Consider the following 72,089-nt stretch of genomic DNA (forward strand, 5'->3'; position numbering starts at 1 on the left):
TCTGCTGCTCCAGAGAAGCGGACACGGAGCAATGGATCCAAACTACAAGAAAGAAGATTCCACCTAAACATTAGGAAGAACTTCCTGACAGTAAGAGCTGTTCGACAGTGGAATTTGCTGCCAAGGAGTGTGGTGGAGTCTCCTTCTTTGGAGGTCTTTAAGCAGAGGCTTGACAACCATATGTCAGGAGTGCTCTGATGGTGTTTCCTGCTTGGCAGGGGGTTGGACTCGATGGCCCTTGTGGTCTCTTCCAACTCTATGATTCTATGATTCTATGATTCTATGGTACTCCCCCCCCCAGCAGCCCCCACTCTGGACATTGTCCCTTCCACCCAGTTCTCTCAGCCACCTCCTGGCTACCCAGACCCCCCATTTCCCAAGCGCACTCACTCAGGCAGCTCTGGCAGTTGCAGCTCCTCGATCAGCATTCGCATCTGCCGGCGCTCCTGGAGTAAATACGGTACATACCGTAAATACTGAGACAAAAGTGCAACACACAGGCGGGAGAGCTGGAGCTGCAGCTACAGTGGAGTTACACTGAGCTGACAGGAGCTGTTACCATTACACAGCTTGCCTCACTGTCTGATGTTTAAATATACAGTACTAAATATACTGGTGTTTTGAATATTTAATAAAATATGAAAATTGTTCTGTTTGGTGTTTAGAATATTTATTTCTTAATTTTGGGCTCAAAAAATAAGGGTTGTCTTATACATGGGGAGTGTCTTACACATGGAAAAATACGGTAATTTATTCCAGCCTGTGATGATTCTATCAAATAAGGCTTGACCATGAGGAGCCAAGAGGGTTCAGAAGCTTGAAACGTGCCTCCAAACCTCCAGCTTGCCTCTTTTGTTTCCGTCTGTTCCCTTGGGCAGTTAGTGGCCACTACTTTCCCCCAATAAGTCCTTTCAGTGATACAACATACATACTGTTGTTCTGATGGAACTCAGAAAGATGGCAAAGAGCCAAGAGCACCAACACCACGCCAGCACTTCTGGCCAGTTTTTACCTACTTGAAATAAAGTTTGCAAGCGGTCTTGCTTTAAGGAGGGGAGTAAATGTATAAGAGATGGACATGATCTATGTAATCTCACAGCTATCCTTAAGAGTTCATGTATTCCAGGGAGGAGGAACCTGTGATCCACCAAATAATAGACTCCAACTTCTATCAGGGATGATAGGAGTTGCAGTCCTTTTGGAGGGCCACAGGTTCCCCCCCTCTGATGTTCAGAGTGATTTAACAAACAATCCCTTTCCGTGGGGAACTCTGGGAATTGTAATTCCATGAGGGCAATAGGGTTCTCCTAACCACTGTCAGCACCCTTAACAAACTACAGCTCCAATGAGTCTTCTGGGGAAACCACAACCGTTTCCTGGAAGCTGTCTGCGGACAAACGCCGGCTCCTTCGGCCTATACAGCGAGATGAGAGCGCAAGCCCAGAGTTGTCCGCAACTGGACCTAACAGTCAGGGGCAAAGGTAAAGGATCCCTGACCATTAGGTCCAGTCGTGACTGACTCTAGGGTTGCGGCGCTCATCTCACTTTATTGGCCGAGGGAGCCGGCGTAGAGCTTCCGGGTCATGTGGCCAGCATGACTAAGCTGCTTCTGGCGAACCAGAGCAATGCATGGAAACACCGCTTACCTTCCCGCCGGAGCGGTAACTATTTATCTACTTGCACTTTGACGTGCTTTCGAACTGCTAGGTTGGCAGGAGCAGGGACCAGGCAACAGGAGCTCACCCCATTGTGGGGATTTGAACCGCCGACCTTCTGATTGGCAAGTCCTAGGCTCTGTGATTTAACCCACAGCACCACCCATGTCCCAGCAGTCAGGGGTACCTTTACCTTTACCTTTAAAGCAGATACTATGCACCCAGAAGTTGCTCAGTTCAGCCTTTGGAATCTTCACTGGCAATCTTAACTAGCAGAGCTGGCTAGAGTCCTTGGAGTGCTACTGCCCATTAGAGTGGATAGCACTTGACTGGATGGACCAGTGGTCGGATCCAGATCATTCTAGCTTTCCTCCTTTCTCTGTTCATTTTCATTCTGACTTCAGAAGAGTGCGCAACTCAAAGCTCTCCAAGGTATTGGCCTGATATTGCCCAAGCCATTTTGTGTATCAAATTATCACACGCCAGTAGCCTCATTGAAGTTTAAATTGCTCTCACTCTCTCTTTAATTCCCGTCATGCAGGGGATCAATTTTTCAAAGCTGGTCGGCTAACATTAGGTACAAAGAAATAATCCATGGCTTGCATTTGTGCACCTGTTCTGAGAATTTAAAAATGATCAACTATCTAAGCAGATAATGAACGGTGGGAGATTAGGATTCAATCTGACACACACCACCTGCAGAGGTGCTTGGTCCATTTAAAATCAATAAGGCTTATTTCTTTTTCAGAATGATTGGTTCCTTTTGAGTTGGCATAGTCAGGTTTCCAGACTAAATTGCTTCTGCTCCAAAGGACACTACATTTGCCACACAAACTGAACAGGCTGTAAGCAAGAGTGCACCTTGCATCTCGCATGATGTCCTCAGATCGCTATTCATTCATTAAACTGCCCCAAGCATGAATGGATGGGTGAATTTGTTTTTAGAACCCTGATGCACGAAGCACCTCTTCTTGTAAGGCTATTAAATGATACGGATTATTAACAAGGATAAGAAACCAATAAAGACAAAGGAGTATGCTCTAGTCATCTAGTTGCACTAGTCATTTGGGGAGCTACATAAGGGTGATATTGAACTCATAGGCTTGTTTCTGCCATCAAGGGCAAGCTTCAGTAGTCATTGCATGGCTACATACAGGAAGATGTGATTCTATCAGGTAGCATAATCTCCAGTGGTGCACCAAACATAAGTGGTTCCTCATGTAACTGGCTGCAGAAAGTCATGCATGTAGGTAAACAAAGAGTCCCCTTCCCTTATGTCACCTGTCACCGTTTCATAGACCGTGTGTAGATTTCCTACATGAAGGCTCATATGTCAAGATATTGACTCCCATGTACGGAGTTAAAGGTAAAGGTAAAGGTACCCCTGCCCGTACGGGACAGTCTTGTCAGACTCTAGGGTTGTGCGCTCATCTCACTCTAGAGGCCGGGAGCCGGCGCCGTCTGCAGACACTTCCGGGTCACATGGCCAGTGTGACATCGCTGCTCTGGCGAACCGGCACCAGCGCAGCACACGGAACGCCGTTTACCTTCCCGCTATAAAGCGGTACCTATTTATCTACTTGCACTTTAAGGGTGCTTTCAAACTGCTAGGTGGGCAGGACCTGGGACCGAAAGACGGGAGCTCACCCCGCCGCAGGGATTCGAACCACCGACCATACGATCGGCAAGTCCTAGGCACTGTGGTTTTACCCACAGCGCCACCCGCGTCCCTATGTATGGAGTTAGAGTTGCTGGAAATTTCACTAATCAGCAGTGCCATTTGGGAAGAAGGAGAAGAGAGCTAGATTTATTCGTCCTGTTCCCACCACTAGCTTAGTACTGGTAATACTGGTAATACAATGGTTTGCAGGTTTGTTTGTTTGTTTAGTAAAGCTAGGCATCCACAGCTCCAACAACTGAATTTGGAGAAAAATCACAAATGGATCAAAAAGGCTCGTGTTTCCTTTTGGAAATGAGGCACAGTGGAGATGGTTGCATCTTTATGATATACATCATAAAGATACGAGGTTTCGTTACATCAGTGTTTCCCAAACTTGGGTCTCCAGCTGTTTTCGAACTACAATTCCCACCATCCCTGATCACTAGTCTTGTCAGTGAGGGATCATGGGAGTTGTGGTCCAAAACCAGCTAAAGACATTTATACAACCTGAACCTACAATGCATCATAGCATCAACACCCCCAAAGGGCCCCATTTCTCCCATAGCCACAGCCTTGGATTCAAGCAGAAATTAGCCATCTCTTTCTTTCTCTCTCTCTCTCTCGCTCTACCTTTCAGGCTGCAGCTTTTTCCTTTCAAATAAGTCAGAGCAAACTGCACTCCAACCCCAGCTTTATCCTTCTAAGAGCTTCAGGAGGGGCCCCAGTCATTTGTTGTTGGATGAAGAGGCCTCTTTTATTTTGATCTCCTTTCCCTTTGTTCTATTAACGGCCCACCTTCTAGGAAGGTAGGCTGGCTCATTTAGCTTTTAATACTTGTTGGATCCAGGTATGAGAGTTGTCTTGCACCAAGCTTAACACCCCAATCCTTGGGGAGCCACTTGCTGAATCCAGGAATTTAGAGGGCCCTGGTACCCCCAGACTCATAACAGCCCACTGACATAACAGTATTGTCAGGTGATGGGGGCCTGGAAGCCCATAAAATCACCAACTTATCCCAACAAGCTCCTCAAATTCCATGGCAGTCTGATTTGATTGATCCTGATACAAAAGTCTAAGTATTGCCGAAAATGCCATTTCAAAGTTCAAAGGAGTAGAAAATTGCTGTTCAATAATTCAGTGGTGAAATGAAAATAATGTAAAGAAGATTAGGCATGCCTCTTTTTTTTATTGGGGACTATTCATAGCAGTGCTCTCATTTCCTAGCCTAGTTTTAGGTTTTTTCCAAGCAATGTTTTTAATCAAATACTTTCAATGGAGGCATTGTTCCCGTTTTTCTTCTTTCTGTGCCTGGATAGTAAGGGGGAGCAGGAGGGGACCCTTCCTTTCAAAAAAGAAACCTATCTTTATTTAATGTTTCTATTTTTACATAGTGTTATTTAACAAAATGGAGCCACTGCATCACTCTTTTTCTTTTGTTTCCATCACAATGGCACCTGCAAATGGTTTGGCAATGGCGGAAACCTGAACCAATAATTGTAACTGTAGCTGAGAGTGGAAATATACACCTTTAGGTGTTCTGCCAGCTGTGTGAAAGCTGCTTATTCTCGAGCGGCTCCTTCAATGCCAGGAGCATGCCATTCTCACTCTTAAAGGTAAAGGTAAAGGTACCCCTACCCGTATGGGCCAGTCGTGTCCAACTCTAGGGTTGTGCGCTCATCTCACTTAAGAGGCCGGGAGCCAGCGCTCTCCAGAGACACTTCCGGGTCACGTGGCCGGCGTGACAAAGCTGCTCTGGTGAGCCAGCACCAGCGCAGCACACAGAAACGTGGCACTCTTAGGTGGCAGCAAAATTGTCAACCCTGTTTACCCCAAGGGATGACTCGTTTGGTTTCTCCCTGGGGAAAAATCTTGGAGTGGCATGAAAGGGTAAGTGGACAATCTGGATGGCGCAGAGGGGAAGCTACGATACATAAGCCTGCATCTCCCCAAACTTTACGTGTTTTCCATTGTGGTGCCCTCTCTACCTCCCTCTTTCAGGAGTTGGGAGGGAGATGATTCCTACTTAATTAGGGAACTTTCCTGCTCAGACTATGTTTCATTTGGTTTAATTGGATCTAGTTTAGTTAATCGGTCTCTGCAGATCCTCTAGTTTCCCTTAATGCTGTATTTACTAAATATAACCATTCCCCATGTTAAAGCAATATCATGAGTCTTCTTGAGAGCCAGTGTGGTGTAGTGGTTAAGAGCGGTAGACACATAATCTGGTGAACCAGGTTCGGGTCTCCACTCCTCCACATGCAGCTGCTGGGTGACCTTGGGCTAGTCACACTTCTTTGAAGTCTCTCAGCCCCACTCACCTCACAGAGTGTTTGTTGTGGGGGAGGAAGGGAAAGGGAATGTTAGTCGCTTTGAGACTCCTTCGCGTAGTGATAAAGTGGCATATCAAATCCAAACTCTTCTTATTCTTCTTCTTTAGTAATGGCAATTTTGAAATAAGTGGAGGACACGGATAAAGGGCCAATGGCATAGTTGTTGAGTGCCTATGGGGACTTCCTTTTTACTATGGTTCTTTTCCTCCCCATATGCTGTAGCCTTATCTAGATGGGGACCCCTGTACTAGCTTCTGAATAAGAAAAAACAACAATCCATACACATAGCATAATGTATATTCAATAACAGCCCATGGAATTCGCTCCCACAAGGGGCAGTGATGGCCACTGTCTTGGATGGCTTTAAAAGAGAATTAGACAAATTCATGGAGAAGAAGGCTATCCATAGTTGATAACCTTGATGATTATGTTCTTCCTCCACTTTTGGAGGCAGTATGTCTGGCGAACAAGAATGGACCTCTTCCACTGAGGTCTTACTTGTGGGCTTCCCAAGGGCATCTGGTTCACCACTTTGAGAACAGGATACTAGACTAGATGGGCCATTGGCCTGATCCAGCAGGATCTTCTTATGGAGTTTGGCCCTTATACACAGAACAGACATCATGAAACAGGACAATGATTCCACAGAAAAAGAGCCGTGCGTTTGCTTCCTTGACTTAGGGACATTGGAAGCTTCCTTATACTGAGCCAGACCCATTGGTCTGTCTAGCAAAGCACTGGCAGCAACACTCTAGGTTTTCAAGGAAGGAGCCTCTTCCAGACCTACCTGGAGATGTCATGAATGGACTCTAGCTCTGAGCTACAACCCTTCCCTGGAACATGTGACTGTGTCATCCAATCATTCTCAAGCTAGTCTGGGGAAATGTTCACTGCACACCTAGGCCTGAACTTTCAGCACATCTCTAATGGGAATTAATACTGGGTGCATGTGGGCAAAGATGAGGAAGAGAATGACAATTCTCTAGCTGCAGTTTCCCAGAGAGGAGACCTATAGGGTTCCTGTGATGTGCCCTCTTCAGAAAAAGTAATTGGACAGCTAAATGGCAGATTTAAAGTTTTGGGTAAGATGAGACTTTCCTGTGGCAGGATTTGGTCTTTCAAGCCTGGTATTAAGTACTGTGAAAAGGAGCAGAAGTATATTAAGTATTCATACAACAGTTACTACATAGGTGCTGAGGTTTAGCAGGCAGAGCAGAGCTGCAGTTTCAGCCCTGCCACCTGATAGTGTGTCTTTCACACAATCTACCACTCTAAGGTTTGCATAGTGAGTGCAGAGATATGAAAAGGGAACCCTTTGCGTGACAAACTGCCCACACATAGGGACTCCATGGGAGCAGGATTTGTTTTGTTGTTTTGTTGTTCAGTAGTGTCTGATTCTCTGTGACCCCATGGACCAGAGCACGCCAGGCACTCCTGTCTTCCACCGCCTCCCGCAGTTTGGTCAAACACCTGCTGGTAGCTTCGAGAACACTGTCCAAACATCTTGTCCTCTGTCGTCCCCTTCTCCTTGTGCCCTCCATCTTTCCCAACATCAGGGTCTTTTCCAGGGAGTCTTCTCTTCTCATGAGGTGGCCAAAGTACTGGAGCCTCAGCTTCAGGATCTGTCCTTCCAGTGAGCACTCAGGGCTGATTTCCTTAAGAATGGATAGGTTTGTTCTTCCATGGGACTCTCAAGAGCCTCCTCCAGCACCATAATTCAAAAGCATCAATTCTTTGGCTATCAGCCTTATTTATGGTCCAGCTCTCACTTCCATACATCAGCACTGGTAAAACCATAGCTTTAACTATACGGGAGCAGGCTACCTACTGATAAGTCCTGTTATGCACCTTTACTGTTTGTGCTCATTGTACTGACACTGGTGGCAGCTGTGGATCAGTCTGTTGACATGAGTGAACCTCAGTTTTTTCATCTGCAAAATGGGGTCTCACAAACCCAGACTGAAATACTGATTACGTTAAAACCGAAATTAAGTGAATATTGCAAGGATGGTCTTAGTTGTGGATGCAAAATTCAAGGCAACGTTGTGCCATATTGACCTTGCTTCATGTTTGTTTTCTGAATGAGATTCTGATCTCTAGCATTCCACAATTCTGAGCATTATGTAATTAATTATGCTACCCCATATCGTGTTACAGCTGTAATCCTAAACTCATATTACTAGGGAATAAATATGCCGCTCAGCACATTGGATTTACTTCTGAGTAAACATGTGTATGCCGCTCCTTTATAGAAGATAATTCTGGCACCACATTAGCTGCCGAATTCATGTTTTCTCTCAGCAGAAATGAATGTGTGGTTTTAATGTGTGCTTACTATATTGATTTGCCATGTTCCTCTCCTTCTATGTCTGTGTTTGAGAATCTGGCAGAGCTGTGCTTTTGTATTTCATTCATTCTTGTTAAAAAAAAAAATCTGTGAGAGTGAAAGCTAATACAAATAAAGCAATTGAATGTTTGCTCAGCTCTGTCCTTGGTAACCATTTCTTGCTCTTGTTTGTCTTTGTGGGAAATCCATTGATAGCTTGACATAACATCCCATTCAGAGAAAGCAACAACCCAAGGATATGTTAACTGCAAAAAAAAGCACAAAGCAAACCTGTATCAACCAACATACCAGAAAGAACAGAATTGGAGCTTCATGCTCTAATCTTGGATGCAGCAGAGCGCCTTCCTTATTTCACATGGTTTTGATCTCTCTGTAGTTGATTCATTTCATCTCTCCCCTCCCCTGCACACAGTATCCTTGTCACTGAAGGTTGCAAACTGTCAGACTACCCTCCCCCCCTTTATTTCGCAGCTCTGCAAATTGTGTTGCAGGGGAAGTGAGACTGAACCTCCACTAAAAGAACTGGTTTACATTAAGCTCTGAGGGGAAAATGTAAGTGTCCATCACAGAACAAGTGATGGGGAAGGGGGGGTCAGAGCCAAATTCTGTGGTTGGATAGCAGAATCTGGACAATTCCCTGCTGTCGTTGCGACATTGGGTTGCTTCAAAATAAGTTCTACTCTGAGGAGACCCAATGAAATTAATGAAGCTAAGTTAAACATGTTCATTAACTTCAATGGATCTTCTTGGAGTAGGACTAGCACTGAACCCAAAAATTGGGTAGGAATCAACTGATTAGTCCCACCAGTGGAAGCCCGCAGAAGGACTTCCGCTAGTGCAATGTGGCTTATCAATTTTGCTATCTCCTTTGATATCTATTGCTTTTTTGTTCTTCAGCTTTTTTTTGAAAGGCACTTTGTTGTATAAAAAGCCTGTCTTTCCTACCTGCCCTGCATCATAGAATTCTAGGGTTGGAAGGGACCCCAAGGGTCATCTAGTCAAGCCCCCTGCAATGCAGGAATCTCAGCAAAAGCATCCATGACAGATGGCCATCTAATTGCCGCTTAAAACCTCAAGTGAAAGAGAGCCCCTCAAATGAGGGAGTCCATTCCACTGTCAAACAGCTCTTACCATCAGAAAGTTCTTCCACATGCTTCCTCGGAATCTCCTTTCTTGTAACTTGAAGCCATTGGTTTGGGTCCTACCCAGCTCCTTCCACTGGAGAAAACTCTGTGGCACCCAACTTGTCATTTTTTCCCCAGGATGATGAGGAACCAACAGTGAGCACACTTCGTGTTTAGTCAGTCAATCAGCTACAAATCTACCCTAACAGTTACCTCATCCAGCCCACATTTTACCAGCTTCTCCACAAGAATATCATGGAGAACTTTGTCAAAAATTTTGGGATTTTTGCCTATGTGCTATCTGATGCAGGTTCCCACAGAAGCAATTAAGGAGTTGGCCGAAGGTAAAAGAAGACTGAGCAGAGGGAGTTATTCTGCCTAGAGATATGGGACCTTGGATACAACTCTGCTATTGGTCGAGGTCTCACATAAGCATGATGACTCATGATCTTCCTGGTTGGTTGGTTGGTTGGTTGGTCATTGTGTGGTCTGAGAGTTCGTTGGAGTTTGTTCAGGGAGAGTTTAGATCTGTGAGTCTTGTGATCCGTAACTTGTGAGTCTGCTGTAAATAATAAACCTATAAGTAACCAAGTTACTAGTAGCAGTGTCTTGTTCCTGCTTCATCCTGCCTGCAACTGATTGCTTCTGGACAGTCTGTGTATGCGCTGCTATATACAACAGGTTCTGGCTAAGATCCTTCAACAAAAAACCGTACTGAATTGAAATACATGACATCCATAGCATTCCCCTTATCCACCAAGCTTGTAACTCGGGGGGGGGGGAGAAAGATAGAGAAATTGAGATCTACCTGGTATGACTTGTTTTTGAGTAATCACTGCATCCTTTTCTAAGTGCTCACAGACTGTTAAATTATCAGTTCTAGGACAATTCCTGGTATTGAAATCAGTAGTTACATGAATCTTCTTTTTTCATCTTTTAAAAGATGGGGGGGAACTTTTGGTCTCCTCCAGAGATCTCATCTGCTGTCCAAGAATTCTCAAAGATTATAGAAGGAGACTCTGAGATCACATCTGCAAGCTCCTTTAGTACCCTTTGGTGCAGCTCATCAGGCCCTGTAGATTCGAATTCATTTAAAGTGGCTCAATTAAAGTGTTCCCTTACCACCTGTTTTCCTATATTGGGCTGCAGCTCCCTCCTTGCATCATTTATTATTTTATGACCAGGCTGACCACTGCTTTCCTTTTGGGAGAAGACAGATGCAAAGTAAGTGCTGAGCGGTTCCGCTCTTCTCTCTGTCACCCAAGAGCATTTCTCTGTCTTCTCCATGCAGAACGCTTATTATTTGCTTGTTCTTACTCTTGCTTCAAACATAGCCAAATAAATATTTTTTAAAAAAATATTTTTAACCTGTCTTGCAAGACCGGACACATTCTGAGCTTTGGCTTGCCTGACCTTCTCCTTGCAACTGTCAGCTACTTGTATAAACTCTTCCTTTGTGATTCCCCCTTTCTTCCATTTGTTGCACATGCCCTTCTTAAACCTCAGCTCCTCTGTAATCTCCTTAAAGAAACAGTTTCCTTAAAGAAACACAGGTTTCTTTAGATGCCTCCCTCTTTACTCTGTCTCTGACTGCTCACACTCCTCCCCATCCTCCAGTTCTTGCCTCATGGGATGCATGAAACCCCATAAATCACTACCCCTTTCCTGTGGATCTGTGTCTGGCCCTGCTACCTCTTCCACCCACTCCTTGGAGCCCTGCCAGTCCCTAACAATAGGTTCCACATCCATGCTCTAACAGTAAGGATTTTAAAAATAATAATAATGCATGGGATTCAGACCAGAATGGGAAATCAGTGTAGGGACTTGATGTGGTCCCTAACAGGATGATTCTTTGGCAGAGTCCCGTATAAAGCATTGGCACACATCAGCAAAACATGTGCATGCCATAAGACGTATCAGCAGAATCAGCAAAAGCAAAATTGTGTAGGTCTGGTGGCATCAAGCGTTTTATGATTTACAGCAAAGAAAAGAAAAGAAACACGGCATGCTGTGTGAGCGGCTTCTCACACATCCTCTCTATGTGGAGAGAGCACAAAGAGTGGAAGTTTGCCAGCCTGACTTCCGCTTACACACACACGGTGACAAGAAATGGAATCATCCGTGGCAATGTAAGAAAGTAAAACACTTCTGGGAGATGATGTATAATGAGATGAAAAAGATGTTGAAATATACATTTATTAAAAAACCAGAAGTTTTTTTACTTGGCATTGTAGGGGATGATATTAATAGACAAGATTGTAAATTGTTTTTATATGCAACAATGGCAGCAAGGATATTATTGGCACAAAAATGGAAACAAGAAGAATTACTGATGAAAGAAGAGTGGCAAATGAAATTAATGGACTATACAGAATTAGACAAATTGACAGGAAGGATTCGAAACCTGCGGGACCAGTTCTTAGAGGACTGGAGTAAATATTTGAATTATCTGAAAAGCAGTTGTAATAAACAAATTACGCTAGTAGGACTGCAAGAAGTTTTGTAAGGAGGATTATGTGAAATATTGCAAGGAAGACTATGAAGAGGATATCGGTTAATGATAATTAAAAGTAATAGAGAAATTAAGAAATGCAGATTAAGTGATAAAGAATGGAAAATCTTCAGAGGTAGTTGACGGAAGTCTAAAATATTGTATAAGACAAAAATGTATGTTAAATGACTGTTGGAAATGATATGTTAAAAAATTAATAAAAATGTATTTAAAAAAGAAACGAAGAAATGGAATCATCCAATCATGCGACCCTCTGCAATAGTGGCAGTGAAAACACTGACAGCCCCATGGTCTTAGTGATGTGAGCGGAGTGAATGGTTTTGACAGCAGTAAGAGAGGTTTCGTGATATCCCCCTTATGAATTCCAATGAATCGAGCCTTTTCTTTTATTTTCAATGTGTGTATTGACTACTGAGTAAAAATCTTTTTAATATAGCAGGGGTTTTAACATACTTACATATAACGGATATATATATTTTTTTTTAGCCAGAAGCAAAAGCCATAACCAGCAGAAAGCAGATTGTTAAGTCCCAAGTCATTATTCACCAAACAAATGAATCCAATAAAAAACAATAATAAAGTACAGGGATAGTGAAAGAGCTATAATAAGTCTAATAATAACCACAATCAAACAACAATGGTTTGGGGTTGTGACAAATGAATATGGGTACTATACATGAGTTTTAAAGTGGATCTAAAATCCAATAAAATCCTCTGGTTTATGCTTACCTAAACCAGCAATCCTTTGATGCCTCTCTGTTTCTCCATTACATCCTCAAGATTACCTAACCATTGAGTCTCAGAAGGGAGACCGCCTGCTAGCAAGAGCAGCCCTTTGCTACAGTTAACAAACACATAGCAAGATCTTTTACACCTACAAACACATGGGAACATTTTAAAAGATATTAAATAAAAGTACTTGTTGGGTCCTCTGGGATAGGCTAATCCACCAGCTCATTAATTCTGTTCAAAACTAGACACAAAAGTCTCTTCTCTCTCTTTTTTTTTTACAGCTCTGCCATAAATGAAACAAATTGTTTTCTGACGGCACACTTTTCATCACCGTAAGTCTGCAAGGTGTTAGATCACAATAGCTAATGATGTTGTCTGCATTTTTATTTTTATTTTAAAAAGTAGTAGTGAACACAAATTAGTTCTCCAACTTCATCAGTTTGTTCACAAGCTGCAAACTTGGGGGGGAGGAGCATTTAGCAATTTTTAGGATGTTTTCCATCATTGTCATATATGCTCCTTATTTCTGCAGAGTGCCATTTTGTATCCAATGCTTCCAGTTCAGAAGATGCTAGAGCAGCAGTTCTCAACCTGTGGGTCCCCAGATGCTGTTGGACTACAAATCCCATCATCCCTGAGCTCTGGCCTTGCTAGCTAGGGGTGATGGGAGTTGTAGTCCAACAACATCTGGGGACCCACAGGTTGAGAAAGGCTGTGCTAGAGTAAGAGGAGGAATTCTGCTTTGCATTCTGACCTGGCAAAATGCAATGATGATGATGATGATGATTATGATGATGATGATGATGATGATTTGTATACCACCATTCAGCCGAAGATCAGAGAACAGTTCACAATGGTAATTGTCAGGGACCGTGCTCCCCTCTCCCTCTGCTGCAGATCAGGATCCTGAGTCTTCCCAGGAGCAGGAGGATAGTATAGATTTGGAACAGTGGTTTGCAGAGGGACATAGTTCAGAAGGCAGAAGCTGGGAAATACTGGATGGAGAACAGCTAGGAGAAGAAACACTGGGAGAGAGAGGGTTAACAGATTCACAGTCTCTGGACAGCATTACTCCGCTCAGCCCAAGGTCGAGAAGAGCTCAGAAAGTGACAGAACAAAAAACACAGAGGGTATAAACTCAGATTACAAGATGTAGGAGTGACGTAAATTAATAGGGATGGAATGGGGTGTGATTGGGAGCACCGTCATTTCTAGGAGATGTATTATTTGTTCTCTCGCTGTGATTATTAAAGTTTCTAACCGGTAAGAAGACTCATTTTCCTTTTTTCTGCTTATCTACTGCCACGGGGGTGGAAGCCAATTCCCGGAAGCCTGACAGCAATGTTATAAAGCCAAGTCAGGGTGAAGGAACCTAGCAATAGTGGGAAGCATGTTTTCTACTTTTCCGGATATCATACAAACAGCAAATTGTGAGAAAGATGAAGGGTGCCAATCATATTAAAACTTTCATCTCTCTAAACTAACACATTTGAGGCTGAAAGTTATTCTCCAAATAACTTCAGACACATTGACATTAAAATATTCACAGTGAAATCCTATGCACTCCCCATTGAAAGCCTCATTGCATTCAGTTGGCTTTACTCCCAGCTAAATGAGTTCAGGATTGCAGCCTTCATAAACCAATTTCATTTCCACATTTCAGGTATGATGTGTTTTTCCCTGTATCAGTTTCCCATGTCCTTAAATAAGCTATTTTGTCACCTCCTAATCAGAATTAAGAGTTTACTTATGACTGAAATCAATCCTCTTGAAGAAACAGCATTGTCACAAAAGGGAGAATCAAATGAAATTAACCCTCTATTTTAACCCATTGCCTGAAAGAAAGAAAAAAGCTATTTGAATTGCAGGTATTGAAATGATTTATTTGAAGCATTTGCATACTACAGCATACTCTTGCCATCCAGATTATGAAATGGGAAGGTTTCCTCAAAAATTTCATTGGACAAGTAGCTGCCAAAACATGCTGAGGTAAATTGTTTTCAGAATCTAGAATAGGCACTGATGCCCTTGTGTAACACACTCCCGGTGACCCATTAGAATCAGGTTAATTCAGATGGAGCAGTTCAGATAGAGGTCTCAATTTCTCTATTTTATGTTAATAAGAATAGGAAATATTGTGCCAGCATGAAAGAGAAGAGGATATTGCACAAGAAAGAAAATGTGCAATTAATTCTACTCAAAATGCTGCTGGAGAAATAAAGCAGACTTTGCATTCAAATATGTATTGTGAGTGATAAGACAGATACACTCTGTGGTTTGAATTATGAATAGGAAATAATTTTGTTGACATGCTAATTTCAGATATTTTCATAGCTGGAATTAAAAGTGACTTTAGTAACACAAGGGCATCTATCAGATAGTTTAACTCTGAGTTGGTGATTGACTTGCCTAAGGCTTTCAGAATGTAGGCAGGAATTGAATGGGGGCTTTCTTATTTTTTGGTCCACCTCCTTGGCCACTAGGCTAATCCAGTTCTCTATAAATGTGGACATAAAAATGTTTTGGAACCTATACTCTTGTCCAAAAGAGGCATTGCAACATATCAAAATCTAGTTGGGTGAGCACGGAAACCAATTTACAAGGATTCATGAAAGTCACTTAGGAGACTAGAAGCCTCATACCTTAGATTGTTCAGGAATTCTAGGTAACCAAGAAATTGGTGCGGTTTTTAAATTAGTGGTTAAAATCATGGCAGTTTTGAAAGTTTCACTCCACCATCTTGATTCAAAATGGTGACCAACTGCACTCAAACATAGATGAAACCATCATGTAAAATTTTGGTTGTGTGTGCGCACACACACAAACACAAATGCACTTTTGCTCAAAACAATAATATGTGTATTTGAAGGATATTTTCTTTCAAAATATGAATTTTAAATTCACATACATTATATAAGTCAAGTACCACATCCCAATATTTGGAGAAGTGTGAAAGCCTAGCTACTAATCTACTCAATAATTTGGGCACTGCAGATGAAGTCAATCTCTATTTTTGAAAATTCACAAAAATCAAATTCCTCAAACATCCCTGTTCGTTATAGTGGTGCTATACTGTGAAACAAGAATGCTTTTTCTTATACTTCATGGCTTTGATTTTGTTTCAAGCACATTCAGAGACTTTGAACCAACTTCATAATAAACCTCTGTGATATTTGAAGTGCCTTTCCATCCTTTCATTCATCTAAAATTCATATTTCTTTTGCCCCAAACATAGGCCTAGATCATAGTTTTCCTTCTGTGAATACAACACAGTGCAAAGTTCATAGAAAAGGACTTTAACTCATTCCTCTTTACTCTGCAGCTCTCTGTGTCCTCCTGCTATCAGTTCCATGAGATTGATAGCAGGACCACTGTGAATTGTTTGGGATGCAGAATGCAGAACATGCTGCTCCTTCCCCTAAATGGAACAGCAACATTATCCAAGCCATCGCGTTTAGGTGAAAATGGGAACCATGTTTGACAGAAGTTTGCCACCTGACAATTTTTTTCCCTCTTGTTGAGAGGGGCAGCAGAGAACACTGTAGAAGGGGGCAAGGGGGCAACAGTGTAGACTTTTGACCCCTATGGCAAAACTAATAGATCCAGCTCTATTGGAATGTGGAATGATCAGACTGCATGTCCCCAGATATGCTGTTCAGCTGTTCATCTGCTGAGTTTTGTGCATTTGGTGGGAATGTCTGAAGAAAGATTCTGACCCCATTTGGCTGAATGTGCTTTGAAGCCTTTCTGCAAATGAGAACAGAATCCGGCTTCAGACCTGCCCACTCAACATGAAAAAACTGGGATGGAGCCAGTACACATGGGGGCAGGGCCAGCTCAAGAACCCCCACATGTACTACACATTTTGTGTCCTCAACTGTTCTTTTGAACACACGATTAAAGGTTCTATATCCTGAGAGCCAGTGTGGTATAGTGGTTAAGAGCAGTGGACTTGTAATCTGGTGAACCGGGTTCGCGTCCCCGCTCCTCCACATGCTGCTGCTGGGTGACCTTGGGCTAGTCACACTTCTCTGAAGTCTCTCAGCCCCACTCACCTCACAGAGTGTTTGTTGTGGGGGAGGAAGGGAAAGGAGAATATTAGCTGCTTTGAGACACCTTCAGGGGAGTGAAAGGTGGGATATCAAATCCAAACTCTTCTTCTTCTTCTTCTTCTTGGTTTCTTGCCTTCCATAATAAGAGAAATTGCTGTGGGAGAGTGATCAAAGAGGATCACCATGGCATGCTCCAATTGGAGACACAAGCTGAAGAGTGGGGGATAGAGTGTCTGACAGGCAGCAAGGGCATGCTGGAAGGAGAGTGCAAGAGGTGGGAGAATTTGAGGGGCACACATACATACACAGAGGACTTACATTGAGTGGGCATCAGAGGTTGGGAATAGAATTGACTTTGAGTGTCACATGGTGGGCTTAGGAGCTAGGAGACCACAGAAGGAAAGAGACAGCAGGATTGATGGTGGAGAAGGAAGTAAGAGAATTATGGAAGGAGAAGGAAACAGAGGTAAGGTGTATGTCAGAGACTGGGCAGAGAAGGAATGGTGGAGACCACCTCCCCATCCTGACCCTTCCAGGGAGGAGGAAGAGGAAGATAGTATAGATTTACAACAGGGGTTTGAGGGAGGTCACAGCTCAGAGGCAGATGAGGGAGAAAGTTGAGAAATCATGGGAGAGCCAAAGCAACACCTGGCTGACACGTTGTCATTAGAAAGCATTCCAGACCCACCATCTCCCAGAACCTGGGGAGCCTGAAAAGTAGGGGAGCAAAGAGCTTGAAGACAGAGGGCACTTAGCAGCACCCGTAGAGGAGGTGGTGGTGATGACAAATGAAGTGGGAGAGATGGGGGAGGTGGAGATTCACTTGGGATAACACCATTACCCAAGAGGCTGGGTTCTATAGCCTCTCTCTGTAAAGTTTGAAATATAAAAAGGACTGTAATAAACTTTTCTTTGTCTTTATACTTTCCTGGGCAACCAGCCTGGAGCCACCGACAGCATCCTGACAATGGGAGAGAGGGACAATTGGGCAAGAAGCAGATTAAGGAAGAGGTGGATACAAGGGAGATTCTGTTAAGGAGAACAGGGTTGAGATTGGGAAAATTGGGGGGGGGTGTGAAAGGACTAGAGATGGATGTAGTAGAGACAAACAGTCGGAACTCCTTTAAGAGGCAGGGACAAGAAATCTAGGAGTGAACCATAACTTACAAATATTGAAAAAGGCCATGTTGGTGCTCTAAAGATGTGATGGTCCTTTTGTCTTTGGTATATGTAAGGGGCTGGAGGTCCACCAGATGAACCTGAGAAAGGAGGAACATACTAGGATTCAGAGGACATTCAGAGGAGCTCATAACACCTTTCAGTTTCCACATTACATTCACACTAAAGCTAATGTGAGTAAAGCGAATTCTGTTTTACATTCATTTCTGAAACCAATGGACACCCCTATAGATATCTAAGCAATCAAGATATGCAACAGGTCTACAGCATTTCATGTTGAATACTGTGGTTAAAGTGTTCCAATTCAAATTGCAAGCTGATAGTTAGCATTCAAAATATGAACAGTAAACTTGTTTTATTGTGTGATGATAGATAAATGGCACAGGGCAGAGCAGATGCAACACAGAAATAGTGTTGGAATAGATTGCAGTAGAGAAACAGGCAAGGTGAAATCAGGTTGATTCAGGAAAGTGTATGCTAAAGTAGTGAGCCTTGAGAGATTTGAAAGAGGACAAAAAGAAGAAAATATATTAAGTTATTGAGTTGCATGGATAAAAGCATGGAGGTCAAAACAAATGGAAGAGAAGGTGGGTAAGCATGTGAGATGGGAACATAAAGAAACTGCTCAAGAAGAAAGCCTGTTGGACAAGAAAGATGTGTTAGAGGAAATATTTTGAGTCACTTAAGTACGGGGGTATAGGAATGGAGGAGGAATTTGATTTAGTTTGCCTTTAAAGGTGAAATTGCCTAATTCACACTTTCTGAAACTGTATGCAAATTAAAACACAGCCATTCTTGGAAATTCCCACTTCTCTGAGTTTTGCAATGCAGCTCCTCAGCCAGGAAATGTACACAAACATGCATATACTAGGGTCGCAAATGTTAGTGAAAATAATATACACAAATGCATGGTGCTAGGGAAAATTGTTTTGCAAAAATATTAAGAGAAATTGTCATTAAGTGTGGATAAATTTTCATGAGGGGGTTTTAATGGAATAATAATAAAAATGCCAAACCCATGAGGAAATATGGAAAATTAAACTTAAGAATGGAAAAATGAGAAACAAAGAGAAACTCCATTGACATAGAATCATAGAATCATAGAATCATAGAATCATAGAGTTGGAAAAGACCACAAGGGCCATCGAGTCCAACCCCCTGCCAAGCAGGAAACACCATCAGAGCACTCCTGACATATGGTTGTCAAGCCTCTGCTTAAAGACCTCCAAAGAAGGAGACTCCACCACACTCCTTGGCAGCAAATTCCACTGTCGAACAGCTCTTACTGTCAGGAAGTTCTTCCTAATGTTTAGGTGGAATCTTCTTTCTTGTAGTTTGGATCCATTGCTCCGTGTCCGCTTCTCTGGAGCAGCAGAAAACAACCTTTCTCCCTCCTCTATGTGACATCCTTTTATATATTTGAACATGGCTATCATATCACCCCTTAACCTCCTCTTCTCCAGGCTAAACATGCCCAGCTCCCTTAGCCGTTCCTCATAAGGCATCGTTTCCAGGCCTTTGACCATTTTGGTTGCCCTCCTCTGGACACGTTCCAGTTTGTCAATGTCCTTCTTGAACTGTGGTGCCCAGAACTGGACACAGTACTCCAGGTGAGGTCTGACCAGAGCAGAATACAGTGGCACTATTACTTCCCTTGATCTAGATGCTATACTCCTATTGATGCAGCCCAGAATTGCATTGGCTTTTTTAGCTGCCGCGTCACACTGTTGGCTCATGTCAAGTTTGTGGTCAACCAAGACTCCTAGATCCTTTTCACATGTAGTGCTCTCAAGCCAGGTGTCACCCATCTTGTATTTGTGCCTCTCATTTTTTTTGCCCAAGTGCAATACTTTACATTTCTCCCTGTTAAAATTCATCTTGTTTGTTTTGGCCCAGTTCTCTAATCTGTCAAGGTCGTTTTGAAGTGTGATCCTGTCCTCTGGGGTGTTAGCCACCCCTCCCAGTTTGGTGTCATCTGCAAATTTGATCAGGATGCCCTTGAGTCCATCATCCAAGTCGTTGATAAAGATGTTGAATAAGACCGGGCCCAAGACAGAACCCTGTGGCACCCCACTAGTCACTCTTCTCCAGGATGAAGAGGAACCATTGATGAGCACCCTTTGGGTTCGGTCAGTCAGCCAGTTACAAATCCACTGAGTGGTAGCATAGTCAAGACCGCATTTTACCAGCTTCTTTACAAGAATATCATGGGGCACCTTGTCAAATGCCTTGCTGAAATCAAGGTAGGCTACATCCACTGCATTCCCTTCATCTACCAGGCTTGTAATTCTGTCAAAAAACGAGATCAGGTTAGTCTGACATGACTTATTTTTCAGAAATCCATGCTGACTATTGGTGATCACAGCATTCCTTTCTAGGTGCTCACAGACTGTTTGCTTAATGATCTGCTCCAGAATCTTCCCTGGTATTGATGTCAGACTGACTGGGCGGTAATTATTTGGGTCCTCTCTTTTCCCCTTTTTGAAAATAGGGACAACATTTGCCCTCCTCCAGTCTGCCGGGACTTCGCCTGTTCTCCAGGAATTCTCAAAGATGACTGCCAGTGGTTCTGAAATCACATCTGCCAGTTCTTTTAATACTCTTGGATGCAGTTCATCTGGCCCTGGAGACTTGAATACATCTAGACTAGCCAAGTATTCTTGTACTATCTCCTTAGTTATTCTGGGCTGTGTTTCCTCTGCTGAATCATTTGCTCCAAATTCTTCAGGTCGGGCATTGTTTTCTTTATCGGAGAAGACTGAGGCAAAGAAGGCATTGAGGAGTTCAGCCCTTTCTGTGTCCCCTGTTTGCATTTCACCATCTTCTCCTCTGAGTGACCCCACTGTTTCTTTGTTCTTCCTTTTGCTACGAACATACCCATAAAAGCCTTTCTTGTTGCTTTTAACCTCTCTAGCAAGCCTGAGTTCATTCTGTGCTTTAGCTTTTCTGACTTTGTGTCTACACGTGCTGGCTATTTGTTTGAATTCCTCTTTGGTGGTTTCCCCCCTTTTCCATTTTTTGTACACATCCTTTTTTAATCTTAACTCAGTTAAAAGTTCTTTAGATAGCCACCCTGGCTTCTTTAGGCACCTTCCATGTTTCCGTCTCATTGGTATTGCCTGAAGTTGTGCTTTTACTATCTCCCTCTTAACAAACTCCCAGCCATCATGAACTCCCTTTCCTTTTAGTATTACTGTCCATGGGATCTCACCAAGCACTTCCCTAAGTTTTATGAAGTCGGCTTTCTTAAAGTCGAGAAATTGAGTCCTAGTATGCTTGGCTGCTCCTTTCCGCTGTATAGTAAACTTCAGAAGAGCATGATCACTCGCGCCTAATGATCCTTCCACTTCTACCCCACTAACTAGGTCATCAACATTGGTTAGGACCAGATCTAAAATGGCTGTTCCTCTTGTTGCTTCTCCCACTTTCTGGACAATGAAGTTGTCTGCAAGGCCAGTGAGGAATCTGTTTGACCTTATGCTCTTGGCTGAGTTTGACATCCAACAAATATCCGGGTAATTGAAGTCCCCCATTACTACTATCTCCCTTCCTTTTGCATGCTTGGCCATCTGTTCCAGGAAGGCATCATCTATGTCCTCCGTTTGGCTTGGGGATCTATAGTAAACTCCCACAATGAGGTCACTGTTATTCTTCTCTCCCTTAATTTTGACCCAAATGCTCTCACTTTGGCTTTGAGGTTCTAAATCTTGGATCTCTTCACAGGTATACACATCCCTGACATATAACGCCACTCCTCCTCCTTTCTTGTCTGGTCTGTTTCTCTGAAATAGATTGTATCCCTCCATTATTACATTCCAATCGTGGGACTTATCCCACCAGGTTTCAGTGATTCCTATTATGTCATATTTAGTTTGCTGTACCAAGAGCTCAAGCTCATCTTGTTTATTTCCCATACTTTGCGCATTAGTGTACAGACATTGAAGTCCATTAATCATTCCCCCGTGTCTCTTATTTAAGGATTTTTTCCTCCCACCACTAGGTCTGCGTGCTGTTTGCTCCATTCGGTCTATGACATTTGGATGATCATCTTCATCAATTGATAGACTCCTACCTTCAGGAGCACTGTCTCCCTCCCCCACATTAGTCAGTTTAAAGCCCTCCTGATGAGGTTTCTGAGATTTTTTGCAAAAACATTCCTCCCAACCGTTGTGAGGTGCAGCCCATCGCTTGCCAGAAGTCCATCTTCAAGAAACTGCATTCCGTGATCTAAGAATCCAAACCGTTCCTGTTTACACCATTTGCGAAGCCAGTTGTTCACTTCCACTATTTTTCCCTCTCTCCCTGGGCCACGTCGTTCAACTGGGAGGACAGATGAGATGACAATTTGTGCATTTAATTGCTTCAATTTCCTGCCCAGAGCCTCGTAATCTCTTTTGATCTTCTGGAGGCTATTGCTTGCAGTGTCATTGGTTCCCACATGAACCAAGAGGAAGGGGTATTTGTCAGTGGGTTTTATGATTCCTTGCAGTCGTTCAGTTACATCTTGGATCTTAGCCCCGGGGAGACAGCACACTTCCCGAGACATCTTGTCAGGCCCACAGATCACTGCTTCTGTTCCCCTCAGTAGGGAATCCCCTATCACCACTACACGCCTCCTCTTAGGTCTGGTCGGGGTTCTTCCGTGAGCTGTCCGTTCCAAGGTCGCCTGCACATTCCCTGAGGACTGCCTTTGCTGCTCGTCTTCATATACCTGATCGACTGTAATGAGGGAGAGATCCTCAAATGGAGTCTGCTCTTCGTCTTCCATGCTAGGGGAAAGGACCTCAAAGCGATTGCGTATTTCTAAACAATCAGAGCGAACCCTGGGCCTCCTACTTCTTTGAGTCACGTTTCTCCATATATCTGGCTCCTGTGTTGGTGAACTAGCCTCCTTCTTAGGGGAGTCCCCTGTCTCCTCCTTGGTGGAGACGGTGTGCTCTGTTGCTTCCAAGAAGAGCTCCAGCTCTCTAATTCTTTGGAGCGTAGCTACACGTTCCTCCAGTTGCTGGACTTTGTCTTTTAAGAGGGCAATCAACATGCAATTGCTGCAGGTAAAGCTGCCTGCAACCTTTGGCAAGATGGCAAACATTGCGCAGGAACCACAGGCGACTGCAGCTGTTCCCTCACCCTCCATCTTGAGAAGGTGTCGTTGGGGGTGACTACAGCGGTCCTCCATCATAAAAAGCGTGAAGACAGGACAAATAAATCCCCCCAAATAAACCTATATCTCCCCCAACAAACGTTTGAGACTAGCTCTCCTAACTCTAAAAGATGGATCAAACTGCGTGCTGCCCTGCAAGCTCTGACAAGCTCCTCCCACAGCTAATCACCTACCTCAACAGAAGCCCTGCCCCCTCTGACCTTTGCACAGAGAAAGCAGCTAATCAGCCACAAGAAACTCACACAAGAAAACCCTTTTTGTTCCTTCTTCAGCCGCTGCCCTACAAGCTCTGACAAGCTCCTCCCACAGCTAATCACCTACCTCAACAGAAGCCCTGCCCCCTCTGACCTTTGCACAGAGAAAGCAGCTAATCAGCCACAAGAAACTCACACAAGAAAACCCTTTTTGTTCCTTCTTCAGCCGCTGCCCTACAAGCTCTGACAAGCTCCTCCCACAGCTAATCACCTACCTCAACAGAAGCCCTGCCCCCTCTGACCTTTGCACAGAGAAAGCAGCTAATCAGCCACAAGAAACTCACACAAGAAAACCCTTTTTGTTCCTTCTTCAGCTGCTGCCCTACAAGCTCTGACAAGCTCCTCCCACAGCTAATCACCTACCTCAACAGAAGCCCTGCCCCCTCTGACCTTTGCACAGAGAAAGCAGCTAATCAGCCACAAGAAACTCACACAAGAAAACCCTTTTTGTTCCTTCTTCAGCCGCTGCCCTACAAGCTCTGACAAGCTCCTCCCACAGCTAATCACCTACCTCAACAGAAGCCCTGCCCCCTCTGACCTTTGCACAGAGAAAGCAGCTAATCAGCCACAAGAAACTCACACAAGAAAACCCTTTTTGTTCCTTCTTCAGCTGCTGCCCTACAAGCTCTGACAAGCTCCTCCCACAGCTAATCACCTACCTCAACAGAAGCCCTGCCCCCTCTGACCTTTGCACAGAGAAAGCAGCTAATCAGCCACAAGAAACTCACACAAGAAAACCCTTTTTGTTCCTTCTTCAGCCGCTGCCCTACAAGCTCTGACAAGCTCCTCCCACAGCTAATCACCTACCTCAACAGAAGCCCTGCCCCCTCTGACCTTTGCACAGAGAAAGCAGCTAATCAGCCACAAGAAACTCACACAAGAAAACCCTTTTTGTTCCTTCTTCAGCCGCTGCCCTACAAGCTCTGACAAGCTCCTCCCACAGCTAATCACCTACCTCAACAGAAGCCCTGCCCCCTCTGACCTTTGCACAGAGAAAGCAGCTAATCAGCCACAAGAAACTCACACAAGAAAACCCTTTTTGTTCCTTCTTCAGCTGCTGCCCTACAAGCTCTGACAAGCTCCTCCCACAGCTAATCACCTACCTCAACAGAAGCCCTGCCCCCTCTGACCTTTGCACAGAGAAAGCAGCTAATCAGCCACAAGAAACTCACACAAGAAAACCCTTTTTGTTCCTTCTTCAGCCGCTGCCCTACAAGCTCTGACATATTTGGACACAGCAAGACAAAATGCCATGCAGGTGGATGTTAAAATAATCGACAGAAGAGCAGCATCAAATTAAGTTTTATAACTACTGGAGAGAAAGGAAAGAGCAGATCTTGAAATGTGGGACATCCAATAGGATTTGACATTTGCCAGCCACTTGGAGATATATAAAGAGTTAGACAGAGATATCTGATTGAATATTTCATTTTAACAATCCATGCTTCATCTGTTCAGCAAATGTGTGTGAACGTCCATATTGTATACATACCACCCCAACCTCTGAGCAGTGTGAGATTCCAGGCGCTTACCCAAGGAATGTGTTTCCTTTGGAAATGAGGCACAGAGGAGACTGTTCTGTCTTTGGGCTATATGATTTATTGTCACATATATAACATGGAGGGGTACACAGCATTACCACTCCCCAAAGGGTCTTGTTTCTCCTTGACCTTGGAGTCCATCAACCTTGGATTCCAATAGAAGTCAAACATTGCTCTATTTCTCTTTTTTTTTAAAAAAAATATTTTTTATTAACAGGCCTATCACATCACATTAATTCCAAATAACAATAATTCCAAATTATACAGCCAAATTTTTAAATTTTTTGTTGGGGTACCCATGCTTCAAGCTCCGAAAGGGATCCGATCATCTCTCTTACTGCTGCTTTAATTACACAGTTCTGTCAAAATAATATTCACAGTTCTGTTCAATCTTCTCTTTGTTGTTTTCCTCATCTTCTTGTTGTTATCTCCTTTCTTTGTGATCTCTGATAATCTCCACAAGCGGGTTGAAGACAAACGTCGTTATATCCTGTGTGGATTTTACACTCATCCAAGAGCCATAAAAGTAGACAGACGCCATTTCAACACCTCCGTACAAAACATTCCGACAGTCTGTCCTGATCTCCCCAGGCCCGCCGCTCCCTCATAAATTTTCTCAGGGGGCCCTGCTAGGCCGAACCCACACTCCAACATAGTAGCAGCCATAGTCCTCCTCCCCCTCGATTCCTGCGGGCGGGACTGCCATGATAAATCTCTTTTTATAGCTGCGTCACAAAGGACTTACTTTCGTTTCCCGATGCTCCCATAAGCCACATCCTTACATAGTAATTAATTTCCACACAGTTCTTATTCCTCCTGCTTGTGATCAGTAATTGCAACGATTCTTTTGGGGGGGGGATTATTGGGTATTCACATAAGACAAAAAAAGAAGTTTTTCTCCCCCCTCCTTTTGAGTCTCGCTCCGACATACCGATCCTTTAATGAATCTTCTTCTTGATTTATTCCTCTTCTTGATTTACTGTTAAGTCCAGCCCGTCGCTCCTCTTCCCAGAGATCCCTTTAGTTAGCAGTCCTTACTCCCGATCATCGCTTGAAGTATGTGCATTTGCTTCTATTCTGATTGTTTATTTTGAGCTCCTGCAACCAGCTGCGCAGATCAGAGACAGCGTCCAGGAGAGCCGACCTACACGAGGGCTTTGGTGCCTAGTGCCCTCACCCCCTTTTGAATCTGGGGGTGAATTATGGACACAGCAGGCAAGGCAGCGTTCCCCATTCCCTTGGGGTAACGAGGGAGGCTGCATACTCCCATAACAGCCTCTTAATTACCTCGTGTGAGCAGGAGAGATGGTATTGTCGGCCATCTTACGATGCACCCCCAGCAGCCCCCAACATTGCTCTATTTCTCTGTCTCCTCCCAGTTTGCTTTTTCTAACTACCAGCAGTATGTGGACTGAGAACTCCCAGAAGTGCAAGCTGGATTTAGAAGAGGCAGAGGAACCAGAGACCAAATTGCAAACATGCGCTGGATTATGGAGAAAGCTAGAGAGTTCCAGAAAGACATCTACTTCTGCTTCATTGACTATGCAAAAGCCTTTGACTGTGTCGACCACAGCAAACTATGGCAAGTTCTTAAAGAAATGGGAGTGCCTGATCACCTCATCTGTCTCCTGAGAAGTCTCTATGTGGGACAAGTAGCTACAGTTAGAACTGGATATGGAACAACTGATTAGTTCAAAATTGGGAAAGTATGAAAAGGCTGTATATTGTCTCCCTGCTTATTTAACTTATATGCAGAATTCATCATGTGAAAGGCTGGGCTGGATGAATCCCTAGCCGGAATTAAGATTGCCGAAAGAAATATCAACAACCTCAGATATGCAGATGACACAACCTTGATGGCAGAAAGTGAGGAGGAATTAAAGAACCTTTTATTGAGGGTGAAAGAGGAGAGCGCAAAATATGGTCTGAAGCTCAACATCAAAAAAGCTAAGATCATGGCCACTAGTCCCATCACCTCCTGGCAAATAGAAGGGGAAGAAATGGAGGCAGTGAGAGATTTTAGTTTCTTGGGCTCCATGATCACTGCAGATGGTGACAGCAGCCACTAAATTAAAAGACGCCTGCTTCTTGGGAGAAAAGCAATGACAAACCTAGACAGCATCTTAAAAAGCAAAGGCATCACCTTGCCAACAAAGGTCCGTGTAGTAAAAGCTATGGTTTTCCCAGTAGTGATGTATGGAAGTGAAAGCTGGACCATAAAGAAGGCTGATCACTGAAGAATTGATGCTTTTGAATTATGGTCTGGAGGAGACTCTTGAGAGTCCCACGGACTGCAAGAAGATCAAACCTATCCATTCTTAAGGAAATCAGTCTGGAGTGCTCACTGGAAGGACAGATCCCGAAGCTGAGGCTCCAATACTTTGGCCACCTCATGAGAAGAAAAGACTCCCTGGAAAAGACCCTGATGTTGGGAAAGATGGAGGGCACAAGGAGAAGGGCATGACAGAGGGTGAGATGGTTGGATAGTGTTCTCGAAGCTACCAGCATGAGTTTGACCAAACTGCGGGAGGCAGTGGAAGACAGAGGTGCCTGGTGTGCTCTGGTCCATGGGGTCACGAAGAATCGGACACGACTAAATGACTAAACAACAACAACAACTACCTGCCAGCTGAGGGATGGGGGCCTCACCTCACCCCCCACCATACCACCCATTTTCCATCTCACACAGATCCACTTTCTTTATTCCCCTTAATGGCCCATATCCCAGGTGATCACCTCATCAAGAAGCTAGCCTGGCTTATATTTGAACACTTGCTGGATCCAGGGTTTAGAAGGGTCTCTGCATGCAGCCTACTCCTACGTGCCCCCAAACTCATAGCAATATGTTCCCTCTAAACATGCTCATATTAGAGATCTGTCAAAAGTGCAAGCCTGAGCATTTATCAGAAGTGCTGCAGACAGTTCTGTTTGAGGTAAAGGCTGAAGTTAATAAGCCAACAGATGCTTTTTTGTCAACTTTTTTTATATAATGCTCTGTTGTTGTTTTAGCTAGACTGATGACTGGGGGCGGCCACCGAGACAACATAACACCATTCTTGAAAGACCTACATTGGCTCCCAGTACGTTACCGAGCACAATTCAAAGTGTTGGTGTTGACCTTTAAAGCCCTAAACAGCCTCGGCCCAGTATACCTGAAGGAGCGTCTCCACCCCCATCATTCTGCCCGGATGCTGAGGTCCAGCGCCGAGGGCCTTCTGGTGGTTCCCTCATTGCAAGAAGCAAAGCTACAGGGAACCAGGCAGAGGGCCTTCTCGGTAGTGGCACCCGCCCTGTGGAACGCCCTCCCATCAGATGTCAAAGAGATAAACAACTACCTGACATTCAGCAGACATCTTAAGGCAGCCCTGTTCAGGGAAGATTTTAATGTGTGACATCTTAGTGTATTTTTGGTCTTTGTGGAAGCCTCCCAGAGTGGCTGGGGAAACCCAGCCAGATGGGCGGGGTACAAATAATAAATTGTTGCTGTTGTTTTTGTTGTTTTGTTGTTGTTGAATTGTATTGTTTTTCAATACAGTGTTAATGCAGGAATGCAGCTTTATGAAGACTCCACCCCTGTTGTCACATTTCCCCCCTTCATTGCAGATGTCCCTATTGTTTCTTTGGAGGAAAACTTAATTGCCTGGTGAAATTGCTGCCTTCCATTTCTACATTTCAGAAAGTATTTTTTTAAAAAAGCAAAAAACCATGAAGCTGCAATTAAAGAATAAAACAGCCCTTAAAAGTGATGTGTGTGTGTGTGCCATTTTAGTAAGTTAACAAACTGTTTTATTGACCAAGCCTTCAATTATAAGCATGACTACTCAGAAGTCACTGCTACTGAATTAAATGGGGCTCACTTCCAGGTATGTAGGTCTAGAAAAAGGGAGTGGGTGGTGCTGTGGTCTAAACCACTGAGCCTCTTGGGCTCGCTGATAGGAAGATCGGCGGTTCAAATCCATGGAATGCGGTAAGCTCCCATTGCTCTGTCCCAGCTTCTGCCAACCTAGCAGTTCGGAATTATGCCAGTGCAAGTAGATAAATAGGTACCGCTGAGGCAGGAAGGTAAATGGCATTTCCATGTGCTCTGGTACTTGTCACGATCCTCCATGCACCAGTAGCAGTTTAGTCATGCTGGCCACATGACCCGGAAAGCTGTATGTGGACAAACAATCCTGAAACGAGATGAGTGTCATACCCTATAGTTGCCTTTGACTGGACTTAACCATCCAGGGGTCCTTTACCTTTACCTTTTACCTTTTATGTAGGTCTAGAACTCGGGGTTAGCACACTTTTCTATGGTATAAGAAGCACTGTACTAGGATGCTGCATTCTACGGCTCTTAAATATTTCATTGGTTATTTCCCATTAAAAGGTAGTTTGTACAAAATCACTACCATCCTAGTAACCTGAAATGGAGGTGTTAAGATGCTTGGTCAAATAGCTTTGCACAACTCCCATGCATTATTTACCAAGGGCATCGTTCAGTCATGTCTTTGCTGACACCTTTAATTAGTTGCAATGAAAATGGTCCTGACAGGGCTTAGATTGCATACTTAGCAGAATGTCCTCTTGCATTGCTAGGTCACATGAACTTTGCATGACTTTTTTGGGGGGAAAGGTATATGAGGGATACTGAACCCCCACCTATCAAAAGCCTATACAGTTAAGAAAGTGATCAGCAAACTCCATTAGAATTATTACTGCTGGCAGCCAAGTAGGGGCTGAGCCCCCTGAGAACGAAGATAAAAAGTTAGGATTAAGCTGACAAAACTTCATTGTGCCTTTCTTCAGTGCATAAATGTAGCTGCTTAAGAGCATATTCATTCTCATTTGGAAAATTCATTATGCCATGGTAAGCAATAAGAATTTAGAATCATAGAATCATAGAATCATAGAATCATAGAATCATAGAGTTGGAAGAGACCACAAGGGCCATCGAGTCCAACCCCCTGCCAAGCAGGAAACACCATCAGAGCACTCCTGACATATGGTTGTCAAGCCTCTGCTTAAAGACCTCCAAAGAAGGAGACTCCACCACACTCCTTGGCAGCAAATTCCACTGTCGAACAGCTCTTACTGTCAGGAAGTTCTTCCTAATGTTTAGGTGGAATCTTCTTTCTTGTAGTTTGGATCCATTGCTCCGTGTCCGCTTCTCTGGAGCAGCAGAAAACAACCTTTCTCCCTCCTCTATGTGACATCCTTTTATATATTTGAACATGGCTATCATATCACCCCTTAACCTCCTCTTCTCCAGGCTAAACATGCCCAGCTCCCTTAGCCGTTCCTCATAAGGCATCGTTTCCAGGCCTTTGACCATTTTGGTTGCCCTCTTCTGGACACGTTCCAGTTTGTCAATGTCCTTCTTGAACTGTGGTGCCCAGAACTGGACACAGTACTCCAGGTGAGGTCTGACCAGAGCAGAATACAGTGGCACTATTACTTCCCTTGATCTAGATGCTATACTCCTATTGATGCAGCCCAGAATTGCATTGGCTTTTTTAGCTGCCGCGTCACACTGTTGGCTCATGTCAAGTTTGTGGTCAACCAAGACTCCTAGATCCTTTTCACATGTAGTGCTCTCAAGCCAGGTGTCACCCATCTTGTATTTGTGCCTCTCATTTTTTTTGCCCAAGTGCAATACTTTACATTTCTCCCTGTTAAAATTCATCTTGTTTGTTTTGGCCCAGTTCTCTAATCTGTTAAGGTCGTTTTGAAGTGTGATCCTGTCCTCTGGGGTGTTAGCCACCCCTCCCAGTTTGGTGTCATCTGCAAATTTGATCAGGATGCCCTTGAGTCCATCATCCAAGTCGTTGATAAAGATGTTGAATAAGACCGGGCCCAAGACAGAACCCTGTGGCACCCCACTAGTCACTCTTCTCCAGGATGAAGAGGAACCATTGATGAGCACCCTTTGGGTTCGGTCAGTCAGCCAGTTACAAATCCACTGAGTGGTAGCATAGTCAAGACCGCATTTTACCAGCTTCTTTACAAGAATATCATGGGGCACCTTGTCAAATGCCTTGCTGAAATCAAGGTAGGCTACATCCACTGCGTTCCCTTCATCTACCAGGCTTGTAATTCTGTCAAAAAACGAGATCAGGTTAGTCTGACATGACTTATTTTTCAGAAATCCATGCTGACTATTGGTGATCACAGCATTCCTTTCTAGGTGCTCACAGACTGTTTGCTTAATGATCTGCTCCAGAATCTTCCCTGGTATTGATGTCAGACTGACTGGGCGGTAATTATTTGGGTCCTCTCTTTTCCCCTTTTTGAAAATAGGGACAACATTTGCCCTCCTCCAGTCTGCCGGGACTTCGCCTGTTCTCCAGGAATTCTCAAAGATGACTGCCAGTGGTTCTGAAATCACATCTGCCAGTTCTTTTAATACTCTTGGATGCAGTTCATCTGGCCCTGGAGACTTGAATACATCTAGACTAGCCAAGTATTCTTGTACTATCTCCTTAGTTATTCTGGGCTGTGTTTCCTCTGCTGAATCATTTGCTCCAAATTCTTCAGGTCGGGCATTGTTTTCTTTATCGGAGAAGACTGAGGCAAAGAAGGCATTGAGGAGTTCAGCCCTTTCTGTGTCCCCTGTTTGCATTTCACCATCTTCTCCTCTGAGTGACCCCACTGTTTCTTTGTTCTTCCTTTTGCTACGAACATACCCATAAAAGCCTTTTTTGTTGCTTTTAACCTCTCTAGCAAGCCTGAGTTCATTCTGTGCTTTAGCTTTTCTGACTTTGTGTCTACACGTGCTGGCTATTTGTTTGAATTCCTCTTTGGTGGTTTCCCCCCTTTTCCATTTTTTGTACACATCCTTTTTTAATCTTAACTCAGTTAAAAGTTCTTTAGATAGCCACCCTGGCTTCTTTAGGCACCTTCCATGTTTCCGTCTCATTGGTATTGCCTGAAGTTGTGCTTTTACTATCTCCCTCTTAACAAACTCCCAGCCATCATGAACTCCCTTTCCTTTTAGTATTACTGTCCATGGGATCTCACCAAGCACTTCCCTAAGTTTTATGAAGTCGGCTTTCTTAAAGTCGAGAAATTGAGTCCTAGTATGCTTGGCTGCTCCTTTCCGCTGTATAGTAAACTTCAGAAGAGCATGATCACTCGCGCCTAATTATCCTTCCACTTCTACCCCACTAACCAGGTCATCAACATTGGTTAGGACCAGATCTAAAATGGCTGTTCCTCTTGTTGCTTCTCCCACTTTCTGGACAATGAAGTTGTCTGCAAGGCCAGTGAGGAATCTGTTTGACCTTATGCTCTTGGCTGAGTTTGACATCCAACAAATATCCGGGTAATTGAAGTCCCCCATTACTACTATCTCCCTTCCTTTTGCATGCTTGGCCATCTGTTCCAGGAAGGCATCATCTATGTCCTCCGTTTGGCTTGGGGATCTATAGTAAACTCCCACAATGAGGTCACTGTTATTCTTCTCTCCCTTAATTTTGACCCAAATGCTCTCACTTTGGCTTTGAGGTTCTAAATCTTGGATCTCTTCACAGGTATACACATCCCTGACATATAACGCCACTCCTCCTCCTTTCTTGTCTGGTCTGTTTCTCTGAAATAGATTGTATCCCTCCATTATTACATTCCAATCGTGGGACTTATCCCACCAGGTTTCAGTGATTCCTATTATGTCATATTTAGTTTGCTGTACCAAGAGCTCAAGCTCATCTTGTTTATTTCCCATACTTTGCGCATTAGTGTACAGACATTGAAGTCCATTAATCATTCCCCCGTGTCTCTTATTTAAGGATTTTTTCCTCCCACCACTAGGTCTGCGTGCTGTTTGCTCCATTCGGTCTATGACATTTGGATGATCATCTTCATCAATTGATAGACTCCTACCTTCAGGAGCACTGTCTCCCTCCCCCACATTAGTCAGTTTAAAGCCCTCCTGATGAGGTTTCTGAGATTTTTTGCAAAAACATTCCTCCCAACCGTTGTGAGGTGCAGCCCATCGCTTGCCAGAAGTCCATCTTCAAGAAACTGCATTCCGTGATCTAAGAATCCAAACCGTTCCTGTTTACACCATTTGCGAAGCCAGTTGTTCACTTCCACTATTTTTCCCTCTCTCCCTGGGCCACGTCGTTCAACTGGGAGGACAGATGAGATGACAATTTGTGCATTTAATTGCTTCAGTTTCCTGCCCAGAGCCTCGTAATCTCTTTTGATCTTCTGGAGGCTATTGCTTGCAGTGTCATTGGTTCCCACATGAACCAAGAGGAAGGGGTATTTGTCAGTGGGTTTTATGATTCTTTGCAGTCGTTCAGTTACATCTTGGATCTTAGCCCCGGGGAGACAGCACACTTCCCGAGACATCTTGTCAGGCCCACAGATCACTGCTTCTGTTCCCCTCAGTAGGGAATCCCCTATCACCACTACACGCCTCCTCTTAGGTCTGGTCGGGGTTCTTCCGTGAGCTGTCCGTTCCAAGGTCGCCTGCACATTCCCTGAGGACTGCCTTTGCTGCTCGTCTTCATATACCTGATCGACTGTAATGAGGGAGAGATCCTCAAATGGAGTCTGCTCTTCGTCTTCCATGCTAGGAGAAAGGACCTCAAAGCGATTGCGTATTTCTAAACAATCAGAGTGAACCCTGGGCCTCCTACTTCTTTGAGTCACGTTTCTCCATATATCTGGCTCCTGTGTTGGTGAACTAGCCTCCTTCTCAGGGGAGTCCCCTGTCTCCTCCTTGGTGGAGACGGTGTGCTCTGTTGCTTCCAAGAAGAGCTCCAGCTCTCTAATTCTTTGGAGCGTAGCTACACGTTCCTCCAGTTGCTGGACTTTGTCTTTTAAGAGGGCAATCAACATGCAATTGCTGCAGGTAAAGCTGCCTGCAACCTTTGGCAAGATGGCAAACATTGCGCAGGAACCACAGGCGACTGCAGCTGTTCCCTCACCCTCCATCTTGAGAAGGTGTCGTTGGGGGTGACTACAGCGGTCCTCCATCATAAAAAGCGTGAAGACAGGACAAATAAATCCCCCCAAATAAACCTATATCTCCCCCAACAAACGTTTGAGACTAGCTCCCCTAAATCTAAAAGATGGATCAAACTGCGCGCGCCGCTAGGCGCGCGCCGCTACCCTACAAGCTCTGACAAGCTCCTCCCACAGCTAATCACCTACCTCAACAGAAGCCCTGCCCCCTCTGACCTTTGCACAGAGAAAGCAGCTAATCAGCCACAAGAAACTCACACAAGAAAACCCTTTTTGTTCCTTCTTCAGCCGCTGCCCTACAAGCTCTGACAAGCTCCTCCCACAGCTAATCACCTACCTCAACAGAAGCCCTGCCCCCTCTGACCTTTGCACAGAGAAAGCAGCTAATCAGCCACAAGAAACTCACACAAGAAAACCCTTTTTGTTCCTTCTTCAGCCGCTGCCCTACAAGCTCTGACAAGCTCCTCCCACAGCTAATCACCTACCTCAACAGAAGCCCTGCCCCCTCTGACCTTTGCACAGAGAAAGCAGCTAATCAGCCACAAGAAACTCACACAAGAAACCCCTTTTTGTTCCTTCTTCAGCCGCTGCCCTACAAGCTCTGACAAGCTCCTCCCACAGCTAATCACCTACCTCAACAGAAGCCCTGCCCCCTCTGACCTTTGCACAGAGAAAGCAGCTAATCAGCCACAAGAAACTCACACAAGAAAACCCTTTTTGTTCCTTCTTCAGCCGCTGCCCTACAAGCTCTGACAAGCTCCTCCCACAGCTAATCACCTACCTCAACAGAAGCCCTGCCCCCTCTGACCTTTGCACAGAGAAAGCAGCTAATCAGCCACAAGAAACTCACACAAGAAAACCCTTTTTGTTCCTTCTTCAGCCGCTGCCCTACAAGCTCTGACAAGCTCCTCCCACAGCTAATCACCTACCTCAACAGAAGCCCTGCCCCCTCTGACCTTTGCACAGAGAAAGCAGCTAATCAGCCACAAGAAACTCACACAAGAAAAACCCTTTTTGTTCCTTCTTCAGCCGCTGCCCTACAAGCTCTGACAAGCTCCTCCCACAGCTAATCACCTACCTCAACAGAAGCCCTGCCCCCTCTGACCTTTGCACAGAGAAAGCAGCTAATCAGCCACAAGAAACTCACACAAGAAAACCCTTTTTGTTCCTTCTTCAGCCGCTGCCCTACAAGCTCTGACAAGCTCCTCCCACAGCTAATCACCTACCTCAACAGAAGCCCTGCCCCCTCTGACCTTTGCACAGAGAAAGCAGCTAATCAGCCACAAGAAACTCACACAAGAAACCCCTTTTTGTTCCTTCTTCAGCCGCTGCCCTACAAGCTCTGACAAGCTCCTCCCACAGCTAATCACCTACCTCAACAGAAGCCCTGCCCCCTCTGACCTTTGCACAGAGAAAGCAGCTAATCAGCCACAAGAAACTCACACAAGAAAACCCTTTTTGTTCCTTCTTCAGCCGCTGCCCTACAAGCTCTGACAAGCTCCTCCCACAGCTAATCACCTACCTCAACAGAAGCCCTGCCCCCTCTGACCTTTGCACAGAGAAAGCAGCTAATCAGCCACAAGAAACTCACACAAGAAAACCCTTTTTGTTCCTTCTTCAGCCGCTGCCCTACAAGCTCTGACAAGCTCCTCCCACAGCTAATCACCTACCTCAACAGAAGCCCTGCCCCCTCTGACCTTTGCACAGAGAAAGCAGCTAATCAGCCACAAGAAACTCACACAAGAAAACCCTTTTTGTTCCTTCTTCAGCCGCTGCCCTACAAGCTCTGACAAGCTCCTCCCACAGCTAATCACCTACCTCAACAGAAGCCCTGCCCCCTCTGACCTTTGCACAGAGAAAGCAGCTAATCAGCCACAAGAAACTCACACAAGAAAACCCTTTTTGTTCCTTCTTCAGCCGCTGCCCTACAAGCTCTGACAAGCTCCTCCCACAGCTAATCACCTACCTCAACAGAAGCCCTGCCCCCTCTGACCTTTGCACAGAGAAAGCAGCTAATCAGCCACAAGAAACTCACACAAGAAAACCCTTTTTGTTCCTTCTTCAGCCGCTGCCCTACAAGCTCTGACAAGCTCCTCCCACAGCTAATCACCTACCTCAACAGAAGCCCTGCCCCCTCTGACCTTTGCACAGAGAAAGCAGCTAATCAGCCACAAGAAACTCACACAAGAAAACCCTTTTTGTTCCTTCTTCAGCCGCTGCCCTACAAGCTCTGACAAGCTCCTCCCACAGCTAATCACCTACCTCAACAGAAGCCCTGCCCCCTCTGACCTTTGCACAGAGAAAGCAGCTAATCAGCCACAAGAAACTCACACAAGAAAACCCTTTTTGTTCCTTCTTCAGCCGCTGCCCTACAAGCTCTGACAAGCTCCTCCCACAGCTAATCACCTACCTCAACAGAAGCCCTGCCCCCTCTGACCTTTGCACAGAGAAAGCAGCTAATCAGCCACAAGAAACTCACACAAGAAAAACCCTTTTTGTTCCTTCTTCAGCCGCTGCCCTACAAGCTCTGACAAGCTCCTCCCACAGCTAATCACCTACCTCAACAGAAGCCCTGCCCCCTCTGACCTTTGCACAGAGAAAGCAGCTAATCAGCCACAAGAAACTCACACAAGAAAACCCTTTTTGTTCCTTCTTCAGCCGCTGCCCTACAAGCTCTGACAAGCTCCTCCCACAGCTAATCACCTACCTCAACAGAAGCCCTGCCCCCTCTGACCTTTGCACAGAGAAAGCAGCTAATCAGCCACAAGAAACTCACACAAGAAAACCCTTTTTGTTCCTTCTTCAGCCGCTGCCCTACAAGCTCTGACAAGCTCCTCCCACAGCTAATCACCTACCTCAACAGAAGCCCTGCCCCCTCTGACCTTTGCACAGAGAAAGCAGCTAATCAGCCACAAGAAACTCACACAAGAAAACCCTTTTTGTTCCTTCTTCAGCCGCTGCCCTACAAGCTCTGACAAGCTCCTCCCACAGCTAATCACCTACCTCAACAGAAGCCCTGCCCCCTCTGACCTTTGCACAGAGAAAGCAGCTAATCAGCCACAAGAAACTCACACAAGAAAACCCTTTTTGTTCCTTCTTCAGCCGCTGCCCTACAAGCTCTGACAAGCTCCTCCCACAGCTAATCACCTACCTCAACAGAAGCCCTGCCCCCTCTGACCTTTGCACAGAGAAAGCAGCTAATCAGCCACAAGAAACTCACACAAGAAAACCCTTTTTGTTCCTTCTTCAGCCGCTGCCCTACAAGCTCTGACAAGCTCCTCCCACAGCTAATCACCTACCTCAACAGAAGCCCTGCCCCCTCTGACCTTTGCACAGAGAAAGCAGCTAATCAGCCACAAGAAACTCACACAAAAAAACCCTTTTTGTTCCTTCTTCAGCCGCTGCCCTACAAGCTCTGAATTTAACTCAAGGCCAATTCGCAAGTCTAAAATTTAGCCTCAGGAAAGGGAATGTCTATTATATTTGAAACTGATAAGACATGGCTGGTGTTAACAAGAAATAGGAAATAGGATAGACTTCAATTTTCAGCACGATTCTGCTCAGAACTAAGTCCTGCTAAATTCAAGGGGGCTTACTACCAAATAGGTGGGGTTACGATTGCAGCCTTAGTCCATAAAATGGATTGCTAGGCAATGAAAAAGAAGCTGACATAAAGGAAGCTGGCACAAGTTAAGCTGGCATAAAGTTAAACCAGATCTAAACCCCTTTTGGCAGAGGAGTTACTGCTGCTACTCTGCCTCAGCCTGGCAGAGGGAAAACAAACCTTTAAAATAGTGTTCTGCACTGCTTACCAGGCCAGGTGACTGAGCTGAATGGGCTTGAGATCCCGCCTCTCTGATCCTGCCCTGCCACACCCCAGAACACCAGTTTCTGGGGACTTGCAATAGTCTCAGCTCAACCAGATAAACACTAGCTAATCCAGAATGAGCAAGTTACAATGACATATAACTGGTTCAACGAGGGTCCAGGTCTTAATGCTGAGCAACCATCCAGCTCAGCCAGAGATCTACTGCAGCCTAAACTGCCCATCCCAGTTCATCTTGCCATAGGAATGCCCCGTTAGTGCATTCAAATAGTTTTCTTTGAAGATTTGGCTATGGTGCAGGAGGGAAGGAATTTGCACAGTCTTAGATAATTTAATCTTGTCCACTAAGGATCACATCATAAATGTACTCAGGTCACAAAACAGAGTGAGAGCCAAAAGCTTTGCACTTACTCTGAATTAACTTTGTGCCATCTTCAGGTAACCAGACATGATTGGCGGCATGTTGACACTGTGGCTGCAATTCAGAGAAAGGGCAGAAAGTACTGGGCTCTAAACTGGCTTTGTGGGATCTGAGGGTTAATGATTCCTGTCCTCATGCAGACTTTGCCATCTCCTCAAATTTCCAAAGCAGGGCAACATTTTTGCAAATTGTGGAAGTGTTTGTGACAAATGTCTCTGGTTTCAGTTCAGGGCAATAAAAGGCTGGAGTGGGGAGAAGTATGCAATGTTTACGTTCTTCCAAAGCCCTCTTATTCTTACCACCAACTTAAAGTTTTTTTGTTTTGTTTTGTTTTTACAATCCTGGGGGAGTTTTCAGTTATGGTTATATTGGAAAAGTCATTGCAATATAATAGAACAAAAAAAGGAAACTTGATATGATTCATTGTATCCCATAAAGCTCATCCAGTATTTTTCAGGCTTTATACTAGAGATGTGTAGAGAAAAACATATTTTGTTTAGAGCCTATTTCGCAGAGTGGCTTATCTTGTTCAGAGCATCAGGCTGCCTTTTTATTTTTGTAAAAGTATTTATATACAGCCCTCTCATAAAATATCAGGATTGTGCACAACAATGTATACAATAAAATATGAAAATAACTAAAAACAGAGCAAAGTCATCATTGAAGTCACTTTTAATGTAATTTACACAGGTCAGACCCATGTACTGGGGGTGTCCCATAAGGCACCTTGTCTAGGGTCCCCTTAAACATGGCAGCACTTTGGCTCCATAGATGCAGCCACCTTGCTCCTATGGCTGTGCATTGCAAGGGAGATCAGTAAAAGTGGATGAGTTGCCTTTTGTGGCAATTTGATTGTCATTACTGATATGCTCATAATCTTCTTAGGAACCCCTGGTGTCCTAAGAACATGGCTTGAGAGTAACAGACCTAATGAACTTGATACTGATGGGGAAGAGCTGCTGCTTAGTGGCAAAGTGTTTGCCTTGCAAACAGAGTGTCCCAGGTTCAATCCCGAACATCTCCAGGTATGCCAGAGAGAGGTTCCTGTCTGAAATCTTGCAGAGCCACTGCCAGTATTTGTAGTGGATGAATGGTCTGATTCAATATAATCCCTGTAAGTCCCTATAATGTATATATCCAAACAAAAATATCATCTTGGCATTCACCTTAGTATTTTCAGCTGATGTTTCACAGCACAAATTAGGACACTTCAACGCAGGTTTGTTTTTCAGAAAGTCAAACACCTTCTTTCTAACAATATGCAGAATCAATCATAGAATTAAATAACGTAGGATTCCAGGTGAATATAAGGCGACCATGTGGGAAAGTGATTATCAGTTTCAATTAAAATGTGGCAGAAGTCTCAGAATGCAGAAAAATATCAGAAAGCTGTTGAGCCCATTAAGGGGTAAAATTGAATAAGCTTGGACAATCAAGGGATGAATTAAGTCACTGCCTTTCTCTGTAATTCTGTTCATTATCTTTCTGATAGAAGCAGACAGACTTTCAACACTTGCAAATATTATTAGAAGTATTCAACATAAACAAAATATTTGTGAAGTTTCACATCCTCATTAAGCACCCATTTCAACTGGTCTACTGTTTCCCCAAACATTCCTGTCATTAACATATCCAAACATCCACTTATTCTTCTAGTTGCTGCCTTCTTAAAAGGGTGTAGCTCTGTAATCAACAATTCAGAGAAGGTGGACAAGATAAAATCCTACTAGAACTGGAGGCTATTTCTTCTCATATTCTAAGATAAGCATATGCATAAACATGCAGTCAACAAAAATGAAGGTGATCTCTCATTTTATTAGACCCAGGAATAGGTTTATTTCGGATTAATCCAAATGACTGATTATATTATGTACTTTTTGACAGATAGGAGGAGAGAGGAAGGACAGGAGCTAACTGCCTTCATCCAGGAAATCAAAAACGTTTTAAAGTCTGGGTCACAGGAGGATGTACTTACTAAAATGGGTGTTTTAATCTATCCCCAGTTTACAATAGCAACCATTGCTCTTGCATATCTTGGCAAATGTTCCCTTGACTAGACATGAGCTGCATTCTGTTGCAAACATATGGGGCAGGTCCATTCTCCTAGGTTCCTGCCAGTTCAGTGCTGATTAATCATTCTTTGTCATATACACTGCCAACAGGTTGGTGTCACAGGTGATTTCCCTGCGCCATCCTGAATTCACCAGTGCCATATCTGAAGCTGGTTTCTGAAATCAGCAGAGCATGCATGGATGTCATAATAACCCAATGTCTTGTGTTGAGAAGCAAATGTTTTTACAGAGCACCATAGCTCAGTGGTAGAACATATGTTTTGTATGCATATATACATACTTTTATTTGTAGGCCACCTTTCCATAGTTAAAACCAGGCTCAAGAATGGCTTACAGAATAAAAATACATAATTACAAACATGACAAAAGTAGTCATAAAGATTAAATATAACATAAAAAAGAATGCAATCAAATTGAATCAATTTCAGCATAATTCATAATAGTATCTGAAATAAAGATACAAATATTAGAATCAATAACAGCAACAACCACCCTCCCCCCAAAAAACCGCCTAAACAATATGCCAGCCCAAGAGTCTATTATCTCTAGCATTAAAGGATGAAAGATGGGGAAGGATCAGAAGATGGTGGGAAAATACCTCTGACTGATGACAGGAGAGCTCATACTGGATAGACTAACAGTCTGACTCAGTTTCAGGCAGCTTTGCATGTTCTTGTGTCATTTATGAGCAAGGTGGATGTATCATGGACCAAGCCATGGTTCCAACATGTTTAAATGATGACCAGGGAAATTTCCTATATCGTATGGGTGGTAAATGAGGTTGAAAACTAAAGAGGCAGAATATGAGAACAGATCAATCTGAGATGGCAGTGAAATAAGTATGACGTGCTAACCATGCTTGTCAGACTTACGATCAAACAGTGCTTTAGTTTATTGTGTAAAGTCTTAAATAAGTGCTAAATGGATTATAGATCAGGCTTCATCTGTACTTGTCTAAAAATAAATAAATGTGAGGAATATTAAGGGGGAGGGTGTTTAAAGGGTTTTCAGTTAGAAATCATGGCTGAGTTGGAATACATGACCCCCAAGGTCTTTTCCAACTCTATGATTCTAAAGAAAACTAAATAATATTTAAGAATATTGCCTTCATATGAACATTAGCCACAGAATAAAGCAGATTGCCTAGGTGAAGTAACTCCTTCACTGAATGAGAGGCTGAATAAGCTCCTGTCACAACTGGTTTAGGTATGGAGAGTCCTGTCCAGAACTGGCACTTGAATTATATTTGGACTACTCAAACACAGTCACTGTGGGCATCCTTAAGAAAATGTTATAACTCCTTGAACTTTTCAACCGAGACATCACACGAACAGCTCATCCGTCAGTATTCAATCTTGTCAACAATTCAGAAACAAGGAGGTTAGAAGAAAGGAAGGGTAGTTTCATTTGGAGATTCCATTCCTGTGCACCCAGCCATCGAGCAACGAGACAGTTGTGTAGAGCAAAGGGAACGATCCGTCTCAGATTTGACGCCTGAGAAGGTTTCTCATTGCCTTTACTGTCATGTCCATCCTGCTCATTGGTTGTGCTGACCTGACCACTGCCTCACCCCTCCCTGCTATCTTCCGGTAAGCAGCAATGATGCAATCGACCAGAGGTCAGGTGAATGCCACCCCACACCGCCCCCAATTCTGTTGCCGCCTCTTTATAAATATGGGGAACATTGTCATAGAACTTATGATGGGGAGAAGGGCCATACCTCAGTAGCAGAGACCAGATTCAATCTCCTGGATCTCCAGGGAAGTTTGGGGGGGAACTCACCACCACCACATGAAACCCTGGAGAGCTGGTGTCAGGCAGTGTAGATAATATCTTGGAATCCTAGAACTGTAGAGTTGAAAGCGACCTTGAGGATCATCTAGTCCAACCCCCTGCAATGTAGGACGATGCAGCTGTCCCATACGGGGATCAAACTTGCAACTTTGGCATTATCAGTACCATCTTCTAATCAACTGAGCTTTCCAGGTGGACCAATGGTCTGACTCTGTGTAAGGCAACTTCATATATTCCTCTATTCTATAACATTTGCTACACTATGAGCTGCTCATAGTAAAATATTTCTTTGTAATGTTTGACCCCCTCTAATATACAGAGATGCGGGTGGCACTGTGGGTTAAACCACAGAGCCTAGGACTTGCCGATCAGAAGGTTGGCGGTTCGAATCCCCGCAACGGGGTGAGCTCCCATTGCTCGGTCCCTGCTCTTGCCAACCTAGCAGTTCAAAAGCACGTCAAAGTGCAAGTAGATAAATAGGTACCGCTCCGGCGGGAAGGTAAACGGCGTTTCCATGCGCTGCTCTGGTTTGCCAGAAGTGGCTTAGTCATGCTGGCCACATGACCTGGAAGCTGTACGCCGGCTCCCTCGGCCAAAAAAGGGAGATGAGCACTGCAACCCCAGAGTCGGTCACAACTGGACCTAATGGTCAGGGGTCCCTTTACCTTTACTAATATACACACAGAAGAATAATTTGTGTCTTTGGTGTATATGTGTGTTTAAAAATTTAAACTGTTTTAAAAGTTCCAAAACTAGATTGTGATAGTAGGTGGCATTATTTTTAGTCTCATCTCTTCAGCTTTCTGTTTTATTTGCAGTCTTGTGGCAGCTGTCATTTAAGCTGACAGACCAGGGACTAAACCTCTGCAGGTGAGTTAAATAGCCAGACTGTGGATCTGATGGGAAGGGAATTATTCAGTGTTTAAAGAAATTCCTTGATTTGAAAGTGCTGCCACATTTTATAGGACATGCTGGCTGCAAAGTACTTAATGGGCTTCCTTTGTTTTAGGTCACCCCAGTTCCACAGAACAGACATCATACCTACATATTCCTTTGTTTCAGAAACACTTTTACCTGATAGACCTTGTTACTGTAGGCTTTCTAAATCAACTATAATTCAATAAGACAGCCCATTTTAGTCCCTATTTTCCAGGGACGTCCCTGATTTAGAGAAGCCATCCCAGTTTCTGATTTGATCCCAGAATGTCCCACTTTTCCTTAAAGGTAAAGGTAAAGGGACCCCTGACCATTAGGTCCAGTCGTGGCCGACTTTGGGGTTGCGGCGCTCATCTCGAGGGAGCCGGCGTATAGCTTCCGGGTCATGTGGTCAGCATGACTAAGCCTCTTCTGGCGAACCAAAGCAGCGCACGGAAATGCCATTTACCTTCCCACCGGAGAGGTACCTATTTATCTACTTGCACTTTTGATGTGCTTTTGAACTGCTAGGTTGGCAGGAACAGGGACCGAGCAACGGGAGCTTACCCCGTCGCGGGGATTTGAAGTGCCGACCTTCTGATCAGCAAGTCCTAGGCTCTGTGGTTTAACCCACAGCACCACCCATGTCCCTCACTTTTCCTGAGGATGTCCCTATTTTCATTGGAGAAATGCTGGAGGGTATGCCATTGGGTAAAAACATAGAAAGGCAATGCTAAAATCCTGGGTGGGTGTGGGGTAGAAAATTAATCAGGAGTTAAAAGTCTGAAAATTACAAGGCTAGCACCTAAATGGCATTGGTGTTGGTGCCAAGTGAGCCTCTCTAAGAAGGAAATTCCTCATTCCCACCATCAATACTGAGGAGCTGAGGCAGAATTTCAGCTCACAATGAGCTCCATTGCCTTTTATTTCCCAATGAGGTTTCTAAAGGTTATAACGGGGAGGGAAACAAGATGCATTGTTGCCATTTTAGGGTGGCATCCCCATGGCCCATATAGCATGTAGTTCTGACCTTCATAGTCACATTTGTTCCTAACTTTATTAACATCCCATTTTGCTTTATCGAGGTGGGATAAAATCATATAATAAATGCGGAATCCCTAATCTAGGAGGGAATGCCAGGCTCTATCTGTCCTCAGGCCTTTGGCAAGGTTTGGCAATCTGACATTTAAAAATTAAACAAGGAGGACAGAAAGTTCTTCTCCTGGACCTTTATAATCTCAAGCTGGCAAGCCCTCAAAGTCCTAATGAGAAAATGGTATTTAAATGTCATAAAGTAGCTTTCTCCAGTTGCAATTATTTACTTTACTTTCAAAAGATTTTGTTCTGGTGTTGAATCACTTGACAGATCCAAGTTTCATTTTTACTAAAATCTGCACCGGTATTAAAACCCCATCACAATGTGTGTGTGTGTGTGTGTGTGTGTGTGTGTGTGTGTTTTATATGAATGTTTCAGACGGAAACATTTACTGAAATGGAAAGGACCAGTAGAAGAAGATGACATCCCACCATGAGAAATATTTCAAACTTGTTAACTGATCAGAAGCCTATTTTGACATTAGGTGGCACAGAAATAAGTAAATAATAAAGAAATTGGAATGGAGGAGCATTGATGATGGAGATTGTTTTTGAGTATAGGGTGAAAACAAAACAAAAGAAAAGAAAAGACAACCACCAACTTGAAGCCACAAAGAGGGCAATATGTGAATTAAGAGCTTCTTCTACCCTGAAAATGTATGGCAGCTTTGTCCCACTCCCTTTTTGCCCTCCCCACCTCCGCAGGTGCTGATCCTGCTTTGCCTAGACTTTGTCTTCACCTCAGACTCTAGGACTATTGAAATCTCCCTTCCTTGGGTGATCTATCTGCAATGCTAGGCATCCCTGTGTTTCAGGAAACTCACTTATATGATATGATTTCAAGAGTGGAGAGTGTCAGAAATGATTCACCTTAACCTACATCTCAACGTGCAAAAACAATCAGATCCCTGCCACCCCCCACTACAGAATTCATGGGCAGTTTTGGATCATGTCTTGGGACCCTTATGGATCTTTGGATAGTTATAGATATACATATTTGGTGCCTTGTTACCAGTAATGAACATCAGCCAAGAGCCCTGCTGAATCAGGCCAGAAACATATAAAGTCCGGCATTCCGTTCTCACAGTGGCCAACCAGATGCAGGACATGAATGTGACAGCATTTTTTCCACTCATGCTCCCCAGCATCTGATAGTTGAAAGCAAACTACTTCTGATACCACAGGTAGTACACAGCCATCATAATCAGAAGCCAGTGACAGCTTATCCTGCATGAATTCGTCTAATCCCCTTTTAAAGCCACCAAACTTCATCTGGTGGTAGTGAATTTTGTCCTTTAACCACTAAAGTACAGTGAATGGTTCTACTGGTTTTCTAATGCATGTGCTCAGGATAAATGGTGACTAGAACAGGTATTGACAGGGTGTCTGGACATTGAGTGGTGATATTTAGTTGCCTGGCATCTTTTATAATTGTCTTAGAACAGGCTTCCTCAATCTCAGCCCTCCAGATGTTTTGAGACTACAATTCCCATCATCCCTGACCACTAGTCCTGCTAGCTAGGGATCATTGGAGTTGTAGGCCAAAAACATTTGGAGGGCTGAGGTTGAGGAAGCCTGTCTTAGAAGAATGCAACCATGCATGGACCAATGGTACCAAATAGTATGGGAAACAGCCTTATTAGAAAAACTAACCAATAAACTGAAACTGACACCGGGACAAATGGAAGAAGACGCCTTCACCCCGGTATGGCTCCCTTTTAGCACATACACAGCCCAACAAGACAACGACAAGAATCCACCAACAGCATACAAATCAGTATGGCTAACCTCATTCAAAAACACCCACCCACCCCATTCACACATGAAAACAAAGTTCACCACAGCCAGTCACAAACAAACAACCACACCCTAGGCCATCCCCAACCTCTCTCACCACCAAAGGAACACAAGCGAATAGCAAACCCACACAAGCAGCGCTGACACAAAACCCCACACATACATTAAGTAAAATAGAAACACCGCCACCCGACTCCACCCCCACCCACCATGCCCACCTCCACCTCTTTCCCCCTTTTCTTCCTAATGTGACACTAATGTTCCAACAAATGAAACTGATCTGTAGAAAATGTAACTTGAAAAAAAGAGACATTGTACATACTTTTGTAAACCAAAAAATCTTTAAAAAACCTTTTAAAAAAGAAGAATGCAACCATATAGTCCCTTAAATATGACCCTTAAGCAATGAAGTATGTTTTGTTTTTTAAACTCATGCCCAGTGGAGCTGCACAACATTGGTACCATGCTTAAACCAAGAAACCATGTCTGTATTTGCAGGACGAGCATATTAAGAATCTGTGGCAAAATGCCAGGTATGCAGAACTCTTCTTGGATAAGATTGATGCACACACACACACCCCAGCATCATGTTTAGGCTAAGTTTACCCATGAGTCTCCAATTTCAAGTGATGATGAGGTAAGTGAAACCACTGCTGTGGATGACCACAGGAACAATTGTATATTTCTTCATCAGATCTCATATGCAACAATTTTCAGCTGTGGAACATGGCACCTGGGAAGGTATATGCATGTGTGAATCAGCCTTTACACCCAATATTGTGCTCCAACTGGATTGCCCATAGGGTTCCATCACTATATCAGTTTTGGACTCTTTCACATTGGGGTTGATAGCGCTGTCTGCTTTGCACTGGGACACTTCCAAAGCGAGCCTGTCACATATCTTTGCAGAGTAGTGCCATTCTCAACTTTCTCCCAAACAAAAGAAAGAGGAATATGATTGTGGTTTACCAACTGACTATATAGGTTATTCTGAGTAGATAAAGAGATTTAATGGCTAAGAAATGCCATTAAGTTTAAAGGGGAAGAAATTGAGAAAACCTTCAGAGTATTTCCCTATATTATCCACTGTCAGAATTAATTGAAATTCTGAAACATGAAACAGAGTATGGTTTTTTTTATGTCATTTATTAAGTTTCAGATCTGAATGTTAAGTAAGAGGCATGAATAGCAATGACTATTTGTTTCCGAGCGAGTTTATTTATTTTCAGTGATGGCTGAAATTGAATATGAACCCGATGGCTTCTGCACAAGGTGGTCTCAGGACATCTCACAGCCAAGCGGAAAGAGATCAAATTAAGTCAGCTGGCTGGCTGCTCCTGGCCATCTTGAACAGATTTGGCTTGAGCACAGGCATGTTGGAATAAGTAAAATTAATAATGATAATTTGCACTGCATAATTGTTTGCATAATTTCTGTTGCCTTGTAGGTGAAAGAGTGGCTCCCAAATACTAATGCAATAAACTCAGCTGTGACCTGCTGAGAAGAAGTCATAGAATCATAAATTCCCATTTGTTCCAAAAACAGAAATATGAGGAAAATTGCGCTCGGCATTTGGGGCAGGACAGGATGAATACTGTGACTCCTCCCCCCTTTGCTCCTTGTCACACTCTATGGGCTCCTCCAGAGAGGAGAATTTATCCTCATTTGCTTGGACTTATGTGACGGTTGAAATAAATCCGGTCTTTATTGAGAATTCATTCTGATTTATTTGCATGGTGGTTACAGGAGCATTAATCCTGCATTCACCTGATTTACCTGCAGTGTTTATTTATTTTATTTTTTTATAAAATATTTATTAGGGTTTTACAAAAAGTAGAAATTTACAGAATAAAAAGAAAACAAGAGAAAAAAGAAAAATACAAAAAATACAAAAATACATAGAAAAAAAATACAAAATACAAAAAAGAAATAAGTAGAAAAAGTTAAAAACAAATCCATTTTTTTCATATCTTTAAACTCGTTTGCTTGTTTCCTTGACCTCCTCACACCTCCCTTTTTTGTATTACCATTCACATAGTCAGTTCAGCAAATCCTTACCCTCTTTCATTTATCTTAACTCTGTATCTTAACATATTATGATTATATATTTTCATCCATTATCAATCCATTTTTACATATTCTTATTAGCCTTGTTGCTAATGCCACTTAATTTCAATCCAGCGTCATTGTAACATTCATTAATTTTACAATATTTCTGCAAATAGTCTTTAAATTTCTTCCAATCTTCTTCCACCGACTCTTCTCCCAGTCATTTCCGCCAGCTCCATATAGTCCATCACCTTCATCTGCCACTCTTCCAGGGTGGGTAAATCTTGTGTCTTCCAATACTTTGCACATACCTGCACAGTGTTTATACCTCTCCCCATTAGTCATTCATGCACAGTCTTATGAATGCATTCTCCCCATCACTTTCCTAACTTCAAAAAGTAAATTTCTTTTTTTAAAAAAATGATTTTTTTTAAAAAATGCGAGAATTACAAAGAATTTGGTTCAGTTTAATTGTGTGAACTTAAAATTCTGATATTCACTTGAATGCCTTCTGCAAAATATTGACAGTATTTTGCAGGATCTCTGTGTCCTTTTGTCCCCCCACCTTTCCAACCTTGTCTTGATTTGTCTCTGTGTGTCACATACCACTGAAATGAAATACTTTAGCTTTCCATTAACAAGCCAGGCCCCCCAAAGAGATATTCTCTGGGACCCGGTGGCACTGGCACATCTTGTGGCATTCTGCGGGAGTTACTTGCATAAAGTTAGAATTGTATGCTATAAATCACAAAGAGGATGGCCAATATAGCAGATTGGCTGAAGCTGCTACAGCCATTAGGAAGCCTAGTGTCTCTCATATTTTCAGTCATGTTCAACTTATTTTGGCATAAACAGCCAGGGGGAAGTTGGAAGGGGTCCTATGCTCTGCAATCACTAGATCAGGTCAGTGACCCTTCTGTAGCATAGCTGGCCAGAAGCCAGCATGGTGTAGTGGTTAAGAGCGGTGGACTTGCAATCTGGTGAACCGGGTTTGCTTCCCTGCTCCTCCACATGCAGCTGCTGGGTGACCTTGGGCTAGTCACACTTCTTTGAAGTCTCTCAGCCTCACTCACCTCACAGAGTGTTTGTTGTGGGGGAGGAAGGGAAAGGAGATTGTTAGCCACCTTGAGACTCCTTAAGGGGAGTGAAAGGCGAGATATCAAGTCCAAACTCCTCTTTCTCCTCCTCCTCTTCTCCTTCTCTTCTTTCTCCTTCTCCTTCTAATTGTACCTTTGCCCAGCAATATTGCTGCTGTGGTGCTAAAGACAGTTCCTTAACCAAGACCAAACTGTATCCCTTTTGATACCTGTCCTCAATGTAAATTTCTTATTTAGATTCTGTCACTGTTCAATGTAGCGATTCATAGCCTCATGCCAATGAAACAAATCTCAGGAATGGGGCTATCCACAGGGCTAATCTTCAGCCACTTAGATTCAGCAGGGTGATGGTCTTGTGTGCCTTCAGACCTTAGGCCCTCTGAAAAAAACTCTGAGAGCTCTCTGGAATACAAATTGGAAACAACTGTTCTGTATAGTGATATGCCAATCCCCACTCTGTTATTTCAAGACACTCTTCATCCTGTTCAGCAAAAGAAGCAATCGTGTTTCTGCCACTTTCATGAGAGATGGGAAACAGCTTTGTGAAACCCCTGCACCTCAGATGCTTCTCTGAAGTTTTCCTTATTCCAAGGGCCGTTTATTCTCACTTTCCTTCCCACATGAAATGTCAAACCACAAAGGGGACAAAAATATCAGCGCTATCCAAGCCATGACACTCTTTCTAAGTCCAGATACAATTCTTCCCAGATATTGTGTATGTGTGTGCTTATATCCGTACATAATAGTCTGGAGTGATGCCTCCCTGAAGTCATATTGCTGATGTGCTGGAAACTCAAGGAACCAAAATGTTTTAGACAACGATCCATCATTTCAGCTGTGGCACTCTCTGACACTGCTGTGGGCATTCATCAAAGCAGCTGCCACACTGTACGAATCCTTCTGCAGTGAATATGTTTTGAACGTTGACCAATAAATTTAACTGAGCTGACTCCTTCCATAAAACTCACCCAATCTGGCATGTTTCAGGTGGCCTGCTGGCTTCCTAGCTCCCTTTCTGATTGCAGGAGGATTTTGAAGTTGTAAGTGCGAATTGGACGATATTTCACTAATATGAAGCTTTGTACATTTCACTGTGTGACTATGCATGCATGCTAGCTAGGGAGGCAGGGATTGCACTGTTTTACACTGTAATGTATGAAAATAACAAGAGGGTCCATATTACAAGTTGACTCCTCCACCTGAATTCATCAGCAACTCTTTCAATAAATGTGTTTTCTGGACTGCTGAGTCCCCCTCAAACACCCCTGCAGCAGAAGAACTTACACTTTGGTCTTCTTGGAAAAGATGATTAGACAAATCCTTGGAGGACAGGTCAGGCAATGACTACTAGGCATGCTGACTTAACAGAAACTCCCAGTCTGGAGGCAGTATATCTCTAAATCCCAAATACATATAGAAAATGAAAGCCAACACTTGCATTCTCAGCTTGTGAATTCCCACAAGCATTGAGTGAATGGAAGCAGAATAATAGATGGGTGCTTGTGGGTGTGGGAAGGGTTGTAACTCAGTGTAACTCTCCTTTGCATGCCACCTGCCCCAGCTTCAAGCTGTAGCATCTCAAAGTAGGCTTGGGAACGGCCTACTGTCTGAAATCCTGCACAGCTCCTGCCAGTCAGTTCAGACATCACTGAGCTGGTTGGTACATTGGTTTGACCCAGGATAAAGCAGTTTCCTATGTTCCAAAGTAATTATTATAGCCATTTCTCCTTGGCCCTTCCCCACTAACCACTAGCAAACAAATACTCAAACAATGCTAGCCTGCCTGGCCTAGTTCCAGTTGGTTCTGAAGTGAGGCCCCTGGAACAGGGTCTGCCATCTTTACTTTGTGAGGAAGACCCAAGGGATTGCATCAGAAAGTACAGTTTTCTAGTAGCTCACAGCTCTAACTGGACATTTATTGCTTGACTTCATCCATGCCTGAGGAGGGAAGAACAGAGATAACCACGCCAGCCCCATAGCTCGGCCACCGTCACTCTCCAAGAGTGACCTGCACATTGATGGCCGAACAACAAGAACAAACAACCTGTGAAATCATCACCATCATCAACAACAACCACCTGTGAAAGAGGTTTCTGTCACTGGCAGTGGCATGACGGTAAATTTTGATGTTCAGGAGCTCATCATGACAGTTCCCATTCCCACAACTGCAAGGAGAGTTCAGAATGGAGTTTGCTTTGTTTATATGAACCTGTCAATGTTAATTTTTCTCACTTCCTTTCCTTTCCAATATTAAGCTCAGTTCTCCACAGTTCCACATCAGTTTGGACCCCCCCCCCCCCAAAAAAAAACACAAGTCATCATGAAAATGCAGCAGCATTGTCTTCTGAATTTCTCCAGATACACACATTTTTTCATGCACTTCTCCCTTCTTAATGAAGGAATGGGTTTCCTGTTCTAAAATCTGACTGTGCAGTCAGTCTGAAATGGGCCCCAAAATCCCATTTTTCCTTTTCCAAGGGTGCATTAGCTTGCATGGAGAGATTCCATGCAGTATATATATCCTCCAGGCACCCTCTGTTACGAAAAAGGAGCAATGCTGCTGAGTGCTCCAGATGGCTGGAATGGTAAACAGGAAGCTGATGTTATTGGATTGTACCGTGGGAACCAGGGACAGTCTGTAAAGTGCACTGAGCACCGGATGTTAGCTCAGAGTGTCACATGACCCTGTACTGGAAGTACATGGGTGGAGTTTTTTCTCTCTGCAGCTGGGTATCAGAGAGTGCAGACATGTTGTTCTCTGCACTGAGGAAAGACAGAAATAAAGGCATGTAAATACATTTCTGTCTGTCTCTTTCCCCTCCCTGGGGATGGCAGGGAGTGAGGGAGGAGGAGTGGTTGTGTTCATCTTTCACGTTGGGAAGAATCGCCGATTGGAGACCTCCCTTGATCCTGCCGGGAGTCGCAGACAGGAGGTCACAAGGATTCAAGCCGGGCACCTGGAGGGTGGCCAAATTCCTCTGAAGACAAGGCTTGAATCAACATCTGGTAGCAGACGCTGCTGGTTATCTGATCCATGAGAATCAGCATGAGAGGTGAGAGGTTGATGGATCGTGTGCCATCCTCTGCACCAAGGAAAGAAGATAACGTCTGCAATTGCAGCCAGAAGCTGAACAGACGGCTGGCCCCAAGAGGGGGTGTTTTCCAAGCAACGGAGCCCCAAAAAGGTATGCTGCATATCGGGCTAAAAGTGTGAATGCAGATTGATTTATTCTCTGGTTCACGAGAGAGCTGCGTTTGGAAAAAAACAGCTCTGAGAGGAAAGGCTTGCATACCAGGAATTCCTGTGGTAGATAAGGATGAAAAGTATGCACAGTTGCTGAGCAACGACAGTCGGCAGTGGAAAACTACTGACACCTGGGGCTGGCTCAGTCAGAGCTGGGAAAGCGAAAGTTGTTTTGACTGTGAGACTGTGGAGATTGCCTGCCTGCCTGAGTGAGAGGCAGAAAAACAGCTCAAAAAGGAGCTTTTGGATTTTAACTAGCTCGAGAGTGGAGAGCTGAGACTTGGGTTCAGCATGGATGCCAAGAAGGGGGGAGTGCCCCTGAGTGCCGTGGTTCAGGATGAACACAGCCGGCATGCTGCACTGGGAGTAAAGGACAGGGGGAGGGAGGAACGGAGTTCTAATTCCCCCACTGATGAGGCTACTGGAAAGGATGCTGTAGCTTTGAACGTTGTACAGTGCTACAATTGTGGACAGGCTGGGCATCTTCAGCGGAACTGCAAGAAGCCACGCCAGTCGAAAGGAGCGAAGGGCCGCTCAGCAAAGCCTGAGGCGTCAGGCAAAGGTCATACCAAGCCTATGGTGGAACCTGCAAGGGCTTTGATGGCGAAAGGAACCACGCCAGATGTTGGGAACGCGTTTATTATCGACACTGCAGCGACGGTTCATATGTCCCCACACAGAGGACTCTTTTCGACGTTTAAGAAGCAAAGCTTCGCTGTGGAACAAGCCAACGGTCAGAAGCTGGAGGCGACTGGGGTTGGATCTGCGTATCTTAAGAGTCTGAACTTGACAATACACAATGTTTACTTGGTTCCTGAATTGAAGTTCAATCTGCTGAGTGTTTCGCAGATTGCAAAGAAAGGACTGAGACTGTCCTATGATGATAGGAGCTGCGAGATCTTCAAAGATGGAGAGTTATATCTTTCTGCCAGACAGAAAGGTGGACTGTATTTGTTGGACTTTGACCAAAGTGATTACATGGAATGTAATTCTGAGTCTAACATGATTTCTCTTGCAGGTGTGACCAAAACGAGCGCCAAGGAGGTGGCCAGGGTCAACAGAGCGTTTCAGCGGGTGTATGCTGATGTGATTGGTCCTCTAGAACCATCTAGAGGCAATGCAAGATTTTATCTTATGTGTGTGGATCATTTCTCTAACTTTGTCTGGGTTTATGTGTTAAAGAAACCACAGGAAGCCTTGGAAAGGTTTCAAGAGTTTTGTGACAAAGTTAAAGATATGCATGATGCTAACATTGATTGTCTTTTGACAGATAAGAAGCAGATTTTTCTTTTACAGGATTTCCAGAGGTTCCTGCAGAAGAAGGGGATCAGACACAAGATTGCTGTTTCAGCGGAAGCGTGGAACAGGGGTGTTTGTGTAAAAGTGAACAAAGAATTGCAAAAGGGAATGAATGCGCAATTGCTTAGTTCACATCTGCCACATGAGTTCTGGGCGGAGTCACTCATGTCGTTTTGTCATGCATGGGTGAGAAAGGTTTCAACAGAGTTGGGAAGTTCTCCTTTTGAGAAACTGTTCCAGAGAAAACCTTCTGTTGCCCATTTCAAGGTTTTTGGGTCTCATGTGAGGACAGAAGCTCCAGGTGGAGTAAAGAATGCCAGAGGCATTTTTGTGGGATATGAAAAGGGTCTCTACAGAGTAATTTTGTCTGAATCTGGTCAGGTGATTCTCACAAAATTTCTAGAGAGTGCTCCTGAACAGGAGAGAGTGATAGTACACACATTTCCCACAGAGGACGATTCAGATGATGATGATGATTTCACAGAGTACAGTGGTACTGAGAGTGACAGTGATAGCTCAGAGAGCTCTGTTGTCACAGTCATTGAGAGGAAATCTCACACATTGGATAGACCTTCACAGGTGAAGGATGAACCACTGTTTACTGTTGGAACTGGTTCTCCTAAGAGTCCTGAGACAGAACCAGTGAGCAGAGAGGATCAGCACCTCATACGCAGGTCTGAGAGAGTCACAAAGGGTGAACCACCCAAAAGGTACTCAGAAGAGTATGCTAACTTAGCTGTTGCATGTGTTGCTGTTGTTAACAACCGAGGACAGGTTGGAGCTGTGTCTAAGTCAGAGACAAAGACACAACAAAGAGTTGCTAGCCAAGGTAATGCAGATGCACTCATTCCTTGGAAGCCAGACAACCAGAGAGGTACACTGGGGAAACCAGTGGCGGGTAGTTCCAAGGGTGGAACTGAAACAACAGGGGAGTGTTATGTGTATAACAACTGTTTGTTTTCTTCTCTGGATCACGCTATGCATGCCGCAACACGCATTGATTCTTTTGGGGGAGGTTGTTACGAAAAAGGAGCAATGCTGCTGAGTGCTCCAGATGGCTGGAATGGTAAACAGGAAGCTGATGTTATTGGATTGTACCGTGGGAACCAGGGACAGTCTGTAAAGTGCACTGAGCACCGGATGTTAGCTCAGAGTGTCACATGACCCTGTACTGGAAGTACATGGGTGGAGTTTTTTCTCTCTGCAGCTGGGTATCAGAGAGTGCAGACATGTTGTTCTCTGCACTGAGGAAAGACAGAAATAAAGGCATGTAAATACATTTCTGTCTGTCTCTTTCCCCTCCCTGGGGATGGCAGGGAGTGAGGGAGGAGGAGTGGTTGTGTTCATCTTTCACGTTGGGAAGAATCGCCGATTGGAGACCTCCCTTGATCCTGCCGGGAGTCGCAGACAGGAGGTCACAAGGATTCAAGCCGGGCACCTGGAGGGTGGCCAAATTCCTCTGAAGACAAGGCTTGAATCTCCCCCCTTCCCCAGGAACCCAGCCACGTAAGCTTATACACGTAAGCTGACATCACAGATGTTCCTGCTCCTGTACTCTTAACCATAAAAGGGTGTTCCTGTTCCTGTATTCTTGACCATAAAAGGGTGTTCCTGTTCCTGTATTCCTTATCTTGGGGTAAGAAGGTCACCAACTCTAAGAGTACTCCTGGCGCCGTTCCCGGGGGGCTGACAAGGTCTGTGCATAATTGTGGTCAGGATGTAAAATAAGACCCAGATGTGTCATCCCTGCTCCACTTTGGAACTGGCAAGGCCATTCATTAGGCGTCACGGACTGATAAAGGAGAGAGCTTTGTTTATACAGCTGTGTTCTTGTTATACATTTGCTCAAGAGCTCAAGTTAATGGTTTTTAGCTAATGCACCCTTGGAGAAGGAAAAATGGGATTTTGGGGCCCGTTTCAGACTGGCCGCACAGTCAGATTTTAGAATGGGAAACCCATTCCTTCATTCAGACGAGACCAACATTTGAAGCATGACTCCCTTTATTCTTCCTATCCTTTCCCATAGTCCTTCACCCAGGTTTTAGAACTGTTAATGGACCCCTCTAACTTTCTCTAATAGGTCAAGGCTGGATGCACAAAGGTGTCAACCTTTCTCTGCCTTCGCCACCAAAGCGCTGACTGCCTTCATATGTTTCCATTGTGATCTTGCAGCATAATTGGGCTAAAATGAGAAGCGGCAGCTATTAGGCTTGCATATAAATGGCAGCTCCTGCGCTTCTGCCACAGCCGCCTTTCGTCATAATTCTATATATAAACTATTTTTATACGAAGAAAGAAAAACTGCCCACATTTAGTTCAAGACAGGATTTTGCCCTTTTTCTAACATATGTTTCTTGTTCTTTTGGTCTGTTGCCAGAGATTGTACCAGTGCTAATTGCCCTGTGCCATTATCTGTTCTCTTCCCAATATTATATGTCACCTCTTCCCAATATTATAGGTCTCCTATTAAGCTCCTTCACTTTTAAGGAATGAAAACCCAGTTTCTTTAGCAGCTCAGAGGATCTCTGATTTCCTAATGCATTTGGGTTGCCCTTTCTGGCAGATTTTCTGTTTCTATTCAGTAGTGTAAAATTATCATCAGAGCTTTACAGATTATGCCAAAGACAGTGGAGAATTTATATACCAATATATCTACCTACCTGCTACTTATGAGCCCTACATTTCACTCACTATTGATGTCGACTTTATTGTTTCTTAACATTCAAAATGTGAAACAAAGCTCAAAATCTCATTTATACTTGTTGCATTTTAAATGTAGGTTTGCATATCATGCTAGTCCTAACCAGAGTAGTCCCACTGCATGTAATAAACACAAGGTCTATTAGTTTCAGTGGGTTTACTCCAAGTAAAACTTGGTTGGATGCAACTCTTTCCTCTGCACCAGAAGCTAGTGTAAAGTAAATCCAGTATAAATAAACCAGCGGAATGTTAAAGCAGGGCCAAACCTCTTTCACCTGCAGGGTTGCTTTTGCTTCTGCCTGAGCCTGGCAGAGGAAAGCAAGCCTTTAAAACATGGGTAGGCAAACTAAGGCCCGGGGCCGGATCCATCCCAGTTGCCTTCTGGATCTGGCCCGTGGGCAGTCTGGGAATCCCTGCGTGGATCGGCGTGGATCTGATCGTTGCCAGTGCGCACATTCGGTGGCGCCTCCTTCCTCCCTCCTCCTGGCTTCTCCTTGCCCTGCCTAGAGCCGAGAGAAAGGGGGCTGGGCTTTGTTGGTGCCAGCAGCAGCAGCGTTAGCACTCGAGCGGCCGCCATTGTAAGCAGGCTCAATTCGGGCTTTGTTGCTGCCAGCCCCTCTCTGGAACCCTTTCATGCGCCACTCATTGTCCCACTGCAGCCAGCCCCTGCCGCTCGCAAGACACAGGTAAGCAGCCACCGGTGCTCGTCCAGTGCTGTGGAGAAGGGAAGGGAGAGTCGGGGGGTAGCTTACCTGAGTAGAATGTGTTCTTTTATTTAAAATGCATCTCTGGGTTATTTGTGGGGCCTGCCTGCTGCTCTTGCATAGAATGCTGTGTCCTTTTACAGCGGTACCTCTGGTTAAGAACTTAATTTGTTCCAGAGGTCCATTCTTAACCTGAAACTGCTCTTAACCTGAGGTACCACTTTAGCTAATGGGGCCTCCCGCTGCCGCCACATGATTTCTGTTCTCATCCTGAGGTAAAGTTCTTAACCCGAGGTATTATTTCCAGGTTAGCGGAGTCTGTAACCTGAAGCGTTTGTAACCCGAAGCGTTTGTAATCTGAGGTACCACTGTATTTAAAATGCATCCCTGGATTATTTGTGGGAATTCATTCATTATTTTTTCCCCAAAATATTGTCCGGACCCCCCACAAGGTCTGAGGGACAGTGGACCAGCCCCCTGCTGGAAAAGTTTGCCAACCCCTGCTTTAAAATAATGTGGTACGGCAAATTGCCAGGTCACGTGACTGAGCTGAATGGGCTTAGGATTCAACCAAAGTCTCCTGTCTCCGGTCCTGCCCCAGCCACACCCTCAGAATGCCTCCTTTTTGGGACTTACAAAGGCCAAATTGAGCAAGTCACACCAACATATCAGTGGGACTTTCCATATGGAGTGCTCCTTTACAGGGGTCCAGCCAGCCACGCCATCTCCCAGAATACTCCATTCCCTCTTGTTTTCCATCCCCTCCCCCACCATTTCCCCCCCTCCCAGACTCAACATATTCCATGTTGCTGAACATCCATTTTGGAAATGGCTTTTTGACCCTTTGCAAAGGGTTATAGGTTACAAAACAATCACTGAAAGGGGGAGACATATTTTTATATATATGCAAAACAGTCCTCACTTTGTGGGTTGCATTTAGTGCTGTTAAAGGCATAGAAGCAGCGCCACCAAAAATAAAATGAAATCATGCTGCTGCTGCTACTAGATTGTCTGTTGATTCCTTGTAGCTTTAGCACTCTGGGATTGAATATTTTCCCTGAAATTGAAGAGTGTTAGCAGCCCTGCTGCTCTCCCTCAGTGGTACATCTGGTGAGTTCCTTCCCAATAATTAGAAGCTGTCTGAACATTAATGATATCATTCCCCATAGAAATTTTGAGATCTGCTCTGGTTTTCTGAGAGTGAGGCAATGAAGGGTCATTCCTGATATGGCATTTTGTGCTCTTGAGCTTGGCCCTGAACTGCATAAATATGAAAATATTTCATCTTTCGTGCAACTTTCATGCATAGGTAATGTCTTGAACAGAGTTTGTTGGACAGATGCCATTCACTGGCATGTTCCTGGAGCTTCTCTAGCTGTTCAAAATGGTATACTGAGATTTCTACGAAGGCATTTTGACAAGCTGCTAATCCCGGCTTAGTTGGGAGAAAGTCCCATTGTACTCAACAGGGTTTACAACTGAAAAGACATGTACAGAAATTCCCAGTATGGTTGTGAATTCTGCCCATACTTACCTGGCAATAATCTTCACTGAACATAATAAGGTTTACTTCTGAAAGAACATGGATTGGGTTTTGCTGTAAAAAAAAACATATTTAAGCTTTATCTTTCACAAGAGAATCTGAGGCCCTCCAGATATTGCTGGACTTCAAATTCCACCAAGCACAACCAACATAACTAATAGTTAAGGATTATGGGAATTATAGTGCAGCATCATTGGGAAGACCGTGAGTTCCCCATCCCTGATTTATCATATTTATGTTCCATCCTTTCAATCAAGAATCGCACGGCAGTATGCATGGAGCTTTTCCATTTTATTGTCACAATCATCTCAACTAGGTGAGACTGAGAGAGAAAAATGGTGAGTCTAAGGTCATCCAGCAAGTTTCTACACTTGGAAGTGGTATGCCTCTAATTATTAGCTGCAATGCAAGGAGAGAGCTGTTGCACTCAAATTCTGCTTGCATGCTTCCCCAAAGCATTTGATTGGCCACTGTGAGGTCAGGATGCTGGAGTAGAAGAATTCTGGAGCCTGGTCCAGAAGGCTCTTCTTATGTTCTCTGCTGGTTCGAATTCCTTACTACACAGGCTCACATGGAATATATCACCGACTCTTACACATGTTAATCTGGATCTATTGTTATAAGGATGCTATAAGATGAAAGCTATACTGTACATTATATTTAATGTTGGGTTTATAATCCACTGTAGAACAATCCCAGAACATAAAAAAAGAAACCAAACAGAGCACCACCCTCATGTGTGGAGTTTATCCAAAGCTCCTGGTGGGCAGTGAAGTAAGCAACCCTTTTGCTCCCAAATTCTGTCCTGCAGTTGAGAGTTTTAGAGTTCCTCACATATTAAAATGGATCCATTTTTCCCTTTCCCTGGAAAAGGGGCAGTGAAACAAGACAAGGCAAAGATTGCATTACCATTGTGTCAAGATTTTAATTGCACTTTGCAGTAACAATAGTCTTCAGGAGCCCCAGAGGCAGTGGTACCAAACCTAATTTGCAATGTGTCAGTATTTGCGATGCTAATGCAAAGATTTCAACTAAGGGTCTTTCCGTTTGCCTCCTGTGGTCCTTAATGTACTCTACACTGTTTCTAAGCCACATAGCACAAAGGCTTATGCACACTTAAAATGGTGTTCCTCCGCCCCTGAATTTGCTGCCCTCCTCCCATTAGTATATCAACTGTGTAGAAAGAAACCTTTCTTTATCTCTCTTTCTCTCTGCTCCCCCACCCTTCTCAGTTGTTAAGGAAACAGGAAGAACTTAAAAGTGGTTGCTCTCCAAGCAAATGTGTAAGTTTGACATATTAATAAAGTGCTTTATTATCTTAAAATAGCAAACACAAGGAAGGGCTTAAAAACCTAAAGCTTTAAGCCATTACCGGAGGGAAAACACATTTATATTAAAATCCTATGCAATTAGGTAATTGGGTTTTTTAATATAAAAAAATCTGTTTACTCAAATTATTGATTCAGTTCTGCAGGTTATTCTACCTTTTCATTCTCCTGTTTCTATAATACTGCCCTGGGGCTGAAACGATATCCCATGTGCATTAATGCTAGCCTCCCTCCGCCTTAATTCTGCCTATGGGACTTCTATGGAATACAAAATATCCATGGTATATATCCTGCCAAATCCTGTCTCAGATGTGTCTTTGGGATACACCTGTTTAGGTCAGAGGTAATAAGGTGATCTCATATTACACTTCCGTTCTGTTTTGTTTGAATGAAGCTTCTCAAGCTTCAGAGCTCAGATATATTTGAAACTGCCCATGAATCTGAGCACAAAGCTTATAGCTGGAATTGAAAAGAAGCACAGAACAATGCCTATGTAAACAACAACACTAAACTAATGCCCTCTATGCACTGTTCCTTAAAAAAAAAATAGTGGTAGCTGTGACAACAGTAGTATAATGTCCAGATTAAGGGAAGTATTGCTCTATTCTGCCTTAATCAAACCACACTTGGAGTGCTGTGTCCACTTATGGACACCACAATTTAAGAAGGATGTTGACAAGCTGAAAAGTGTACAGAGGAAAGCAACCAAGATGATCAAAGGTCTGGAAACCAAGCTTTATGTGGAATGGCTGAGGGAGCTGGGTGTGTTTAGCCGGCTGAATAAGAGGAAACTGAGAGGAGATATGATAGCCATCTTCAAATATCTCAAGGGTTGTCATATGGAGGATAGAACAAGCTTGTTTTCTCCTGCTGTGGAGGGTAGGGCCCAAACCAATGACTTCAAGTTTCAAGAAAGGAGATTCCAACTAAACATGAGGAAGAACTTTCTGAAGGTAAGAACTGTTCAGCTGTGGAACAGATTCCCATGAGTGGAAGTGAACTATCCTTCATGGCAGGCTTTCAAGCAAAGAGGTCAGATGGTCATCTGTCATGGTTGAAAATCCTGCATTGCAGAAAGGTTGGACTAAATGACCCCCGAGATCCCTCCCAACTCTACAATTCTACAATTAACTAGCAAAATGAAGATAAAGAAGGCTGTGCAGAGTCATTGACATTGATTACCTTACCCTCAATGAATTTGTCTAATCCCCTTTTAAAGACATGCAAGTTGGTGACTGTCACTACCGCACATGGTAGCAAATGCCATACTTAAACTTGGTTCTGTGTGCAGGGGTGATACATCCTGTTTTGCCACCAAAGGTGAAATGGGAAGATGCCAACCTGCCTCACCACACCGCCCCTTACCTGAAGCCTCCCTTACCTGGCTTATGTGGTGGTTCCCACTAAGCAGCAACAATGGCTGTGGGTTCTGGTGAGATCTCACAGAGGCAGTGGGGCAGGCAAAGCAATTGTAGGGATGCAGCCTCTTGTGATTCCACTGCCTGGGGCAGTTGCCTCAGCCTGCCTCATAGGCGGGCCATCTGTGTGAAAAAAAGTGTGTCCTTTTGTCTCCTAGTTCCTTGGAGGTAAAAATATGATTCAGTTTGTATTCAAATGAGAACCTACATAATTCACATTTCTTGAAACAATATGTGAGCTTAAAGAGAGCCATCCTTCAAAATTCACACTTCTCTGAGTTTTGCAGTGCAGTTCTCCAGGCATGTAATGTGTACAAAAATGCATATACTAGGATAAATTGTGCATAAAGATGTATATGTTAGTGAAAATAACATACATAAATGTATTATGTCAGCAAAAATAGTTTTGCAAATATGTGTGTATTAGGCAAAACTGCATACCAGAATCTGTATATTAGGAAATATTTGCTGGTGTATTTTCATGAGGACTAAAAAATCCTGACATTGAGGTAGAAATATGGAGAACTGAATTAAAGATTGGAAAAACGAGAAACTGCTAGAAGAAACTGAAATTGACAGATGTGCCCATTCCTTCTCATGGGACACCATTTCTTACATCTTCCATTGCTGTGGTGGAAAACAAGACAAAAAATGCAAAGCACAAAGAACCACAATAGGATGGCAACGTGTTATGATTAATAAAGTGACACAAGTCTAATGGAAACAGAATGGAAGAAACTGCTACAGTTTTGCCAATAGATATCTCATCAGGACTAATGAAGCTAATGGTGATCATAATTTAAAGCCTCATTATTATTATTATTATTCCATTCAACACTGAGTTTGAAATCGATACTTGAATATGACAATGAGCCATTACAGCCTGAGGAAAAAGAAAACTTCCTAAGGATTTTAGAGTTTAGCCAATTTGTCTTGAGTGCTCAAAACACTGTTGAATAATGCCAATAGATTATTAATCCAATTATCACTTAGAGACTGTATTGTCATACATGCTGCAGACTTTTTAATGCCCTACATCAGAGCTTTCCAAACTGTGTGTTGCGGCACATTAGTGTGTCACCTGCAGTGTGTAGGTGTGTCACGTGAAGGCTCCCCATGCTCCTCCCGGCATTGGAAAGGGGTTAGTTTAACCTCCAGTTTGCTAGTAAAACTGAATTACTGTGTCGCGAAATGATGCATGTCTAAAAAGTGTGTCACCAACATGAAAAGTTTGGAAAACTCTTCCCAACAATGATTGGGAGGTGCATCTCTTAGAGCAACCTGTGGCCCTCCATGTCTGGTTTCCCCACATAGGGCACCAAGCCAAGGGGGCCCAAAATAGAGAAGATCCATAATTGAGAAGATCCATTTTGGGGCACCAAATGTTGGCCTTGCACAGGGCGCAATATTACAAAACATATTACAAAAGTTCACCACTGCTCCAAGTCAAGTTAGTTCCCCATCCTTTCTTAGAAAGTGCTGCTTCCAACATATATCCCTCTCCTGCTGTAAAGAACAGAGTACTTGCCTTTCAAATTTTTCAGTTGGCCTTTGGAGAATGATGTGCTGCCAATGCTACTGTTGTTTAGATTTCAGCTGTTGATACAGAACTTAATGTTATTTTCATGGCTGTAGGATCTTATTTGCTATTAGCTACCTTGAAAGCAGCACAAAGCAAATTAGATGATAGATGAGATGATAGATAGATAGATAGATGATAGATAGATAGATGATAGATAGATAATAGATAGATGATAGATAGATAGATGATAGATATAGATAGATAGATGATAGATAGATAGAAGATAGATAGAAGATAGAAGATAGATATAGATAGATAGATGATAGATAGAAGATAGATGATAGAGAGATAGAGAGATAGATAGATAGATGATAGATGATAGATAGATAGATAGATAGATAGATAGATAGATAGATAGATAGAAAGAAGATAGATAGAAGAAAGATGATAGATAGATGATAGATAGATAGATAGATGATAGATAGATAGAGATAGATTATAGATATAGATGATATAGATAGATATATAGTCAATAAAATGATGTAGCCAGTAGAAGATCAGCCATCAAATAGAGGACCATCAGCTGCTGGAAGCCTGGTGTTTTTACCCTTCAAACAATGTCCAGTTGCTATAGAGGTGAAGAAAAGAACACTCTGGTTTCAGTCACTGGCCAGAGGAACTGGAGCTGTTGAAGTTTATATCCAGCAAAACACTTGCATTTGGTAATAGTCAGTGCTATTTTTCTAGAAAAAGAGGGTGCTGGAACTCATCATGAACATTCTCTTAATGTCAATGGTGCCCACCAGAGAGGTGCTGGAACCCACCTGAGAGGTGCCTGGGAGTTCCCCCTGAAAGAAAAGCCCTGAATCTGACTGAAATTGACATTTTTACCTGGTACACCATCCAAAATAGGAGTTGGAGTCCGACAACATCATGGAGAGTCACAGGTTCATCAGAACTTACTGCAGTACTATTGAGTGGCTTCTGGCAAGAAGACTGTGATGAGCAAGAACCAGGATGGCAGGGCTTCACTGAAGTCTTCCTTATATTTTTGTTGCTTTGTGAACTATTGCTCCGGTTTACAGTTAAGCTACATTTATATTGCTTAGAAAATTGTCTGGAGCGTTGGCAAGAAAGGTTTAAGAGAGCAAGAGTGACTTAATCATCATTGGTCAAGTTACAGATAGGTAGCCGTGTTGGTCTGCCATAGTCAAAACAAAAAAATTTTTTTCCTGCCAGTAGCACCTTAAAGACCAACTAAGTTAGTTCTTGGTATGAGCTTTCGTGTGCATGCACACTTCTTCAGTGTGTATCTGAAGAAGTGTGCATGCACACGAAAGCTCATACCAAGAACTAACTTAGTTGGTCTTTAAGGTGCTACTGGCAGGAAAAAAAATTTTTTGTTTTGATCATTGGTCAAGTGTGCCATCCACACAAGAATTTTGTAGGAGCTAGTTTTCATTCAGCATTCATCTCCACTTCTTCTGGAAAAGGTCCTCATCATTTCCCCATGTTCCTTGAGGACCACAACTTTGCTTTGGAATCACCATGCAGCTGTTCTCTTTCAGCAGTTAAATCTCCTGCTATATTGTTGCATCCTTGCAAATAATGGTGCTGTCAGAGCAGGCCATTGGGACAGATGTCCAAGAGCAAGCTGGAGGACTAGCAAATGTATCAGGCCTGCTTGATAGAAGTGTTTGATGGAAGTGAAATAACCCACATTTCCATCACTGGTTCATGTGATAGGGATGGGAGAATGGTCTCGCCATCCCTATGTGAAGAGTATTCCATTAAAGAAATCCAGGGACTCAACTTGGTTTGGTCAACCCCCGTGCCCGTGCCTGAGTCCAGGGTAGCATCTGGGGAGTGAACAGAGTCTGTTCCCAGGCTTTTCACGTACCTCAGGTGTTCACCCTTGGCTGACCTATGATAGAGCTCTGGGTCAGCGCTACCTGCAAGGGTGTAGGGAGCTAGTTGAACCAGAGCCTATGCAACCACTCACTTTTCTGTAATCAATAAAGTTGTGGCCTAAATTCTGCCAAAACCCAAAACTAAAATTTGAGTCAAATGTTTCTTTATTTAAGGGGAAGGTCTCTGGGTCTGAACACACAAAACCATTTGAGGTTTAAACCTTTCCCAATTTAAATTTTATTTGGTTTGATCTGATCATGATAATTAGCTCCTTACAAGTCTATAGATTAAGAAAATATAGCGGCGTTGTCTATGGCAAATTTCTGTATGTCAAGGTTATCAGAGATAAGTTAGCTTTCTAGAAGAGAAATGAAGATGTTTGGAATATTAGCACCAAGATATATCTCGTTGATCTGTGACATATTTAGGATAAAAGACCTCTGCAGCCTTGTAAGGGCATCCAGACTGTTCATATCAGTCTTCCTCTGACAGCACATCAGAGTATTGTTAATGACCCTTCCAGCAGGAAGACTGAATTAATATACCCAGGAGGCAAGAACTCTCTCTCTCTCTCTCTCTCTCTCTCTCTCTCTCTCTGTGTGTGTGTGTGTGTGTAGCACACAAACACACACACACACACACACAGAGAGAGAGAGAGAGAGAGAGAGAGAGAGAGAGAGAGAGAGAGAGAAGAGCCAGTGGAGACCCTTTTGGAAAAAATGTGACATCTAGAGAAGAGCATGTCATATATGCATTTAAATGTACAGGTATATCCCATTTTAAAGCATTTGAACAAGGAAAAGGTCTGCAATTTTAGTAACATATTAGAGTCATGCACAATAACCAATATTCCTGATGTTCCTAAAGATGTATGAAGGCATTTGGGTGTGCCTGGGTAATAATAGCAAACAAAGAGTGGGGAGCAATTTGGTCCACTTTTTACAGCAGATTAAACCATTCTGATGCTTGTGGATCAAAATGAACCTCCCAGATTATGTACTTTTCCAGGTGTTGCAATGCCGGTTTTGGTGCGCAACCCCCCCCCCCGCTCCACCAATATTATTTTTTACATAAAAGATACATGGGGCATGTATATTTCACAGATGACTGCCTTAAAATGATTGGAAAGTAAACATGTAGCATTATAAAAGCATGTATTTTATTCAAGAAGTATGTCTAAAAGACATAATAAACGTGTACATGTAGAAAAGTGGACTTTTGATGCAAGCTTTCAAAAATCCACATGAAACAGAAAAAAGGGAATGATGATTGTGTGACAGTAAGACAAAATCAGGACAGAATTAGCAGTTCAGCCTATCTCTAAGTACAATATAGATACATACCTATGTGCATAGAATACAGCTCTCCTATGTAGATTTCCTTCACTGTTGGGAAAGTTGCAGAGTGAAAGAACAAAAGAAAGAACACCACCTTGGCCACATCACAAGAAGGAGTTAAACTCAAAACCCCACACCCTGAAAAATTCTGAAGAAATTTTCATTTGGCCCTGAGATTGAGGCAGATAAATGGAAGCTTCTTTCATGCGGAAAGAAAACTTCTGGGGGGGAACCCTGGAAGGCAGATTTTGGCACAGAACTAGAAAGAACACACCTGAATGTGGCTTATAGATTGAACAGATTTATTGTTGTTGTTTAGTCATTTAGTCGTGTCCGACTCTTCATGACCCCATGGACCAGAGCACGCCAGGCACTCCTGTCTTCCACTGCCTCCTGCAGTTTGGTCAAACTCATGCTGGTAGCTTCGAGAACACTGTCCAACCACCTCGTCCTCTGTCATCTCCTTCTCCTTGTGCCCTCCATCTTTCCCAACATCAGGGTCTTTTCCAGGGAGTCTTCTCTTCTCATGAGGTGGCCAAAGTATTGGAGCCTCAGCTTCAGGATCTGTCCATCCAGTGAGCACTCGGGGCTGATTTCCTTAAGAATGGATAGGTTTGTTCTTCTTGCAGTCCATGGGACTCTCAAGAGTCTCCTCCAGCACCATAATTCTAAAGCATCAATTCTTTGGTGATCAGCCTTCTTTATGGTCCAGCTCTCACTTCCATACTGGGAAAATCATAGGTTTAAGTATACGGCGATGAGACCAGTGGCCATGATCTTCGGTTTTTTGATGTTGAGCTTCAGACCATATTTTGTGCTCTCTTCTTTCACCCTCATTAAAAGGTTCTTTAATTACTCCTCACTTTCTGCCATCAAGGTTGTGTCATCTGCATATCTGAGGTTGTTGATATTTCTTCTGGCAATCTTAATTCCGGTTTGGGATTCATCCAGCTCATCCTTTCACATGATGAATTCTGCATATAAGTTAAATAAGCAGGGAGACAATATACAGCCTTGTCGTACTCCTTTCCCAATTTTGAACCAATCAGTTGTTCCATATCCAGTTCTAACTGTAGCTTCTTGTCCCACATAGAGATTTCTCAGGAGACAGATGAGGTGATCAGGCACTCCCATTTCTTTAAGAACTTGCCATAGTTTGCTGCGATCGACACAGTCAAAGGCTTTTGCATAGTTAATGAAGCAGAAGTAGATGTCTTTCTGGAACTCTCTAGCTTTCTCCATAATCCAGAGCATGTTTGCAATTTGGTCTCTGGTTCCTCTGCCTCTTCTAAATCCAGCTTGCACTTCTGGGAGTTCTCGGTCCACATACTGCTTGAGCCTTCCTTGTAGAATTTTAAGCATAACCTTGCTAGCATGTGAAATGAGTGCAATTATATGGTAGTTGGAGCATTCTTTGGCACTGCCCTTCTTTGGGATTGGGATGTAGACTGATCTTCTCCAGTCTTGGGACTGTGATTTTGGCAAACCTTTACAGGTTCTCATTTGGTCACAGTAATTGAATCACAAACCACTTTATGTGCACTGCTAGGCAGTGGCAGCTATACTGGCCAATGGCCCAAGTTTCAAACCCTTTACATTTTACATGCATGAACATAACCATGCTAAAAAGCAATGGGCAGCTTTTACTTCTTGTTTCTGCATCCTTTTTGTCTACATTAAGAAAAGAAGAATAAACCCAGACAGTGGTGGAGCTTCATGCTCTGGCACCGGGGAGCAGAGAGCAGGCGAGGGAAGGGCTGGCACTCATCCTGGGGGCATGGTGCATGTCCTGGGGGTGTGGCATGCCGCCTGTGGCGATGGGACACCCAGTGTGAGCGGGGGGGCAGCCACAATGGCACCCCACTGAGATCGCGCTGCCAGGGGCGGTGCACTCCCCCCGCACTCCTCTTCCTCCGCCAGTGAACCCAGAGGAAATTATTACCTTTGCAAGCTTTCTTTTTTTCGGGGGGGGGGGGGGGTTATCCCTTTTTCTGACAGGCTGTTTTTGATTCCCACCATTAATAGGTGGGGGTGAGGAAACAAGCTGGCAAGGAAAGGGAAATTACGTTACTTTCAGAATGTGATTTGTGTTTCTCTATTCTTTTGTTCTGCAAAAGTGAGCTCATGCAAAACCTCGCTTCCTGGGATGGTTGTGATTTATGCAAACAGCTTCGCTGACCATTGATGGTACTGATAATGAACTTGCCAACCTTAAAAATGCAAAGCCTAGCAGGCTGCCAACTCAGCAAGGAAGGCTGATCAGAATACGTCCTCCTTCCCAGCATCACATCGCTTGCCCTTGTTCCGCCACTTGAGTACCATGTCAGGTTCAAAAAGTTGACTCTTGTTCTCAAATATCTCCCTGGGATCGGCCCAATACACCTGAAAGGCCACCCTTGCCTTTGAGATCACGACCTTGCATGACAACTAATTTCCTTGGGAAGAATGAAACTGTCAATCTCCAGAGTGAGAGTTTAGGAGAAGAGATACAACTCCCCGCCCCCCACCCCTCTGCTCTGGAAAATGGCCAACGGCTATGAAATCACCTCCCAGAAGAGATGAAAGCGGTAATCAGCATGGCAGCTTGGGGGTCAAACCTCTGAAGTCCTTTTTTATCGACTTAAGCATCCTACAATTATCCAACATTCTCTCTCCTGCCATATGGTGAGAATTCTTGGCAGAGACTTCATAGATACAGATGGGAGGGGCAAGGCCAAGATTAGGAGACCTGGTTTTAAAATAAAACAAAAGTGAATGCTGTGAGTCAAGGAAATAAACAAAATATATGTGCTAGAGATTTAACTCTTTCCCCTAAATGCATAGCAGGAGAGAAAGCAGAAGCAGATTTTACTGGGTATATTGGAAGTCAATAAGACCCAGCAATCTGACAAGAAGTTTATGAAAGAGAGTAAGAGGTGGCTGGGAGGTAGATGCCTGGTGTAAATAGGAATTAGATGACACGCCCCCCCCCCCTCAATATCCAAAATACACTCTGGAGATAACTGGAGTGGCCTAGGTTATTTTGCCAAATATCATCCAGACATTCAGTAAAGTAATTTGATCTCCAAATTGGTTTGAGCACCCACTGCTCAGTGTGATTCCTTGCCACCACCCCATTTTCCCAATTTAGGCTGAAGTCGTAACCCCACTTACCTGGGAGTAAGCCCCATGGAATTTAAGAGGGCTTATTTCTGAGTGGACAGTGGTAGGATTGCAGCCTTAATGAAGTGGGAGATCAGCTTGGAAGATCCGCACTCTAGCAGCAAGGGGCTCTCTTGTGAACATAGCACATCCTAAGAAGCTGGGAAACATGGAAAATGGTGATTACCTTTCAAGTCCTAAGTGTCTTGGGACCAAGTTTAGTTGAAGGACCACCTGGACCTGTATGAACCTGCCTGGGCATGGAGGCCCTGCCACTAAGGTCCACCACAGGCACAAGAGACAAGGCTGTTCGATGCAGCCATATCCTTTCATGGGGGGTGCATCTGGTTCCCTTGCTATTTTTAAAGGGCCCTTAAAGAAGAGGAAGAAGAAGAAGAATTTGGATTTGATATCCTGCTTTGTCACTACCCGAAGGAGTCTCAAAGCGGCTAACATTCTCCTTTCCCTTCCTCCCCCACAACAAACACTCTGTGAGGTGAGTGAGGCTGAGAGACTTCAAAGAAATGTGACTAGCCCAAGGTCACCCAGCTGCATGTGGAGGAGCAGAGACGTGAACCCAGTTCCCCAGATTACGTGTCCACCGCTCTTAACCACTACACCACACTGGCTCTTAAAGGCTTCAATAAAGGATTGGCATGTCCTGTTTGACTGCTCAAGGTGAAATAGGTGCCACCCCAGGGGCGTACGAAGGGCAGGGTACCGCTCCAGGTGCCACCCTGGAGGGGTGACAAGATGGCCCACTGCCTCTCCCCCCCCCCCAGCTGTAGAGTGGCTGAGGGCATGCCCATGGCATCCATATGGGCTGCCGCATGCTGTCCTTATGGGCTGCCCCTCGAGCGCTGTTCGTATGGGCACCACCCGGGCGCTGCTGGGCAGTTCGCCCCACCCCTCGTCTCCCTGCCCCGGGTGCCAGAGAGGCTCCCTTCGCCCTGGTGCAGCTGTGACATCCCGCCAGATCTCTGATGGTGGCTGCTTCACCCCACCTTTTATGTGGGGCAGTTCCTGCCTCAATATTTCCATCTATTTGAACTGAATTAGTGCTGCTGGTATGCATTTTACAACCTGCCTTTTTTTTTTTAAACTTGTCATTGATACTTCTAGTTTTGATTGATTTATATAGGTTATACTTTGTATAGCTTTGTACTGAAATGCAGTCTTCATGAAATAGGGTGTTCATGTAGTGTTAGAATGTAATATCCACTACTTCAGCGAATATTACATTATACTTGTATTTTTTATGGGTAAACTGAAAAGGTATAAAATATTTCACATAAACACATCCTATGTTTGTGAATATAGGGTAGCAGCCAGCTTCAGTTTTCTTCTGAAATGTTCATAGTTGGCAAGGGAGAATTTGTTTACGGGACAGATATGTTCATTCTGAAAACAAGAGTCAAGGTTGTAAGGACTGACATAGACCAGCGCAATGGTTTACCAGGGTTCTGCAGAGCTACGTAAGCAGAAAGATAAAACCAGACCACAAAAGGGAAACGTATGTGGTGAAAAGGGTGGCGGCAGCTAATTTTCTGATCTTCTGGTAAAAACAAGTCTTGGATCTTTTGCGATTGGAAGGCTCCACTAATGGAACAGGTAGACCACCCTCCAGCCTGTTGCCCAGGGAGTTCTTCTTCAAAGCCTTGTATTCAACTATCACAACTAGAAGCACACATTATATCAGCTGTTCTTATTTGCTTACCTTCTGCTTTTCTCTCTCTCTCTCCTATTTATAACCCCCCTTTTTATCTTCTGGCAGATACGTCCATCCCCTATGCTTGCAGAAACTGGCTGATGACCCCATTGTACCCCAGTGTTATTTCCTTGTGATACCTACATAAAAATGTCTTTGAAAGCATCTCGGTGAAAAAGGAAGTGTCCTTAAAATGTGGAACAAAGCCATGCTCTTTAATCGACTTTTCTATTACAACTCGCATATCTCCCCATCATTCTCGTGACCTTTCTCTCACATACACAGGGCTTCCTCCTGGAGCTCCTTCCAGATTCTGCCAACTCTGCATGGCCTTTCTAAGTTTAGTTCAAATTGTAAATTGTCAGCTTCAGATCCAGACATGACTTGCATATTTTGTCTCTCTCTCTCTATGGTTTTGTTAACTGTAAGAATAAGGAGTGAGACCTTGTCAGTATATAACACCTGCGCTCAGGGATCTGCGCTGGTTACCGATTTGCTACTAGGTCCAGTTCATGGTCTACAAGGCCCTTAACAACTTGGGACCACAAGATAGCCTTACCCCATATATTCCCTCTTGACTGTTTTGATCCGCAGAACAGGTGCCACATAATGCTCATTCCGTGTCTTTAAGAAAGCAATATTTTACTGTTGCAGCACCTAAACTTTGGAATTTCCTGCCTATTGATATCAGGCAGATGCCTTCCCTGTACACTTTTTGACATTTGCCAAAAACATTTTTGTTTAGAAAAACCTACCTAGATATCTAGAATGCTAGTGTGTCTTTAGTTTATTGCTGGCTTTAATATTTTGACTGTTTTAATTGCTTTCATTAATAATTTTGGTATATAAATTATATATAATTTTAATGAAATGAATGGATGGATGGATAAATAGGTAAAAATGAGACTTTCTTATGTGCGTCCCAATCTCTTCCAGCATTTTTGCTTGGAACAATGGTCACTGGGGACTGGGGGCATTTCTCTAAGGTTTATTCGCACACTCAAAATACAGGCTGAGATGAGAGATCCTGCCACTCACCTTAGGCTTTTAAGTGAATCCCTAATGCTATAACATTGGATTATTAGAAGGAGCAAATCAGATCTCTGTGTCCTTCAGGCCCAGTTTTAAAACTGGTTGCTTTTTAAATTCTCTTTCACATAGAGAGGTATTGATCCTGTCCAAACAAGGGATGGGAAAATAAATTCTCCCTTCTGCTCACTTTCCGTAAGTATTTTCAGCTGTTTAATTTCTGTGGCAAGGCCTTGCTTACATGACAGAGCAGACACTCAACAGACCTGGCTAAAGCTATTTCCTCAACAAAGGGCTCATCCAGACTTCCACCTAGAAAGCACAGGTCTGAGTGGTTTTCCACTTGACCCACACATTCTAGGCATGGGACTGAGTGGTTCCCCTCCTTGTTCTAGGGTAAACCTGCTCTTTAGCTTTGTTGTTGTTGTTTAGTCGTTTAGTCGTGTCCGACTCTTTGTGACCTCATGGACCAGAGCACGCCAAGCACTCCTGTCTTCCACTGCCTCCCACAGTTTGATCAAACTCATGCTGGTAGCTTTGAGAACACTATCCAACCATCTCGTCCTCTGTTGTCCCCTTCTCCTTGTGCCCTCAATCTTTCCCAACATCAGGGTCTTTTCCAGGGAGTCTTCTCTTC

Source organism: Podarcis filfolensis (assembly GCF_964270895.1).
Source record: "Podarcis filfolensis genome assembly, chromosome: 7".
In the NCBI taxonomy this organism is placed as follows: Eukaryota; Metazoa; Chordata; class Lepidosauria; order Squamata; family Lacertidae; genus Podarcis; species Podarcis filfolensis.